Genomic DNA, 61844 nt, shown 5'->3' with positions numbered 1-61844 from the left:
TGTGATGAATGTATATTTTCATGTTTTTTACCATCTGACCTAAAAAGGCACAAAATGACTCATTCTGGCGAAAAGCCATTTAAGTGTGACGAATGTAGTTATACGTGTATAAGATCTAATATGATTAAAATACACAAGTTGAGACATTCAAGTGAAAAGCAATTTAAATGTGATGAGTGTAGCTTCTCATGCAAAACATCTGGTAATATGAAAAAACACAAAATAACTCATTCTACTAAAATGCAGTTTAATTGTAGTTTGTGTAACTACACATCCATTCGAGCTAGTCATATGAAATTACACCAAATGATACACGCAGGTGAAACTCCATTAAAATGTGGAGAATGTAATTACATGTCCATACAATCCAATGTCATGAAAAGGCATGAAATGACTCATTCTGGTGAAAAGCCTTTTAAATGTGAGATTTGTCATTTTTCATGCAGGCTATATACCGATATGAAAAGGCACAACATGATTCATTCCGGTGAAAAACCATTTAAATGTAACCAATGTAGTTACACATGTGTAACATCTAGTATGATGAAACTACACAAAATGAGACATTCTGGTGAAAAACCATTCAAATGTGATCAGTGCAGTTATACTTGTATACGATCCACTATATTGAGATTACATAAAATAAACCATTCCGGTGAAAAACCGTTTAAATGTGATGTATGCAGTTTCTCTTGCATCACATTGGGTAACTTGAAAAAGCATAAAATTATACATTCAGACGAAAAACCATTTAATTGTGAAGAATGTGAATACTCGTGTAAAACATTAGGTAGCTTGAAAAGGCACAAAATTATACATTCTCGCATAAATCAGACATGATTATTTCACATTATTATCACTGTTTTAATAACGACTGTGTTTAAAAAAGGGCGTAACCCTCGATTTTTCGAAGAGTGCTTTTATCAGATATTAACAGTATACAACTAAATACTCGTTCTGTAAAAAGGAAGTAATCTGCAGATGCCGAATTATTATCTAGACTCAGGTTATAATGATTTTTAATTAAGTTTTAATTTCAGGAAAAAAGCATTTACCCTCAATTTTAATGATTTTTCTGTAATAATTTCTTTAATTACTATTAGATCGAAAAGATATTACACTAAATCATCAATTATCATGCACTGAATGTCTGTGCCTATATTTTTTTTTAATATTTAACCAAAATTATTCAAAAAACGTTTTTTGCTCCTGTAAAATTTGTTCTGTGAGGTTACGCCCTTTTTCCTAAACACTGTTGATTATATGTCGAACAATATAATTTTATTTCATAAATTTGTTCTTTAGTGTGTGACTTAAAACCTACACAGATTGCAATTGGATGATGGCGGAATTATTTCAATTGTTACGAAAATAATTGTGGTTTTGCAAACAAACATTAGTGATCTCCATTTTTTTGTTCATTCTCGACTCATGTCTGACAACCAGCGAGCGTGGCTTTAAAATTAAATAGTAACGCTGAATGCTACTAAAATATCAGATAAAGGAATAATATATCTATATATTGAAATCTGTAGTGTTTTTGGCATAATATTAATGTTAAATTGGTAGTTTTTGGTACCCTCCATAGATGGTAAAGCAGTGTAAGGGCATCGATGCTTTGGTGATCAACTGAAGCCTTCATTCTGCTGTAAAAGAAGAAGAGGACCGTGAGAGGTAGAGAGAGGTGTATTATTTGCACAGAAGATCACTGCATTTAAGGGTGGTCACGATTCTCAGCCATGAGGGAACGACCAAGAATAGTAAAGTGAACCTACACTGCTTTTACATATTATATTTAATAGTGATCAACATTGTCGTGTTTATAGAAAATTTTACAACTATTGTATCTTCATACATTATTGTCTAATATGTAATTGAATTGTTTTGAAAGTAAAAATAACTTTATCTTGTACATTATGGTCTTAATTTGATGTCTTCATCCTTTCCAAAAAGTTATACGTAAATGCTATGGAAACTCCTATAGTTAACAATTTTGAGTAAATGAACTGCGACATAATAATATGAACCTGCATCCATTGAATTCGGGCCAACATGCTTTACCAATTGACCTACCTGCATTTTTACTTATTACGATTAAACTAACTAATGCTCACACAACTGAAGCACACCACAAATTGGGTTAAATCACCGCCATCTTTAGATTGATAATGCCTGAGCATAACTTTTTGCACAAGCAACGAGTGGTCTACTTTTCAGCTGTCAAAATCAGATCCCTGATTGCTTGACATATTGATTCGCCCTTTCTCGTTTCAATTTGAATTATACAAAATTCTCAAATCAAATATAATATTAACTATCAGTGTTATTTATAAATAATATACATTCCTGTTATTCATCAGCTGTCAAAGTCAGACTAGTCCTTCACACAAAAACCAGTGGTAAAATCGATTTCCAAAAAATATGTAACATTGATCTATGCATTACATTTGTCGAAGGTGTTAATGCTAGTGTATTATTTATCATGTAACTTATCTATTCAAATCAAACCACTCCCTGTGTGAACATGATAGACGCGTCAGTATGAGCACTCTATAGAATGACAGTTCATACATAGACAGATGGAGGGGCTGAAAAAATAGGACCAGTCGTTGTAAGTGTATCGGCCTTCTACTTTAGTCGGCAATGGTTAAGGCTATACCTCAGTTGAGTCACGGTCTAAAAAGATCGTGCTAGGCGATGCGCGGATTGCGGGTCGCGGGTGCAAATGACGCATGCCGAACGAAATATAATCTGTCATATAATTCCAACATGTGGCCATTTAATGTTCTGTTTATTGTTCTATTAGTAACAATAATAATATATTCATTGACGTGTTTTCTTTTTCAAGTAAATGTGTAACGTTTTTAGTCATCTTTACACGATTTAAGAATTAATACCCCCATCGCCATCACGAAACAAATTGACGTGTTCCCAGCTCGACGTTCTCTCTCCTAATGCCAGCGAGTCCAAAATTTCGTCACGCCTATAGTTGAAAATTATTTGCCGTTTCACTGATGTCGATACATCAGTCGATACATCATTCTTAAATTGATTCGTGTCCTGCCCTGCATCGTATATTTTAAAATGATTATTTTTTCTAATAGATTATAATATCTCTGAGGTTGGCTCAAATTATGTATGTCTAATAAGAATGGTAAATATGTTCTTAAATCTGTTTTTATTTAGTGAATACAGATATCCTTTAGTTAGTATATAATTAATGTGAGTTGGTAAAATGGTCTGCACTTTATAATGCTATGCTTTTACTTTACTTTAATAAACTATTTCGAGCAAAACTGTTGATTCTTTCTACAAATGTATACACCACTACAAAAACAATTACTTTCGCCACCCTATCACTCCCCATTATTAGGGAATAGGGCAAGTACAAGGCTGTGCCACTTCCCTTAGTCTATCGCGTGCCCAGTGCCTCTTCATGATTACTTTAACCACCGATGACTGCTGTGTAGGCTCATGTATCCTAGGTTTTGTAACGCGGTTGTACCAATGCACCTTTAACACAATCACTGCCAACCTTTTAATAACCACATTTAAATAACACGTTAATTATTTCATCTAATGGCCAACGACTCCAAACGTGCCAGTCGTGGTGTTAGCACTAAATGAGTTAAGATTCGTGGCAGACATCGATTCTCAAAGATAAAAAAAAAAACATTCGAAGCTTAGTAAGATGCCATGTCTCAATGCCATACACGCACCAAGCACGCGTTGAACATACGACATTAACTGTTATTCAAGAAATACAGCATTGTCTGCCATGTGACTCCAAGTTTGTTGAATTCACACCCGCCACACCCAGACAAATTCCAAGTTCTCTAGAAAGACTGCCAGCGCCGGCAACTGTGTCACCAAAGTATTTGAATCGCAAGATTTCAAAATCAGCCAAGTCCACGTTTACATATTTTTGACTTTTTTGTGAATTGCTGAAGAAGTACTACTTTCTATCATTTCTGCGTTATCGGAATGTGGAACATATTAATTTTAAATATTCTATACTTACTCGAAATAATATAAACTTTCACCCTTGTGTCTGTGTACTTGAGAAAACAAAAATCTGTTTTTCTCCTATTCATCGATTATGGACTTGGCTGATTTTGAAATCTAGCGACACATTTGAACCTGATCACCAGTTCGAGGGGCTGACAGGCAACCCGTAGAGAGGTATCGGCGTTAAGGGCCCGGTTATCGGTGTAGGTCAAAATGGAGTTTTATGGTATTATTAGAGCATAAGCCTGGACATTTCTTAAACGTTGTAAATAATCTATTTATATAATTTTGAACCCTCGTTACCCTTTATATTTATTTTAAGCATTTGATAACTGCATAAAGTATTTTTATTAAGTACATAAAGTAGTTAGTATTCTTTTTAACATATCGATCTAATGTTTTAGAATAAAGTCATTTCAGTACATCGGTAAAAAACGTTAAACGGTAAAAATCTGAATCGGCAACAAGTTCACGATATTTTCACACTATACGGCTTATGCACGGTTTTTTTCCGTCACAGGCTCAGCATAAATTGTCGATTTAAAATGGTCTAAGCATGCATTTTGTCACGTCGTAATCGGTGGGGACGCCATGAATACAGTGGTAATGGACGGCTGCTCTACGGAGCCGTGTAATGTGAAAAGGTCCACGCTATTCTTCACACCACTAAAAGAATGTTGCCGCTCGGTTTTTTGCCGTACGGTAAAAACCGTATAATGTTAAAGTAGCGTCATGCCAGCATCCCATGACATACACTCTGTATACAATATTAAACGGCATTCAGGTTGGTTTTCATATAAGTATTTCGAATATATATTATATACCTACCTATTACAATATTCTTAGTGACAAAGCCTTTCGATGATAAAACCCGTCAGGATGTATTCATGGTAGGTACGCATTCGGTAGTAAAACAACGCGATGATTCGGGACACATTTGGGGTAGGTACGATACTCATTCTAGAATCTAGACCAGCGCCATCTTTAGATTAATAAAGCCTGAGCATATCTTTTTGCACAAGCAACGAGTGGTCCACTGTTCAGCTGTCAAAATCAGACCCTAGATTGCTTGACATATTGATTCGCCTTTTCTCGTTTCAAATTGGATTATAAAAAATTGTCAAATCAAATATATTATTAACTATCAGTTTTATTTATAAAATACTATAAGTACATTCCTGTTATTCATCAGCTGTCAAAGTCAGACTAGTCCTTCACACAAAACCGGTGGTAATATCGATTTCCAAAAAAATAGTAGCATTGATCTATGTATTACATTATAGTAGAAGGTTTGTAATGCTAGTGTATTATTTATCATGTAACTCATCTATCCAAATCAAACTGTGTGTGAACACGACTAACGCATCGGTAGGTATGAGCACTCTATAGAACAATGACAGGTCATTCATAGACAACAAGGGATGGGCGGAAAAGGTAGGACCAGTCGTTGTGAATGTATCGGTTTTCTACTTGAGTCGGCAATGATCTAGACCAGTGGTTCTTAATCTGGTCGATCGAACCCCAGGGGTTCAGTGAGTCAGTCTCAGGGGTTCGGCGGAGGTCAAGACACACAACCGACTCATATGGATGAGACAGCCGTTCACGTTTAGTGTTGAGACAACAGAATGATGTCAATGATGAATACCTCGATGGTTCATGTTCAACAGCAACTCTTCAGAACAACAACGCTCTCAACGTGTTGGTGTCAACAAATGGTAACGTACCCTGTTATTGCTAAGAAAGCTCTGAGATTTTCATACCGTTTGTTACAACATATCTTGCGAGCAATCCTTTTCGAGGATGCTGGACATAAAAACAAAGAAAAGGAACAGACTTAGTTGCGAAAATGACATGATAGTGGCACTTGCCAAGGTGAAGCCGCGGATTTCTGAACTGGTCTCCGAAAGGCAACAGCAGAAGTCACACTGATTTGCAGTAAATATTCATGATTATGTTTTTGTTTTTGTGTGAAAATCATGTTTTAATGGTTTTGTTCTTTGAACACAGTGATGTTGATGCACGGTTAATTTTGTGCACCAGTAAAATATGTAAGTACCTATGTTTTGAATTTGAAAAAAAAATCATATTTTATCTTTCCAATTAAGAAGGGTTCGGTGAATGCACATATGAAACTGGTGGGGTACCTCAAACAAGGTTAAGAACCACTGATCTAGACACAAAGTGAACACCCCTGTTAAACATTGTTTTTTTTTTCAGATTTAGTTCCGTCCATTAAAATAATCCACCCTTCTCTCCCGGGATTCCCCCGTATTCATCCAACGTCAATGGGGCAGATTGTATAGTAGGTAGCAACTAAGAAAGAATTCTAAAACCTAATAGAATTTTTAAAAAAATAAGACGCCTGGCGTGTTTCAAACCAGTGTTTACTGGCTTCGCCCCAATGTGCGTTACTAACTGAAATGCGGTTTAAATCTAGGTACCAATAATAGGCACATGGCCCCCACAACGGGGGGGTGACAGGGATTTAACCTAGGGGCTCGGGCTCAGGGGGGTCGGCGACGTGGTGGGTCAATCAGATATTTAAGATAAACGCACATCACAAGTCTCCTCTAATAGTAGGTAAAAAGTCGCCTGCGGCGCTATGTCACAAGAGAGAATTTCATATTTAAAAAAGGGGTCGCTAAATGCATTTTGATTGTTTTGTGTTGATACTTGACAACTACATAATTGAAGTAGGTGTATTAAAACTACAAAAATCCCTAAAAATAAACTGAAAGCCCTTAATCTTACCTCTAACACAATTTTGAAAACGCTTCTGTTGTGCGTCCAACATGCCATTAAACTTAGCGATAGATAGGGCGGCCCGCCAAAGATCCTGGCCGTGGCGCCCGTTTTAAGATATGGGGTCATGAATAGGCATATACGTTGATTGCTAGCCAGCGTCTTTATTTCAAAACCATTATAATAGTTGTAGGTACATCACAAAATAAATAAAATATATAAACTAACGACGATATCTACTTAACATATTTTTCTTCTTCTTGGTCGTTTCCTCACGGCTTACGATCGTGATAAACTTGCAATGTTGTCATCCTTTGAGCGGCCACCCCTCTCGATCATCTGCTATTCTCAGGAAAGAGTGAATGCTACCCCAAGTCAGCTTCTTCACTTGGACGCTCCATTGCACCGACGCTCTACTTCTACTTCGCTCTCCCTGGAAGCTACCAGGAAACTACCAGTATCTCTGAGTTATCCGTTCGACACTGAACAATACGTAATTACATAATATATACACTTAATAACAAATTTATGGAATAAAATTATAGTCATTCCCAATGTGGGTCTTGGCCGCCTCCAGGAAACGTTTCTACTCCTCTCTGTCTGCCGCAAACTCCTTCCACCGCCTCAGTTTCAGGTATGTTGTGTCTCTTTCTATTCAGTTTAGCCACCGCAGTCTATGTCTCCCGATCCTCCTTTTCCCTTCTGGTCTGTTGAAGAGAAGCCTTTTTGGTGGTTGGGTGTCTTCCATCCTTGAGACATGGCCTGCCCAACGAAGTCGCCCCACTTTCACGTGTGAGACTACAGGGGAATCTTCATACAACGCATATAGTTAATGGTTGTACCTTCCTCGCCACGTGCCATCCTCCTCACAAACAGCTCCAAAGACTCTTCTTAATATCTTTCTTTCAAAGATATCCAGCTTCCTCTCATATTTTTTGATAAAGCCTAGCATTCCGATCCATAGGTTAATATGGGTCAGATGAGGGTTTTGTATATATCTTAGTTTTCTTTGAGAGGAGTCTTGATCTGAAGTGTCTCTGTAAACCGTAGTAAGATTTGTTTGCCAGAGTAATCCTTCTGTTAACTTCTTGGCTGATGGATGTCGTTTTGAGAGGTAATGTGTGATCCCAGATATATGAACTCGTCGACCCTTTCAAACTGATACATGTCAATCGTGAGCTTGAAGGAGCAGGAGAAGGAAATTATATTGTTTGACGTATTCTAACGGTGATAGCAAAGCGAAACTATGATGTCTCATTTTTACGAGAATGTATTATTTTGTGTCTTTTCAAGCTACCCAATGTTTTACACGAGTATTTACATTCATCACATTGAAATGGCTTTTCATCGGAATGTATAAGTTTATGTTTTTTCATGCTACCTGATGTTACGCAGGAGAAACTACACATATCACATTTAAATGGTTTTTCACCAGAATGGTTTATTTTGTGTAATGTCAATATGGTGGATCTTATACAAGTGTAACTGCATTGATCACATTTAATGGCTTTTCGCCAGAATGTCTCATTTTGTGTAGTTTCATCATACTGGATGTTATACATGTATAACTGCATTGGATACATATAAAAGGTTTTTCACCAGAGTGAGTCATTTTGTGCCTTTTCATATCAGCAGATAGCTTGCACGAGAATTGGCATATATCACATTTGAAAGGCTTTTCACCAGAATGAGTAAGTTTATGTCTTTTAATAGCACCAAATTGAATGGATGAGTAATCACATTCATCACATTGAAATTGCTTCTTTCCGGAATGCATCACTCGGTGCGATCTCATTGTACTAGAATTATTAGTTGAATAATTACATTCCTCACATTTAAACTGCTTTACATTAGAATGGTTCAACTTATGCAATTTCATATTACTGGGTGTTATACACGAATACGAACACTCAATACATTTAAGTGGCTTTTGACCAGAATGAGTCATTTTGTGTATTTTCATGCCACTTGATTGTGTACAAGCAAAATTACATTCGTCACATTTAAATGGCTTTACACCTGAATGGATCATTTTGTGTGATATCATGTGACCTAATTGTGTGGACGAGTAATCACATTCATCACATTTAAATGGCTTATCACCAGAATGTGATAGTTTGTGTAATTTCAAGCTACCAGATCGTGAACAAGTGAAATTACATCTGTCACAATTAAACGGCTTTTCACCAGAATGTTTCATTTTATGTAATTTCAAATGACCTGCTTGTTTAGCTGAGTGATTACATTCATTACATTTAAATGGTTTTTCACCAAAATGTAACATTTTGTGTATTTTCATACCACCTGCACCAGCACATTTTAGGTGATTTTCCACATTATAATTAATTGAATTGTTGTGCAAAGCTTTGTGTAACTTTAACAAGTCAAACGATGCAAAAAAATTAAAGCAAATATTGCACGCAAAGTTATTATCATAAAAATTATTTCTTTTTAAGTTTATAACAGCCACTAATTCGGAGCGAGAGCCGTTTACGTTGGTAGTCTTTCCATTATTGTTAGGGAGTTCTGTTTTGATGTCTTGTTCGTCAATGTTTATGTCACCGCCATTTTCTTCTTCTTCTAATATACGTCCGTCAGATTTGAGATTCTCAACGTTCGCTATTACTTTGCTACGAGCTATAACCTAAACAAAACAATCAGCTTATAAAAAAAATATCAAAATGTATTATTCTTTTAAAAACAAGAATGCCATAATGACATTTTGCTATGACGGTCTTTCAAAACAAACGATGTTTAGATGACAGTGGGTTTATTCTATACTTATCGACCGCTTAAGTGATAAAGTGATAGATATTATCAAACTTAGGGAAGGTTTGTATCAAAGTATTAGCACTTATTGTAACAATTACAATAAGCTGATTGTATTGTTGCAATAAGTGCTATATTTTAACAGCAGCAAGAGAAGCGCTGTTATAATGTAACGCTTATTGCAACAATAACAACCAACGTATTGTAATTGTTACAATAAGTGCTAATACTTTGATACAAGCCTACCCTAAGTTTGATAATATCTATCATTTTATCACTTTTGCGGTCGATAAGTACAGAATAGACCCACAGGTGTAGTTAAAAACTGGATAACCCACAAAGTGTGTTTTGGAGATACATCAACGTTTTAAAAAAATATCTACAATATACTGAGTGAAATAATTTTTTCTAAAATCAAAGGTGTATGGTGTTTTCATATAATTAAATAATTAACATTTTATTAATATTAATTAACACATTTTCATTATAAATAATTATAGTGTTTTCATGTGGCTTATCCAGTTTTTCAGTATATCAAAATGTATGGATTTAAATAGTTTCATCCACCATTCCATAACACATTGACTGCTGACTAGATAATTACTTTTTAATTACCACATTTAAATAGCATGCTAATTATATCAAATGGCCACCTAATCGTTACGCGCTGGGCGTCGTCTTGAGCGTCCAATGTATTATGATATTTTTTTTAATGTTTCACGTTTTTTAAAATTCTCATCGAAAATCAAATCTTAATAATTGTGAAAAACTGGATTATCAACATGAAATTCAAGTTGAAAGGACAAGTGTTCAATAGTTACAATTCAAATTATGTTTGTTCAATAAAAGGATGCTACATTTTTAAATCTTGGGAATTATTCGTTGTATATTTTATGTACCTACCTGATTGTCTGGCCTGCATTCCGTATAAGAGCATCCTGGTTTAGATTCGTCACAGTTAGATGGTGGCATTGTGTCTTCAACAAACTCCTCCTTAATGTAAATCCACTGGGAATCGATTTCCGATTTAATAGACATGTTTGTAAAGGGTTTCTAAAAACACAAATAATTGTTGAAAGATTTTATGCTGTTTCGCAGATGCACTATACGGGGTTTTGTCTTTTGTATATCTACGTAGATACATTGTGGTCTACATGGCCCCCAGATCCTGAAGCGGGCCGCCAGGTCAGTATGTTTGGCGGGCCTCTCACTAAGGTTAAAGGCAGTCTGATGTTCTACAGTGGCGTTTTCCAAATGGAGTTCGAGGTCAACTAAAATTCAGTGTATTTTAGCGATTTTTAACATTGAATTATAAAGTTGTCGACTATCAATAGGTACATAACCAAAAATTATATCGCACAACCATATATTTTAAAATGGCAATAACCCGAGGCGACTTTTTTTTTACTATTGAGCAAATTTAGCATCTTTTTTAGAAAGTACATAATTAAAATTATAGAGATATAGAATTACAAATTAAATATCTATTTTCGTTGTGTCAAATTATAGCAAACTCAGCAAGATATATTATTACACAATTATATAATTTAAAATGTTCACGGCCATGAAGTATAATAGTCCCGCAGGCGACTTTTTTTTACTATTAAAACTCATTTATGATGTGTGTTTATCTCACTTATCTGGTCAACCCGACACGGCAGGCCCCCCACAGCCCAGGCCTCCACAGCCATGACCTACACCACTCCGGAATTCGGATGGACACCGAGAATTTTTTGACAGTTCCATTAGGGATTCGGTTTCAAAAAAACCCGACATTAGTGTTTCGAAATTTTTGTGTTAGAAACTTGTTAGAAATTAAAATTTAAGAATTTTTTCTAAAATGGGTACCTACTGGAGAATTACAAATCATTTTTTTGCCGTGTTTTTATTTGTCTAAGCCCAAAGGTATAGTTTATTGGCTTTCAATTTTAATGTTTAAAATCATTCTGATGATTGTCATGTTTGGGGGGTGACAGGTACCCTCCCTTCCCTGGGTGCGCCACTGGTCACATAATGCGTTGTTAACTCTAAATACTTACCTACTACCGAAATTATCGACTTACTAGCTTTTGGCAGCAACCCCATGAATTGTAAATAAGCCAATGCATGGTATATTATTATACTTACAAACAATATTTTAATTGATATTTCAACTGCTTTTGGAAAAAGAATCGTTTAAAATTGTGTCAATATTTTTTTGACAGTTCTAGATAGGTAGGTACCTGATATTATACCTATTGTTAAGACTGCAAACGGGGTCACCAATAAACACGTCATCAAAATTTTTGCCTGTACAAATAGCCGTATAAAAATGATCACACAATTCTTATATTATTGAATTTTACCAAGTTTTAAAATACTAACCTCAAATTTAACATCGTTGACAGTCTCTTGCTTTACATCTGTTTGAGAATAGGGGTAGTTCGAATCTATTATAGGGACATTAAACCAGTTTCGCTCTTCTGTAACGGATTTAATGTCATCTGGTTCACGTTTCACGTCCATTTTGAGTAAGTAGTTATTCTAGGAGTAATAATCTTTGAGTTGACTTTTGGGTTTATCACGGATGAAAGACTCAGTGTTGCCAAGTCAAAATTTTAAATTTCTCAAAATTATAGTATTTTGGGCATATCTAGGTACTATAACTTTACTGTTTTATATCGTACATAGTACGCAGACGAAAATTATAGTACTTACAAATACTATAATTGAGGCGTCTAATTCCAATAAGCGATAAGTCCACATTTGGTCAAAATCGAGAAAAAAATACGCACGTATTCTTTGTATAATTTTACACAATATGTATTGATCTATAAATTCCAAAACGCGACATAACCCTACGAAAAAAAATATTTTAAGTCTCAATTTATTACAAAAAGCGCCAAGTCCGTGTTTCATATTATTAATTAAAGTTTGGTTAATTTCGCGCGTGTTAAGTCAACCAAAAGGGAACGTTCAATATTGAAAAAGGCGTCTCTCATGCTGTAGCATCTAGTAAACTCATGACAGTGCTACAAAAATATGTGCCTTATGTGGAGTAAATTAAAAAGTGGCGTACAAATAGCACTACGTTCAATTTTATTTTGTCTTTATTACATTTAAGAGTTTATCGGCTGAAACAAATTGCGATTTGATTCTAATTTTGACATAGAATACAACGGAAAAAATAATCTCACGTTAAAACAAATAATTGAAGCTTGAAACATAAAAACGTTGTTTCCCGAAAATATTGAATTGTGGACTTGTCGCTTTTTGTAATTAGACGCTTCAATTGAGGGGCTTAGTATCATAACTTAGAATCTGCATCAATGTGTGTTTTTGGCCAACCAATAAAAAAATATTTTCATGCTACAGTTACGAATAAACAGTTTGATTATAGTTTTATTAGATGGAGGATCGCAAAAGAAATTGCCTGTAGTAAATACAGATGTTATTTTTCGTCAAACATTAATGATTTCTTCAATTTAAACTTGGAGATTCTTAGTTTTGATGTGAGTCTATGGAGATTATTAGTTTAGAAAATACGCCATAAGGATAATATTATAAGTTATATTTTTATATAATATAGAACTATATTTTATTACTTATATTAATTAAGTAAAACTTGAATAAAACTGGGGAACAGATGCTTACACTTTGATAGATAAGCAAATACTTTCAACCATGACAGTTCAACGCTGCCTTCTCATTGACTGGAATGGTGATTCTTAGTTTAGAAAATCATAGGGCATTGGAGAATAATATATATTATAAAAGTTTTGAAAGTAAACACAAATTTTACATTCATTTTGTATGGTAGATTGTCAGCTTAGAAAACTGGCTCTGGTTAGACAATTTCAAGAGTTTAGGGTTTAGAGTTTAGAGGTTTAGAGTTTAGAGAAATTAGGTAGGTATGTCAAAAATAATACAACCTACAGTAGAACAGTATTTCGAAAATGTGTAATTTTTATCATCAACTATTTTTTAATTCAATAAATAATTTACAAGATTTGAGAATGTAACATTCTTTATTTAACATAATAAAAAAATAATATTGTACAACTTTAAAACACACTCAGATAATATACCAATAGGTACCCACTGGATTCGTCCCAAAATGCATTATTAGCTTAGCCACCTGCATCTTGCATAATGTCGACTTGAGATTTAAATCAGGGTAGGTACCAATAATACAGGTATACAGCAGAGGCAAAGGGTGGAGGTAGGCTGTTAAGATCCGAAATAAATACCTAGCGCACATTAAACTATGTTAGTCACAGGTACGTATTTGTTTTTATTGAACTAACACTAGGTACAATTTATAGAATTCTGATGGTGTTAGTTTTAAAAAAATACAAATTTGTCGTCAAAAATCGCGTTCCCGAAAATTTCTGCCAAATCGTACAACATCCAATGGTCCGGTTGGATTTGTTTGGTTCAATATGCTTTTTTTTGCTGGAATATAGCTATATGTAATTATTGAACATAATAATTTTGAAAATCACTTTCTGAGAAAATATAGTATAACCAACAGAAAAAATCTTTTTTGAAAAAAGTCACCCCGGCATGGAATCGAACCTGCATCTCCCGGGTTCACACCCCATCCGCGCATAACCTCTATGCTATGCGGTGACATACTAATTGCGAAAAATTTATTCTATCGGCCACTTTTAATACTCACTCATCAGCGCTCTTCAAAATCAAGCTACCTACTTTGGCAATCGATTTTTGTTTATTAAATCAAAGTAGATACGGATTGCTTCAATTACTAACCGACGTCGTGGATTTTTCCAATATTTTTTTATGATGTAACTTACTTGAACTTGCTAATAATTTATCATTAACTATTTCTTTTATTCAACGAATAATTCACAAGATTTAAGAATGTACCATTCTAATTATTGAACATACATAATTTTGAAAAACACTTTCTGAGAATATATATATTGTAACCAACAGAAAAAATCTTTTTTGAAAAAAGTAAGCCACCCCGGCAGGGAATCGAATCCCGCATCTCCCGGGTTTACGCCCCATCCGCGCATTATCTCTATGCTGCGCGGTGACATACTAATTGAGACAAATTTTAACTATTGGCCACTTTAAATACCCTATATATATATATATATTATATACTAGCTGACCCGGCGAACTTCGTACCGCATTAGAATCAATAAGCAACTAATAAGGCAACTTATTAGCTGAGTTAAGCTCAGTTTTTTATTTAGTTAAAATGAATACTCAAAATGAATAAGTTCAATAAATATGCAAAAATCAAATCAAAATGAAATGTATTTTAATTACATTGAACTGTACACCCACGATGGCCGCGTGGATTACGCGGCGGTCTATAGTGTCGAGGGTCCGAGGTTCGAATCCTGGGTCTGGCAAGTTCACATATTGTTTTTCAATTATACAATGAGTCTGAGTATGGTCCTAATAGATTAAGCAAGTGGCTGACATCCATTTCTTGTAAAAATAAAATCTGTTAATACAAACCTCCACTCCGTGGAGGACCATAATATGATCCTATTAGGATCGGACATGGTCAAAAGAAAAAAATTCCTTTATTGAATCGAAATGATTCGCGTAGCATTGTTGCACTACTTTCTCTTAAACTATTTGCTGGGTGGGTTGCACTCGGGTCAATTCCCTTCATTGAAGCACCTTATGATATAAGACATTTTTCGTTTTGTTGTCAGGTGCGAAAACGAACAAAGCAGATGGTTTGCCGACACATGAATATGCTAAGTTCAATTGACCGTGAGAGAAACATTCATTTTATAGATTCAGGCCACAAACACTCAAGGTTGGCTTAGTAATTTGTAGATCATCATTCCGAATGGAAGGCGAATTGGAAATTGAATTCGTTTGAACTCGAATGGCATATCGGTTGGGATCATCGAAACATTAGAACTTCCTCACCTTTGAACATTCCTTTGATTATCGTTACGTGAATCACATTGCCCATGAGTTTTCTCACCAACAAACGCGTTCCGTTACATAGTTTTGGTCGATTCAGATTTCAAAGCATGATGCCTACCGAACTAACCTTCAGTTGTAAATTGTGCGGTGGCGTGGTGCGGTGGAAGCCAGGCAGATCCAATGAGTTTAAAAATTCAGTTGGATAGTTGGTTGCTTCGTCTTCGTTTGTTATACAGTCGATAGATTTGAAGGAATGCAGTGGACCAACGATTTGATTTTGAATTGTGAAGTTTAAGTGATCCACATCTTTGTTCTTTGCCTCAAGAATGTTTGTTCACTCAACCAATTGTGATTTTTGTGGTTAGTCATGATATTCGGGAACACTTTGTTGATGAGTTCGTCCTTAGTTGAGACGAAATTGCAAAAAGTCAGCGGAAACGAAATCAATTCGTTCGATTCATCGACAGGACCACGGCCGTTACCGATAGTCAGCAATTACTTGGAGAAATCTTCGGCAGATGGATCGTTTAGCAATGCAACTCGCATGTTTGTCGTCAGCTGAAGTTTTTTCACGTCATAGCGCCACAGAGTCGATGATTTGAGGCAAGCATTTATTTCATCGGCAGCAGTCGATCTTGGAATGACTGGTAGTGTTTGACGGAAATCGCCAGATAGTAGAATCATTGCACATCTAAAACTTCTTGAGTCATTGAGCAGATCTTTCATAGTTCGATTGAGTGCTTTCAATGCGCGTTTGTGTGCCATTGTGCATTCATCCCAGGTGATGATTTTACTTGCTATCAAAACTTTGGCCATTGCCGAATGTTTCGCAATGTTGCATGTCGGTTTTTAGTCGTTTGATGGTTTAAGGGCAATTTCAACGTTGAATGAGACGTTCGGCATCCTTGTAGTAACGTGGCCGCTATCCTAGAAGAAGCAACTGCTACAGCATTTTCGGATCTCGCACGAACAATAGCCAAAATCAATGACATGAGGAATGTGTTCCCAGTTCCACCGGGCGCGTCGAGGATAAGCCACCATTCCCATCATCAATCGCCTTCATTAATGTATCGTACACTTATTTCTGTTGGGGGTTCAACAGTGGTACATTCGTTCGAACTGATTTGTTCAATGCATCTCGATCATATTCACGTTCACGTTCCAATTCTCGATTGAAAGCGTCGTTCATTCCACGATGTGGCGTAGGCATTCCTAACTTGACTAACAAACTGCCGCACATGAGGTACCTAACACATGTATTCGATCAAAAGAAAAGCCTGGTTATGTATCTCCTCATTCACCTCGAGATCGGGATTTCCTGAACTGACACGAATTCGATGTAAAATATCTTCCGACATGTCATCCTTGTACTTGTTCCACAGTTCAGGTGGATTCGATGGGAAGCATGTCCAAATAATGATAGCAAATAATGTGCGTATCCGACTTGGAGATGCAGAAACAATTGCTTCAGCGATTGTCATATCCCAATAAGTATCGTTTTCAAGCCAATTGGGCTGTTGACATGAAGCACGAAATGTTGGGCACACCACACCATTGACAGTGAGACATTTCGTCTATCATTCTTTCTTTTGTTTCTTTCTTTCTTGTTTCTGCCATGTAATAGAGATGGCGTTCTATACGGATTTAATTTATTTGTGATTTACTTACTTTTCGAATGCGCGAGGTTCATCGTTCAAATTCATCGATATCAATCAAAAGCCGTTCCATACAAAATGTACGAGAAAATGAATTTTCTTCCTAATTTATTTTTCCGTGATTTATCCGATGTTAAAATAGTTATTCTGAGATTCGGGGCGAAGACAAATCCAACAAATCAAACGTCATAAAAATCGGTCCAGCCGTTCTTGAGTTATAAATGGTGTAACTAACCCAACATTGTTTTATATAGGTATATAAGATATATATTTATTATGTTTTCTTTCTTTTTTATAACAACCAGTGCTTCATTTCATGTTGTGAACGTCCGAAACTTATAATGTGTATTGTCCACAATATGTAAAAATAAATAAATTGAAATATCTGGCTTGCAGTTCGAATAAGAGTAACCAGAAAGAGAATAAATAGGTAACCTTCATTGAAAAGGGGCATTGTGTGTAGGTATATACAATAAATTTAAATATTTTTCCTCTACGTGAACCCGCTAGGAATCAGTTTTCGATTTTATATAAGAAAGTGGGTCTGCGGAAGGATTCTGTAAATACAAATTACTATAGTGTATCAATGGTACCTTCCATAAAATCAATCATATTTGCGACCAATGTAGTCCCTAGGTAAACTGCCACTCTTAAGCAGACTTAAATAATGTCGTCTTCTTTCATTTTAAGGATCAAGTTGTGTGCTATTTTATAGGTAAGGTAAGGTTTTATTAGTTACCTACGTAAGTAACGTACCTATTTTAATTTTTTTGGCTCCCTTAAACAGACAAATACACCATACAACTTTAAAAAATCAGGGAACACAATATCAATGGGATCTGTCTTACCCTACCGGGTGTGGTCTAACAGGCTCAGCATCTCAAGTGTGGAAAATATGGGATAAACTTAAACATGTGTCATAATATGTAATAATATGCATTTTAGTTTGTCACGTCAGAGCATGTCAAGATCGCGAGTGTATGTGGACAGCTCAAAAAGGTCACCGCGCGCGAGAAGTGACTCGCGGCGATTACATGTGGACGGCTCGACAAGGTCACATGCACCTGAAATGTGCGAGAGTCACATCGTGCCATCTGGACAAGATCTTCATGTAACGTGCTTTTAATATTTGGGGACTGTCGAAGTCGTTTTTTTTACTTGGGTTTTATGGTAGTCAGGCCACAAACTACCTTGCTTCAGAACTTTGGTCCATTGCTTATTTATCTGTTATATACTTTAAAATTAACACACTCCATATACTGACAACTAGACCATTTCCACGAAACTAAATCCATGTACTAGAGGTCACCAAGATAATGAATTATTATTGTAACCCACTGCGCTTCCCCCATCAATATTATTTTTCAGACAAGTTTGTGGAACTGTAACAATACAATTTTGACATTATTGTGTACGTGCGTGTCCGGAAACTTGTACGAATGCAGTTCGCCGTATCACACTTCATAAAATTCATGTCTTAATAAAACACGGTTCTTGTCGGCTTACAGGAAGCCAGCGGCAAACACATTTTGAAAATAGCCGATTTACTAGATTATTTGTTAGGTTGGGTTGGATTAGGTAAGGTTTTCATTCTTTAATTAATTCATGGATTATGCAAAAATCAGCTATGAATATTGAATTAATGTTATTATGTTGAATCTCATAAAATTGGAGACTGTATAGTATACGGTCATCTCTTTCCGATGAGAAAGCTCACGGCGAACTGTGCTACGGTGAAAAGTTTTACGTACAATTTCAAATGTAACAGTGTACGTGTGTGTCATCACCAATCTACTGATCACTACATCATTAATAACTACACAGCAAATTTTCACCTGAACTGTTAGAAAATAAGTCTAGGGGTATAGAAGCTTAGTAATCAGTATAAGTAAATATAATTACTAGAGACCGGATTTTTTTTCATACATTCATGGAAAATGTTGTAGTTTATGGTATAAGTAATATGTAAGTACAAACTATTAATTATATTGTAGCAAAGTATGAATGAAGAAAAATATAAATGTTACTTACAAAGTAATTGAAGATTTGCCATAAAAACAACAAATGTTTATTTTTATTTTATTGCATTTATATATTCCCTGTGTATGATTACACACAACTGTGCAAAGATATATTTAAAAAAAAAATCATAAGTCCCTCAAATCTGCTCTCAAAAATATGCCACTTTTCTTAAAACCACAATAGTCCAGGAATTTTTGTATAAAAACAGCAGAGGTCCAGTAGTTTTACACTTTTATCACCAGGCGGCGCTAGTAATGTTAGTATACCTTCCATTGTATCAGAGCTTTTAAGTTCCCACCACCACCCATCATATATAGACAGCCGTTGATATGCACGGCCGCTTTCTATGACGCTTTAAACGTGTCTGAAAGAAGTGATTTTAAGTGCTCATTCCATCCCGAGACGGAGCCGCACGGGACTGATACTGCAATCATGCACCGTAGTGATCTTTGATTCGTTTAATTATTGCTTTTTATATCGTTTTCTTATGATTGTTTCTAAATTTTATCATGGATAGTACTAGCATATAGACATCTGAAACATCTCGAAAGAGAAAAATTAACAAAACCTATCAACGTCTTTACCAAATGACGTTGACTTTCATTTGTTCAGCAATGCAAGAAACACAATCTTTTCAGACGCGCCGGAGGATTGAATACGTTTGTATTGGATGTAATAAGGACAATTCTGGGCCCTTCATTCTAAATATAGATGGATTCCTATGTGGGATAGATTCAATGTAGTGAAGAAAAATCAAATGCAAGTCACGATTGCATTTAAAACAACATATGATGGATTAATTCCATTGAAAGGAGCTAATAAAAAGGATGTTAGCTAAATATTTACAAAACCCAATAAATGCATCGTTTCATTTGCTGATAGTGAAGGTGTCAGACGAAGCTAATCGGTTTTCGTTTTTCATGTTAACTATCAATTTGTTGTACCTATATTTTTTAAACTTAAGTTTTTTTTAACTGTATAGCACTTTCCTATATATGTTTAGTTGTGCCGATAATACGAACATAAGCTGCCGGAAATTAGTACCTAAATTTAATTCAGGTGCTGATAATATGTTGGTAAAACAGAAAAAAAATAATATTAAACTTGAAATATTGTTGATATTGTATTTTTTTTATTCTTAACAATATTTGTAAATATAAATACAAAAAAGAAACACACAAATATATTTAAGCTGAGCCTATTATTTTAATCCCATGACCACATTTACCTACTAGTGCCGATAATATGTACATTAAGATGTTGCCAAACATTTTATGGCTAAATGTGGCACTTATGTCATTTGTTGTATTTTAAGAGTAGGTCCTATTTTGTAGATTATATTAATCGATAAAACATCGCATTGGTGTGGTTCTTCACCAATATTTGTGTGAATTTTGAAATAAAAAATTTGGTGTTTTGAAACTACCAATTACCAAGAATTAAAAAAAAAAACACATCACACTACTGCGGTTTTTCAATAGTATGTGTCATTCTATGTTTATTGAGAATAACAATTAACAAGATTTTTTTCAAACATACATCGCATTGATGTGGCTTATCATCAGTATGTGTCATTTTAATTATTTTGAGATTACAATTATGACTGAATTTTTTTTAAAACGCATCACGTTAATGTGTTCTTTTCATCAGTATGCGTCATTTTATGTACTTTAAGAGTTCCACTTTGCCGAAATCTTTTAAAACACACATCGCATTGATGTGGTTTTTCACCAGTGTGTGTCATTTTATGTGATTTTAGAGCACCACTTGCCAAAAAAAATTTGAGGCATACATCGCATTGATGTGGTTTATCACCAGTATGTGCCATTTTATGCATTTTGAGAGTTCCACTTTCCAAAAATCTTTTAAAACACACATCGCATTGATGTGGTTTATCACCAGTATGTGTCATTTTATGTCTTTTAAGAGCACCACTTTCCAAAAAATTTTTGAAACACACATCGCATTGACGTGGCTTTTCGCCAGTATGTGTCATTTTATGATTTTTGAGATTACTACTACTCATAAATTTTTTGAGACACACATCGCATTCATATGGCTTTTCACCAGTATGTGTCATTTTATGTTTTTTGAGATAATCACTTTTCAAAAAATTTTTGAAGCACACATCGCATTCATGTGGTTTTTCACCAGTATGTGTCATTTTATGTTTTTTTAGAGCACCACTTTCTAAAAATTTTTTGAAACACACATCGCATTGATGTGATTTATCACCAGTGTGTGTCATTTTATGTCTTTTTAGAGCACCATTTGCCAAAAAAAATTTGTAGCATACATCGCATTGATGTGGTTTATCACCAGTATGTGTCATTTTATGCATTTTGAGAGTACCACTTTGCAGAAATCTTTTAAAACACACATCGCATTGATGTGGCTTTTCGCCAGTATGTCTCATTTTATGTATTTTGAGAAGACGATATTGACTGAATTTTTTGAAACACACATCACATTTATGTGGTTTTTCATCAGTATGTTTTATTTTATGTGTTTTTAGATGACAACTTTCCAAAAATTTTTTGAAACACACATCGCTTACAAATGGCTGAAAAAATAGTATTGAATTATTTTAATATGATTTTTTTTTTGGGATTTATGACACAGCCAGTTTGTGTAAGAGTACCTTTGCAATAAGTCCATTACCATCAAAATGTCACTTTGGTGAAAAGTGAGGGAGGGAGTATGGCAATTGGCCTGTGCAGTGACGATACTTAACAAAGATCTTTTAGGATAACAAAATAACCTAATTTGTTAAACGTACCTGTTCTAATGGCATGTATTGATAATTGGAGCAGCCAGGTTGCGGCTTCTCATTATCGATTTGGCGGATTGCGTTTTCATCAAATTCTTCGTCAATGATGACTCCTTTATTATCATTATCATTCTCAGACATTATATTGATTAGAACGTTTTCACGCTTCTGAAAATAAAAACATTATTAATATTAGATAAGAGTAACGCCACTATGTTCGGCCAGGGTTAGCTCACCGGTGCAGAAGACTTTCTACAGCTTTTGCTTCTGAAATAAGTGGGCGCCAATTGATGACTGCATTTGGAAAGTGAACGAGTGCTGTATCATATCTACCTCAATCATAGCCCCCACATCCTGAAGCGGGCTTCCAGGCTAGGATCTTTGGCCCCCCTACCTATTGTTAATGATACAGGCAGTGTGACGCTCTAAATGTGTATATTTAATGTTTTTTGTATATTCAAATACATCCATTTGAATGATGATGTTATCGAGTATTGATACACAATTAAAAAAAATACAACCACATAATTTTAAATAAAAATAGTACTGACGGAAAATAGCAGGCGACTTTTTTTTTATATGAAAAATTTGTGATGCGTGTTTATCTTACTTATCTGGTCAACTCTTCTCGCCGGGCCCCAGGCTAGAGCCCCGTCAGTACCCCCCCCCCCCTTGTGGCGGCCATGACCTCAATAAACAAAAATGTTTAGTCATGTATTACTGATTAAGTGCTTCGATGACATATGGTATAAAAGGTGATCACAAACAATAGCTCTTGCATTCACCATTATATAACTATGTAAATAAATACGATGCACTGTCTCAATCAACAACCGGTTATATAAAAACTAAAGTAAGTAACGTGGTTAGTCAGCACTGTTGCCATAAGGCATCTATCTAGCTTGTAAAAAAGCATCTTGCTTGAGGCGTTTTACATGACGCCTCCAACAGCTTTAAGTGTGTTGAAAGAACGCTAGATATTTAGTTTATGTATTTTTCATGCGCATCAAATTTCTGACTGTCTGATACTGCAAGTGTGTAGGTACCTATGTTAGTGAGAAATAAAACACGATGAAACGATTTCATGAATTGTTTTATGTTTTTGTATATATTATTCTGACATTTCCGATTGCCCGCCCACGCACACCGATATAAAATCGGCTGTGAAAAGGCTCAAGAACGGAAAGACACCAGGAAGACGGGATTCATCCTGAATTCCTCAAGTACAGCCTGAGCGCAATCCTGCACCCTATGTTTCATCTGATGACAAAGGTGTGGGATGAAGAGCGCTGTCCAAGGAACTGGGTGAACCGTGAAATCATCACCACTTCACAAAAAAGGTGAGCCTCTAAGCTGCGATAATTACCGAGGCATTACGCTACTCAATGTTCCGGGAAAGATTTTGGCAAACATTCTCGATGAGAATAAGGGACCCAATAATGCACGTCCTTAGGAAAAACAACGCCGGGTTTCTACCTGGTCGAGCGTGTGCAGACCAAATCTACAACCTTCGATGTCTTCTCCAGCAGAGCCATGAGCTGAACAGTCCGATGGCTTGCTGCTTTGTGGATTATGAGAAGGCTTTCGACAGTCCGCACCGCCTCTCCCTCTGGATGATACTGGGAGCATACGGGATCCCACCCAAGATCATTGCCATAAACAAAAGCCTGCACGAGAATAGCGAATGCTGTGTCAGAATTGAAGACACTGTCACGGAATTGTGCGGGGTCACGACCAGAGTCAGACAGGGTTGTGTCCTTGCACCGTTTCTCTTCATCATTCTCTTTGACTTCATACTACGGAAGTCAATACCACCCGACCGAGGCATACCTGTTACCCCCACGGTGAAGCTATGCGACCTGAAATATGCCGATGACGTCTTATTCGACAACTCAATCGAGCGCATTCAAGAGACAATCGACAGGTTGCATAACAACTCCTCTCGCGTTGGTTTGAAAACCAACGCGAAGAAAACCAACGTGTTGTGTAATAGCACCTGTCCTGATCCAGATTTCCCACTGATTAGAGACGGACAAAACATCGAGAGCGTCGACAGCTTCAAGTACATGGGGTACACATCACGGGAGATGGCATTTTGCAGAAAGAGCTCGCTATCCGAATGGGAATGGCTGGAGCAACATTCAACTCGATGCGGAATATCTGAGACTCACGATTATACTCGGTCAAAACCAAATGCCGCCTATTCGACGCTTGCATTCTGACGGTGCTGCTTTACGGTAGCGAATCATGGCACCTTGCGAAGGCTCAGAGCAACCGTATACTGAGCTTTGAAAACATATGTTTGCGACGAATACTGGGTGTGCGGTGGTATGACTTTAGAAGCAACGAGGAGATAAGAGAACGCACCAAGCAGCCTCAAATCACGCTGAAAGTGAAGAGGCGACGTTGGACCTGGCTCGGCCTCTCAACCTGGCTCGCCTGCTCTTCAAGCCGACCGGATTCCGGCGTCCTGGAAGGCCGCTAAAAATAAAGTACAGAGTGTATACGGCGGAGCTATGGTATCCTGGTTTGACCTGGAACGAAGCAAGAAGACAGGCGAGCGACAGGGATTCTTGGAGGCGCAGCGTGGTGTCCATACGCTCCAGTTAAGGGGTGGATATGGCAAAAGAAATATAAATATTATTCAGAATCTCCGCGTATAGAAGATAATAATTTAACAATTATTCATCTAAAAGGTTTGATCTTTAGATCTCAATATCTGTCCTATAAAAAAGAAGCTCTCGTCTTCCAAGATGAAACGAAACTTGAACGCCGTTGACACAAAATAGGTATTTCTTGTCAATTATAAAATATATTTCTGTTAAAATATCTGGTTTTTACACACATTGACATTTTTTGGATTTTTGCACTTTTTTTCGATACTTAGAAAGCAAAGATATTGACTTCGCTATTAGTAGAAAAGGTCAATTCAATTGCAATTTTATTTTCACACATTCTAGCGTCTTTCATGCCTAATTACTCGTTTTCATACCCCGTCAGGCATGTTTTTGTCAACGACAATTGGCAACACTGTCAGCAAGTATTTATTTTTACAGTACTTATTTCGTAAATTCGATGGAAAAATCCCTTTTTGTTCGTTCGGATTTTAAAACAATGTAGACCAGCAATAGAATAATCGCAATTATCGTTGTTAACCTTGAAAATTAGTGTTTACTTATCTTTAGAAATTGATTGCGCATTTGTAAACAACATTATGAATAACCTCGAATAGACAAATAAAGAATCTACTTACCTCTTTTAAGTGGGTACGTTTGCTGTCGTCCTCGATATTTTCCTGTTTGACTGACACGTCAAATGGATCCTCGCTTTTGAAGTGGCTTACGTCAATCCATTCGAATGCAACGTCCCCGATTGCCTCCGCAGTTTCGACAGGCAATCTTTCATCGATTGTTTCGTTTTTCACTTCCATTTTATGCGGTATTTGATACGAAATGCTCCACGACATCAGGCGCTGTGCGCACGTGTTTCACAGGCTATATTAAATGGAATGGCTTCTAGCATAGACAATAGACATTATAACTCCGGCAACATTTTTAAATTGTCTATGCACTTTGTGGAAAATTAAGTATTCTCACGTTGTTACATACCTACATATTCCAAAACAATAAGTATTTAATTCAAGAATAGAACCATTATTATGTAGTACCTTTTTAGTAAAGTTTCGTTTGTTTTAAATACCATTCCAGTGTTGCATCGAGAAAAAAAGAGCCAACCAAGCCCTCCGCAATAGGCGATTTTAGTGAGTCATGTTTTAGCAAGTGCATAGCCAACACGCCGCGAAAACGGCAGTCAGTCGATTAACTGACATTGTATCGACAACATCTACACGAAAATCGGAAAATATGCCGTCTTGTGCTATAAAACGATGTCAAAACACATCTAGGAACCAAAAAAAGGAACATGGGATAACTTTCCACTTGTAAGTACTTCATAAACAGTGATTATTCTATATTATTCTGTAATCTGAAATTATTTTCTTGCATGATTACTTTCGTCGAATCTATGTCGCGTACACGCCATAATTCTGCAAGTGTGGATAAAAATGTTGCCAGATTTGTGATTTTTGATTTCATCTGTTTTAAAATATTATTGCACATTTTACGATATTATACACATATTTGAATATTTCGTATTCAAGCTTATCTGTTGTATGAATAAATCAGCTACGGCTGCTGGTGTATAAAATATAGCGGTAGTTTTTAAATATGAAGCGTCTAGTTACAAAAAGCGATATGACAACATTTTCAATATTTGCAGGAGACGTGTTTTTATGTTTTAAGATAAAATTCGTTATTTTTAGTCAAGATTCTTTATTCCATCATATTGTAGGTTTAAATTAGAACAAAATGACAATGTGTAAGTACCAATAAACTCTAAAATCAAATAAATATTAGCAAAATAAGATTGTTCATATCGCGATTTGTAACGATTTTTTGGATTGGCGCAAACTCACCTCTCATTTAGCACGCGCCAACGAGATGCTACAGCATGGTTAGGAAATAGTTTGTACTAAAACTAATGCTATTTTTTTCTCTAAATTAAAAAATATCAGCATGATAACACAAATGTTTTTAAAGATTTACATATATTATAAATTGGAACTGAGAATAAGCAAAAGCTAAAATAATAGCATGTAAATGTAGAACAGAACATTTTATTGCTTATTATTTCGGATGAAATGTATGTTAATACTTTTTTCGGAATAAAGCGTGATTAGGGCTTTCCCTGAACTCTTAATCCAGGAAAGGATGGGTACAGAATATGAAGGGTAGGAAATGCCAAAATTTATAGGCTAGTTATCGAGTATTGCTATCAGGATTTCTGGCACGATGCTTTCTGCATATATTTACTCGTGAATATTTCAAAATAATATTTTTCATGGAAAATGCAGAATGAAACGCCAACAAGTCGTCCATTGTTAAGGTACCACATTTAAAGCCCTTAGCATTATGTCGGCACGGTGGGAGACCAGGCAAAATAGTGGGTGTGTACCTAAAAAAATAGAAAGTAATTTATTTAGTATAAATGTATGGGAAGAGTTTAATTTTAAACATAAATTTCATAACAAGTCGGTTATGGGGAAACCAGGGGCAAGCACATTTTGAAAATAGCCGATATACTGGATTATTTGTTAGGTTGGGTTAGTTTAGGTTAGGTTAGATTTTAATTTTTGAAATTCATGAATTTTGCCAAAATCGTCTACGACATTAATTAATTAATCATTAAGTTAATCCCTCCAAACAAAAATCCGCCACGCACCACACCCTGTCTTAATCGAGCGTATCACGTGACCCCTGATCGTCTACGACAATTAGCCCAGTTCCCGCCTGGCTTCTCCATAACTGACTTGTACCTAAATTTCATAAAGTGAATATAAAGAATATAATAAACAGCAGCCGCATTTGGAATCCACTGGAAATTCATTTTAACAAGTTGTTTTGATATGCTTATTTTCATAGAATACGCTTTACGTAAGAAAATGCATTAACTATAATCGATTTAAATCTAATATATTTCATAGAAAAAATTAAAAACAAACATTTACTAACATAACACTCAGTATAGACAAAAATATTACACAAAAATACTAATTCAAAATTAAAAAATATATATTTAGCGGTTACACTGTACATGGCATGTAGTACAAACTTTACTTACTTTATACGGCGTTCCTGTTCGTTTTTCTACGAATATTTGTTTTGTCTTCGCTTTCTAGACACTCCGTTAGTAATCTTTTTTATATTTTGGAGTAAGTCACTCATTATTTATAGTGATAAAACGAAATGAATACAACGAATAACTGTCATCTTGAGCATACAACTTGAGATTTAGTTCTGACGTCATTTTTAATATCTACCGCTCGCTGATTGGTCGACTTAAATGCGCGCGAAATCAACCAGACTTCAACTATTCCGATGTATAAATTATATCGCTTTTTGTACCAAATTAAGAATTTAAACATTTTTTTAATAGGTTTATATCGTGTTTAGGAACATAAAATTTTCACACATGGTGTAAAATTACGCGGACAATACGAACGTATTTTTTTCTCGATTTCGACAAAATATGGTTTTATCGCTTTTTGTAACTAGACGCCTCATATCATTTATCACTTATTTATCGGATTCGTATCACCATAAGTATGTTGTTATAAGTTGTTTTTTTTAGATTCCCTAGAGATGGTGTTAATCAAAAAAGATGGATTGATATAACAAGAAGGTCGAGGCAAGATCCATATTGGTTTCCCACAAAAGGAGCCTCTGTATGCAGTAATCATTTTTTAAATGAATACTTATTCTTTACGAAGGGTGGGCTTCGTCGATTGTATAAAGATGCAATTCCAACTCAGGTTTGTTAATATTATGTATATTATTATGTTGTTCATACATGAAACCGAAATCTTAAAAACAAGTATTTCCATACATAGACATAATTATTTAGCTTTATAATTAAAACTAATGTATTTTTTTCAGAATTTATTCAGCATTGATGCCGGAACATCATATTCTGTCAATCAGGAAGAGACAGTTGCACATCACAGTGATTCAGTCATTCGCATGGAGTCTGGACTCAATGACGAAATTTATCCTACTCATGCAGAAGATGAATTAATATTGTCATCGGACTTGTATTATGTCTTTGATACACCCAGGAAAGTAAGACTGAGGAAGACGATAAGAAAAAAGGATCTGCTGCTAGGTAAGCGTGCCTCTAAAATTAAAAATTTGCAAGCTTAAGTTAAACGGTTAACGAAAAAAATAATTCCCTTAAGCATTATATTAAAAAAGTTAAAAAGTAAAAGATACATCGGAGATGAAGTTTTCCAGCTGTTAGGGACAAATCTTGTGGCATGTGATTTATTTATTTATTTATTTGTGGCTTCTCAGCGAATGGAAAGTTTTGTGTCATCATCACAATCGCAGTAGCTGAATCGCCCGCTTTTAAATTTGCCAACAAACAGCTCGTAAAGTAGCTCAATGTAATTGACGCTTTATATTTTTCTTTACTTATACTTCTAAGTAGGTAGGTACCTGCTACATAATTTATATAGCAAATATGTTTGAATCGTTAATTGAATGTATTATTTGATTCATAATAAATAAAATTTTATGAAAACATGTTTTTTTTATTTCTCCGAACACTATAGGAATGTATAAATATTAATCGTATTTTTGAGATTGTGTGTTACCTAAATATATTTCGTATTACCAAAATTCACTCTGCTAATATTTATTAATATAATATAAAAATAAATCGTTTGTAATATCATTCGAAATCTGGCAACACTACGCCAAGCAAATGTTCACGCACACTGTCACGTATTTCCGAAAAACCCTTGAAAGGGGCGTGAAGGTCGCATGGTGGGGGCGACCCAAGCGCGAGAAAAAATTCGTCATCTGTTCGGGAACAAACACTCATTATCGCTCTATCTATATTTTTCTATAATCTAAGGAGCCAACTTATAATAAAAAAATATCCTGTCACCAAAGTATCGATTGGATTTTAACTTAAGTATATAATATATATATAATAATAATATTATTATGTAATGTTCAACCTGTAGATGTTTTAACACTACACAGGCATACAGACCTACAAACTTATCTGGAGAATTGCCAAAAATGTAACTACGAACTGTCATAGGACGTTATATTGAAAATTAAACGTCATTTGGCCGCCATAGACGTAGGTACCTGCAGTTTTCGTAACAGGTTGAACATGCCAGTTAATACGTAATTTGCCAGTCGTGATTGTATAATTTTCGACAGTGGATCCCCCATCTCATTCTCCTGATAAGTTAGTAGGTCTTTACAAATAACTATAGTAGAATAATATGCTCGAAAAATGAGCATAGACAAAAATCAGACAGGATCTACCGAGTGTCCACAGTCTAATAAAACACCAATATGTGCAACTTGTACACGCTACGTGAAGCCCGCTAGTCACAAAACAGTGGGAAAACTATGCCCTGCACAAGAAGCATATTTAAAAAAGTCTCTCAACTCAATTGATTATGGCTGCTAAAATAAAATTAGAACACGCCAATATCGGTCATAGCCAGATAGCAACAGTCGACCAATGGACATCAGACCAAAGGAAAAATCAAACTTCTAGGAATAAGGCAGTCAAAAAAATTATTTTTCTTCAACAAAATCTTCAGCGATGCCGCTCAGCAATGGATCACATAATAGCTCAGGCCAAATACTATGATATATTACTTCTTCAAGAGCCTTACGTCGGTAATACGGGCAGAGTAACATCTCCCCATAATTTAACAATATATCAGGCCGACGGAACATCGGAAAACCCCTGCAAAGCCGTAATAATCATCTCCAATCCTAACCTCCGCCTTCTTTGGAGAAGCGACATATCTGACCAGTGCAATGCATTTGCAACCTTGAAATCTGGAACTTTGCAGCTAACGATTGGATCAATTTATATACCAACACCATCCTCAACATTGGTAACACTCCAAAAAATTGAAAAATTAGGAAAAGATAAAGGCGAATATAATATAATAGGAGGAGATTTCAATGCAAAAAGCAGCTGGTGGGGGAGCCCGAAAAATGACAAAAGAGGCGATGAGGTCATCAGTTGCCTAGCCAGCATTGGGTGGCACGTATGTAATGAAGGATCAGTTCCAATTTACAGCACCTGGCGGAACGGGAAACATTTAAAATCTCATATCGATATCACTATCTCTTCACCAAACACAACACACAAAATTGCTAACTGGACAGTAGAAGACCAACACAACCCCATCTCAGACCACAACCCAATCACCTTTACTTGGAACAATATAATTAGCGTACTCTCACCCATGACCGACTCAAAACGCATTTTTATAACAAATGAGAAAACCGACTGGAGAAAAATAAATGAATTGACAAGGGAAAACATGGCCGAGCTTAACATAGATAAACAGTTCCTTGAAAACATACATACAACTCCTGAACTTGACACTGCAGTGGAAACGGTCACCTCGGCAATCTCTATCGCATGCCATAAAATACTCCCACTAAAAACGCCACATGATATCAGGAAAAATCCAATCTGGTGGAACGCTGAATTAACAAAAATGAAAAGAATAACTCTCAGATCAAAACGGAAATTACAGAACTCAAGTGACATCATGCGACCACAAAAGCTCACTGACTATATCGACAAAAGAGAAGCATACAAAACAGCCATTGAGGAAGCAACAATTAAAAGCGCTAAATTATTTTATGAATCTCAGACGCCAATGACAGCATGGTCTTCGCTATACAAAATAACAAAAAAAACTAATGCCAGCAAAATTCAATCGACACTTACTACAGAGGGAGTAAAGCACTCAACCGCAAAAGACTCTGCAAAAGCCCTAATGGAAAAATTCTTTCCATACGATGATCCAACAACAGATACACCGATACAACACTACATCAGACACACATCAGACAACCATATTCCGGGCGGAGAGGATGATATCCAATTCACACTTACTGAGATCCTATCCGCCTTACAGAATATGACTCCAAAAAAGGCACCTGGACACGACAACCTCACATTAGATATCTGCCTCAGATACAAATACAAATGCTGAAAAAGCAATTTCACATTGATATGAAGTTGGAAAAGGCAAGATGTATTTCAGGAATGTCTCTGTTAAAACTGGATACATATGTTGCAACCTAAATGATGTTTAAGTACACTCCTTATATTTATTTTGCAAGAATCCGTCTGAAGCTAATAATTACAACAATTGCTCTTCTTCCGCGTGCGATAAACCTTCTAGAATGGATATTGTATTAATGCTTGTTGCACCAGGCGTAGCCATAACCGGTGCAGCGCATACCCCAACCAAACTCTTCCCGTACCCCAGGGGGTACGCGTACCACACTTTGGGAAACACTGCTCTAGACCAAGCTACCCGGCTACTACAGCCGATATTATTTAAGTAATCTTTTAGCATACTAGGTACACATGTCCAGCATGGTCGCTGTACACTTCCAATCCGCCAGTCGCTGATGACACGCTCAACAGTTACCGCCACTATGCCTCCAATTTAATAAAAACTAGGAGAAACTGTACAAAGATATCGCCGTGTATTGTGAAAATATGTGAAAATATTTATATGAAGAAGAAAAGAGCCTATGGGACTAATTTACATTCTCCTGCTTGCCCCCCCCCCAATAATAAATCCTGGGTGCGCCACTGGTGTAGTACCTGTGAGAATTCTTGACTACTTGAGAACTATTATAAAACTAGAAACGTGTAGGTATCAGTGGCGAAGGGTGGAGGTAGGCTGTTAAGATCTGCCATAAATAGTGCACATTAACCTTTTTCAATCAAATGTATTTGTTTTTATTGAAATAAAACTACAATTTACAGATGGCATTGGTTGGGTTTTAAAAATCTATTAAACCCTGTCTCAACCAAATCATAATAGTACTTATTGGTATATTTGACAGTAGGACAAAATTGTGCACATTTTTTCATTCGTACTTATTTGTTTTTGTTTAAGAATACGTGTGTATTACACATATTGTTGGTTCATTTTTTTAATTCATCAAGCTATGCCTAAACCAAATTATAATAGATAAAAATTATTATTCTATCTATAAAACATCCAAATTTATGTTTGATTTAATTGCATAATTTTAGATATTTTATAGATATAAGAGTATTTTTTGACTATTATCTATTATGGCTTGGTTTTCGCAGGGTTTAATTGAATTTTAAAAACTAACCAACACCATCTGTAAAATGTAGTCTTATATAAATGAAAACAAGTATGTATGACTGACAAAGTTTAGTGTGCAATATTTATGGCGGATCTCAACAGCCTACCTCCACCCTTCGCCACTGGTAGGTATCTGAGATGTCTGTAAGATTGTGCTGTCTGTAAGGGATGAGCGGAATAATAAGATATGTATTATCTTTTAAGAATGGTGAAATTGTAATATTACCAGTAAGTATGCAATTTTATATTTAAGATTTAGCAACTAAGAATTTAAAATATACTTAACTTTGTACCGGAACGCCAGAGAGGAATATGTGGCAAGTGCAAAAGAGACCTCTCAAATTCCTTCAAAGGTCGCCGAGCTTAGGATTTTTTTTTCTTATGTGCCTTTATGGATACCTCGCTTTTACTATCGAGGTTTCTGTAAGGACTTTGGCACGCAAATTACTCTACTTGATGAAGTCAAATAAAAACTGTGCCAGCTGAGAAAGATGCTTTATTGAGAACAATTCGTCTACCCGCATCGGGTATAGCTATGATTTTGGCCAGGGCTTATGAAACCATCTTGCAAAAACCCTGGAACATTCTTTATAGCGCAAGGTAGTAGTTATTCTGATGAATATTTTGTCGTATTCATTGGGAACTGAGAACTGCGATTTATAGCCGAGTTTTCCCGTGGTAAAAGAGTTAGCATAGGACTGATTTTCTGAGCATATACTTATCCTATCTTATATGACTGCAAACACTGGATCTGAAAGGCATCATCCTTACATGGCATCGTTTATTAAATTGATTCTTTTTATTACATCAGTACAGAAATTAAAAAGTGCATCTCTTCTAGCCTCGTTTGCCATGGTCCCCGGAAGGTCTCGAATGTCCGCATCTGTCATCTGTAATAAAAAGTTTAGGTAGTGCCGCTCCTAGCTAAAAATTTGATAATCGAGGAGTAAATGTAGGACGTACTGGTGCCCTATGTTATAATTTTGTGACATGAAGTCACCCGACGACATGACGTAATTGTGACGTCAGCTCAATACACGCATCGAGGCGAGCCGTCCAAGCACACGGCTCACCTAGATATTATGCTGAAACACCTATTTGTGTATGGGGACAATAAATAACGCCATTATTAGAGTAGCGTTAATTTCTCGAATGCTATTGACTCACTCCGGTAGTACGTCACAATGATGTCATATGACGTCATGTCGCCGGGCGACTTCAACTCGCAAGTTACAACATAAGGCCCCTGGTCACTTCCGTCGTCGCATGGGAACTTGCCGTCAGATGTTATTTTAAACCGATGCTGGTATGCTCGCATGACTCCGTGACCTATAAGGATCTGAGTCATCTAAAACATAAGCCCTTATGCACCCTGACGTCTCGTGCTGCTGTAATATAAGGTAAAAACTTTCGGGTCAACTCCCCTGTCGAGGAGTTTAAGTATCGTGAGTTCCATTCATTGTTCAACATTTATCTGAAATTGTAATTTTCGTGTAGCTCAGAGGAAATTTGTGATAAGCTATCGCAGTCTAGGATTAGTTTACTATAACGTTTATTATTAGGAGTTTAGGATTATTATGACTGAGAATATACCATATAAATCGGTGTACAGAAATGGCGCGAAACAGCTTTCAAATGACTCATAATGCTGCTGGCTCGTAATATTCATGGTGTCTGTGAGTGCAATTCCTTCTGAAATTTTTCCGTTTTTCAATTCGGGATTAATAAAAAAGAGTTTGCACAAAACAAACATATCTTTATTAAACTAATTAAATACTACAGATGCAATGTAAGATAATAACAAAGTGAAAGGCAAGCGTTTAACAATTGCAGGTAACATAAGGCTTGAAAACAAAATAAAAGCTAGTAGGTAGGTATAATAATCAAAAACTGACTTTATATCCTTAAGTACTATATTTTATATATATACACAAACAATACAACGTCACTGTAGCTTAAAACAAGTTTGTCATTTTAGGAACGTCGAGCTAACAAAGTTGTATGAACTTTTAAAAGTCACACAAGTCAGCAAAAGTTCACATCGAATTGATGTAGTTTTTCACCAGTACGTGTCATTTTATTTATTTTGAAAGTACTAATTTGCAGATAATATTAGAAACACATTGCATTGGTGAAAAACTCACTGGTATGTGCCATTTTATGTCTTTCGAGTTTACCGATTTCCGAGAATTTTTTATAACAAACATCGCATGGTTTGGTTTTTCACTAGTATATTATGTCATTTGATGTTTTTTGAGATTACCAATTTGTATGATATTTTTTAAACACACATCGAAATGATGTGGTTATTAACCAGTATGTGTCTATTGATGTTTTTTGAGGTGACAAAATCAAAACTTTTAAAACACACATCGCATTGATGTGGTTTTTCACCGGTATGTGTCATTTCATGTCTTTTGAGTTTACCAATTTCCGAGAATTTATTAAAACAAACATCGAATTCATGTGGTTTTTCACCATTGTGTCATTTTTTGAGAATTTTCTAAAACATACATCGTAGTGATGTAGTTTCATTTTATGTATTTTTAAGATCATGAATTTCCACGATTTTTTTAAAACACACATCATATTCTTGTGGTTTTTTAACAGGATGTGACATTTTATGTCTTTTGAGAGAACCGACTAACGAGAATTTTTTAAAACACAGATTGCATTGGTGTGGTTTTTCACCAGTATGTGTAATTTTATGTCTTTTGAGGTTATCAATGACGGAGAATTTTTTAAAACACAGATTACATTGATGTGGTTTTTCACCAGTATGTGTCATCTTATGTCTTTTGAGGTTTCTAATTATCGAGAATTTTTTAAAACAAACATTGCATTGATGTGGTTTTTCACCAGTATGTGTCATTTTATGTTTTTTGAGAAAAATAATTGTCGAGAATTTTCTAAAACATACATCGCATTGATGTGGGTTTTCATCAGTATGTTTCATTTTATGTATTTTAAGATCACGAATATCCACGAATTTTGTAAGACACACATCGCATTGGTGTGGTTTTTCACCAGTATGTGTCAATTTATGTCTTTTGAGGTTACTAATAATCGAGAATTTTTTATAACACACATCGCATTGGTGTGATTTTTCACCAGTATGTGCCATTTTATGTCTTTTGAGGTTATCAAGTACGGAGAATTTTTTTAAACACAGATTACATTGATGTGGTTTTTCACCAGTATGTGTTATCGTATGTCTGTTGAGTTTACCTTTTTTCGAGAATCTTTTAAAACACACATCGCATCGATTTGGTCTTGTACAAGTGTTCGTCTTGTATGATTGCTGAGTCTTTGTGCATGAAATGAGGTGACAATTTAGATGATTAATAGATTCAAACACTCCACAACAATTATTGCAAATAAAATTACGTTGAAAATATGTAACTCTTCTCAACATAATTTGAATTTCCTTTGGCAAGTATAATTTTTGAACTTCCTGTTTTATATTTTTTTTATCTATGGTTATCTCAGAATGCTGTATCATGATTTTGTTGGTTGCATGTGTCATGTCGTTGTTGGCCAGGATATTGTCGACTATATCTTTTCCAACGATGCACAGTGGTTTAATGTGGGGTACTGTGAAACATTGCTGGCAAGAATTCTACAAAAAAGAATAGGCACTTATGTTTAATATAATAATCTTTAAATATATAAAATATGTATATGTTCCCAAATTTTGCAGCGATGCTATGTGTTTGACGGTTAAATGTGATAAATAATGGTGTTTTTTTTTTGCTTGGATAGAACTTATGCCGGGTCCACACTGGCAACATGTCGCGCGACAACCTCGTTAAATTTTTCGATAATTACCATAATTGCTTAAGAAATTTTACGATAATTATCATACTTATCGTAAAATTAAACGAGGTTGTCGCGCGACATGTTGCCAGTGTGGACCCGGCATTACGGACGAGTTAAGGCGATACATCAGTGAAACGGCAAATACTTTTCAACTATATGCGCGATGAAATTTTGGACTCGCTGCCATTCGGAGAGAGAACGTCGAGCTGGGAACACGTCAATTTGTTTTATGATGGCGACGGAGGTTATAATTCTTAAATCATGTAAAGATGACTAAAAACGTTACCCATTTACTTTAAAAAGAAAACATGTCAATGAATATATTATTATTGTTACTGATAGAACAATAAACAGAACATTAAATGGACGCAAGTTGGATTTATATGATAAATTATATTTCGTTCGGCATGCGTCATTTGCACCCGCGACCCGCAATCCGCGCATCGCCTAGCCACGAGTTTTTAGACCGTGCCTCAACTGAGGTATAGCCTTAACTGTCAAACCGATTGTGATTCTGCGCTCACTTTTTGACTCACTGTATGATTAAGAAAGTCAGGCTAATCATTATGAATAGAGTCACGCAACAAAATCGTCAAAACTTACTTAGAGCATAGGTTATCGATTCGCTCATTTTATTAATTGTATTTTATCGCAAAATTTAAAAAAAAAATCGATGAGGCTCATTTTTGCTTAAGAAAAATACCGCATATGGAATGTTATCGATCTAGAGGAGTCCATTGTCTTTCATGAAAATTTACCGTTTGATGCGGTTTACAAGCTAGTGTCGTGATCGGACAATATTTCATCAAACATGAGGCCGGAGCTCGTGTTACCGAACAGTAATCATCGATGACATTCATCCGGATGAAATGTGGGTAGATAGGATGGCGCTATTTGCAATACGACAGCCGCAATCATCGACATATTGAAGTAATAATTTGGCGTATGTTGATTTCGAGAAACGGACATGATAATTGGGTTCCAAGGCCGTTCGATTTGACATCTCTGGACTATTTTAGTTATATTTATATTTCGTGACAGTGTTGCCAACCATACTATAAGTATAGTATTAGTATTATAATTTTGGTCCGCGTACTACGTACGATATAAAACAGGTATAGTACGCCCAATATACTATAATTTTGAATAACGGAAAAAATATATAAAAAATACTAAAATTTCTATATTTTCGTTGGATAAATTGGTGCAAAGTACCATAATTTCGCAATATAAGAAGATTTGGAGAACATAGAAAGAAAATGCTCGAAAAACGTAAAAAAATCGCGTAAAAAAATTTTGGGTAAAAATGAAATTTCTTGAATTCTTCGGTAAGCATTTTTGGTCGAAAGAGGTACCAAAATTATTAGGGGTCTCTGAGTTTCTCAAAATCTCCTTTATTTTTTTTCTGAGAATCAAAAAACCTATACATTTTTAACAGATGACAACGCGTACTATATTTTTTCCCCAAATACTATAATTTTGGAGGCTCTGTACTATAATTTTACTTAGAAAAGATGGCAACACTGTTTTGTGAAGACGCCAGTTTATGTCGATTAATCAGCAACCATTGACGCATTGGATGCCAACATTGTTTGTGTTATACGTGGTATACGGCCAGTAGTTTTCGAAAAATAGTGGACCAAATTGGGCGTCTATAATTTGTTGAGAACAGATGCGGTGGCAATATTCCCGAAATTATTTTTAATTATTATTGCCGTGAAGTTATTGATATTTCGAAAAACAAAAAATTATTACAAGATACGTCAATTGTTTCCAATTTAGAGATTTTTCGGGATAAGAAAATAAGCTAATTTGTTGAACGTACCTGTTTTAATGGCCTGTATTGTAGATTGGAGAAGCCAGGTTGCGAATTATCATTATTAATTTGGCGGATTGCGTTTTTATCAAATTTTTCCATGATGGCGACTCCCTCATTATCATTCTGAGACTTTATATTGATCAGACCGTTTTCATGCTTCTGAAAATAAAAAAGATTATTAACACTACGTAAGAGTATCACTGCTATGATCAGCCAGTCACTTCACTACTGGACTTCACTACTACCCTGGGTCTTATGCGTCAATTACATTTAGTTACTTTACGAGCTGTTCGTTGGCGAATTTAATAGCGGGCGATTCAGCTACTGCGATTGTGTTGATGACACATAAAACAAGAAGCCACAAGCCAGCGACTATTTTGACAGAACGTAGTTCGTTTTTTTACCGGCAGACGCAGTAGGCCCACACTCCGGCGTGTAGCGTGTAAAGTTGGCAGGCTTTTAACTTCTCTCGGTAGATTGTTTACAATCTGCTTGTTAGCTTGTTCAATGATGACACTGGACGACTTTACAGGCAGATTGTAAATTCGCCAATAAGCAGCTAGTAAAGTAGCTAAATGTAATTGACGCATTACGTTTAGATAGGGTTTTTAGAAAAGATTTTTTTTGTCAAGTATTTTGACATGAAATATTTTTTTTGGATTTATGATTTTTGGTCAGTTCGTGTAAGAGTACCTATGCAATAATTAGTACATTACCATAAAAATGTCACTTTGGTGAAATGTTACGAGTTACGGCAATTGGCCGGAACAGTGACGATATTTCACAAAGATCTTTTAGGATAACAAAATAACCTAATTTGTTAAACGTACCTGTTCTAATGGCATGTATTGATGATTGGAGCAGCCAGGTTGCGGCTTCTCATTATCGATTTGGCTGATTGTGTTTTCATCAAATTCTTCTTTAATGATGACTCCTTTATTATCATTCTCAGACATTATATTGATCTGACCGATTTCACGCTTCTGAAAATAAAAACATTATTAATATTAGTAATAGTATCACCACTTTGTTCTGTCAGGGCAGCCATAGTGGTCTGCCTCAGTAAACATAGTTTTTTAATCTTGCAAAGGTGATCAAAAACAAAGGCTCTTAGCTCGAGTGATAAAACAATTATTAATACTCGAAGATTCAGATACACTTGGAGCGAATTCATTAGAATGTTTATCACATTTGAATGGTCAAAGACATAGCTTATGATCAGTATCTTTAGAATTATCCTCAAATGTATAAAACGTGCCCATTTTTTGAATAATAAAATGCCTAATTCTTGTCAAATTTGGGATCACAAAGATAATAAAATATAATTTTTTATCGTAAATATGTCACCATATAATGGTAACATTAATTTTACTAATGGTTTTGTAAATGCGTTTAAAAATTAATAAACCTAAAAAATATTAACACCACTGCACATGGATGTACCGAAATATGACTACACTCTAAAACATTAGAGCGAGAGCTTTAAAAGAATACTATTTTATGTAATAAAAATACTTTACGTAGTCATCAAATGTTTAAAATAAATATATAGGATAATAAGGCTACTAAATTATATAAATAGATTATCTACAACGTTTAATGAATGTCCAGGACCATGCTTTGAAAATAGCATAAAACTCCATTTTGACCGACGCGGCGTACGGCCCCCTCTTAAAATGATGGTCAAATCTTTTAAAAGAAATATTGATGACTATTGTACAATTTATTGTACCTACATAAACGTTAGAAAATTCATCGATCCAGTTACTTACATGATATTGTTAACAAACTTGGCTACAATTTTTCATGAGTAGGCACGGTCTCCGTTCATAATACGATGTACGATATTACAATTATTAATGATGATTCATTTTTTGTTTTGTTACGCCAAATAAGTATAACTTCTAACGAGCATATATACGTACTCGCGGTTACATGTAAATTGTACGTAAAGCATTTCACCGTGGTACAGTTCGCCGTGAGCTTTCTTACCGGAAAGAGATGACCGTATTAGATTCAATATGAACATTAATTCAATTCTCATAGCTGATTTTGGCAAAATTTATGAATTCAAGAATGAAAACCTAACGTAACCAAACAAATAATCCAGTACATCGGCTATTTTCAAAATTTGTTTGCTGCTGGCTCTCTGTAAAGTTTAAATCGACAAGAATAATGTTTTATTTAGACATGAATTTTATGTCAGTAGGTAGGTACTATACGATCCAATGAGGTCGAACGTTCTTTAATAGACGGCCATAATATAATGCATCTCACGGTTAAGTGTAATACGGCGAACTGCATACGTACAAATTTTCCGACACGGGAACACGCACCGATATTTTCGACACGCGAAAGCGATGTTGACTTCGCCCTTAGTAGAAAAATTCGATTCACTTGCAATTTTATTTTCACAAATTCTAGCGCCTAATAGCTTGTTTTCATACTGTCATCGACAATTGGCAGCACTGTTACTAAGTATTTATTTTTACAGTACTTATTTCGTAAATTCGATGGAGAAATCACTATATAAACCTTTTTGTTCCTTCAGATTTTAAAACAATGTAGACCAGCAATAGAATAATCGCAATTCTTGCTGTTAACCTTGAATATTAGTCTTTACTTCCGTTAAGAAATTGATTGCGCATTTGTAAACAACATTATGAATAACCTCGCCTAAACAAAATAGGAATCTACTTACCTCTTTTAAGTGGATACTTTTGCTGTCATCCTCGATATTTTCCTGTTTGATTGACACGTCAAATGGATCCTCGCTTTTGAAGTGACCTACGTCAATCCATTGGTATGCAACGTCCCCGATTACCTCCTCCGTTTTGTCAGGCAATCTTTCATCCTTTGTTTCGGTTTTCACTTCCATTTTATGCGGTATTTGATACCAATTGCTTCACGATATGTGTAGCTGTACCTACGCACTTGTTTCACTGTCTACCTATATTAATGACACGGCTTCAAGCATAGACAATAGACATTTGGACGTCATGTTCTTAGGGGAAAATTTAGTATTCATTTTTACATACCTATATATTCCAAAACATTAAGTAGGTATTTAATTCATTAATAGATACATGATTTGTACCTTATACGGGACACCAAATTATGGTTTCGTTTGTTTATACCGTTCCAGTGTTTCAAGGAAAAACGAACTTTAAAATAAATTATAATAAAAAATTATCCTGTCACCTAAGTAATGATTGTAAGTATTTCACTTAAATTCCAACCTGTAGATGTTTTACCGAACTCTACAACTGACATACCTACCTACCTATTAATTGTAGAATATTATGCGTGCTGTATAGGCCTGTAGCGTGTAAAGTTGACCGGCTTCAACTTTTCTTCGTAGAGTGTTTTCAATCTGCTTGTTAGCTTGTTCGATGATTACACTGGGCGACTTTACAGGCAGATTGTAAATTCGCCAACAAACAACTCGTTAAGTAGCTAAATGTAATTAACGCTTTATGTTCTAAAAATGAGCATAGACAAAAATCAGACGGGGACGTCAGTAATGGAGGAGAGGCGTTGGCTTTCATTTCCTCGCTCAGTATGTGGTGTTTTCGTCTGTCTATGAACTTCAGGGATGAACAAATTAAACCCCAGAATTGTAATCGTTGTTTTTGTTGTTTTCGTTATCTTGCAGGATTGTTATCTTGCAGGATCTAGGTACCTATATTGCTTTACCAGGTGATAACATACAGATAGCTCAAGGGACTTCGGAGTCAATAGCGAATAATGAAAGGACCTACCATTAAAACAGCTCTTATTATTCTTGTTGACTCTGAAGTCCAGAGAACATCTACCTGGTTTCCTTGAGACATATCAAAATGAACATCATAGAAAAAGGACGCTAATATTAACGGTTGCATCAGTCCTGCCAACCTGCTAAATAAGATGAGCAACTAGAGAGATAAAAGAAAAAGGGGATAAAAAAGGGCCACCACAGAAGAATACAAGGAAAAAATACGATCAACATCTCAAGGAACTTCAGAGTCAACAAGAATAATAAGAGTTTTAATGGTGGGTAAAATTCCTTTCATTGTGGTACTTCGGCAACAAAATAGTAAGGCCTTTCGCTCGTGGAGAAACTAAATTTCCGACGAACTGATTGCTGGTGGAATTCTTAAACTGGCCAATTTTCGAAGCTTTGCACACGGCGCTATGGAAACCCACTTGAAATATTAATTTCATAACCTCACTGTCAAAAACCCATTGTCTTTCCTACTTCGTTCCAAGCTTTTTCCGTAATATCTTTACGGTAAAATTCTGATAGCCTGTAGTTATACAGGCAGGAGTAGTTTTCAATTTTTGCCACCGATTTTAAATTAAAAATTGGTTTTGACGTCTTGACATATTAATATTAATCATTATTCAGTTCAGTTCTAACAATTTTGGTAAGAAAGTGTGATCTTTCGTCGATTCAACTGATATTGGCGCCACTGCTTTATGGGTGCCTGGAAACTGAGACTCTGGGAGACTGGCATGTCGCGTCTTTTCAGTTTTATCGCGAACATTTTTGAAACAGAGATTTCAGTTTTGCCGAGAGCGAGCCATCATTGAAATATTAAGCTAGATAGGTGAACTGGCTGGAATTTTAGTTTCACTGTCGTCTTTTTTTATTTTCGTGAGCGGAAGGCCAAAGAGTGTCCTTAAGCGATAGTGCTCATAGAACGCGTCGAGCGGGCGAAGTCGGCGTATATATAACCATAATTACACGTCTCTTGCCGCGCATTACCCTTCACCAATGTAATAAGCGGCCCAAACAGCACAAAATAATTATTATTACAGCGAATCTCATAACAAAGCAATAAAAATATTATATTATTTCGGGGCTTGTAATTAATATTTACGAGGACATTATTCAACCAGCGAAATATATGACATGCAATAAAATTAAACAATGAGTTCTCTGTTCTAAATAATGACTTTTCGCCCGTCGATCGATGACGCCGTCCAGAGCGTGATTTTGCTCGCTGTGTTCAATGAATGGACTCCATTGTATTTTCTTTCATTCGTATCGCCGAGAAGCGGTGATTCGCGAAAAACGATGATTCATGCGGCGGGCGCGTATAATGCGTCGTGAAATCCAGTGGGCGCTGGCGTATTTGATTACGTTGTATTTTCGTTGATTTACGCGCCACTTGTGAAATTTTGCGCGAGAGCCACACTTGCTGCGTTAAGTGGGTTTTACGCCTAAGATTCATATTAATTTATTATTGGTTCTTGTTTGTCACAAAAAATACCTAGTCAAATTAAAATAAATCTGAGCCCCTTTTTACCTCTGTCGTCTAAATTAGTGACAAACTTTATAGTTTTTTCTCGAATTATTGTCATTTCTAGCATTGCGTATTTTATTTTTATTTCTAATTTAATATGGCAACATTGCCACCGACGCTAAAGTGTTTTTTTATTATTGTGACAGTGTAGTACCTAGTCAGTCACAAATTGAATATGGTACGTTAATTTGCGGCCTAAAATCGTACAATGGACGTGAAACGCGAACCAGGCGAACTTGTCACTGGCGTAGAAAAGCATTGTTGGTTTGATGTGCCAATAATCGGTACTGACTGTCGCGATATAAAGCAAGAAAATGTCAGTTGTGCTTTTGAGGTTAGTTTCAAAAACATATTTCTTTTCTATTAGGTAGGAGATTTGGTAATAGTGCCGCAAATCACCGCGTGACTTATTATAACTTTCTTCTTAAACCAAGGGTAGGCAGAAGCGGCTTGCGAGCCGCATGAATTAAAAAAATGCATTATCTTCGAAAACAGTGCAAGTTAGAATTGCCAAAATGTCTTTGAATGTAACAGAGCAGCAAGTCGAAGACATTAAGCTGGCTTCCGCAATATCAATTGCAACTGATGAGTCGTGTAATATTAGTCATACAGCATATTATTCAGTTTTATTAAGTAACTCTCTTTCTGCGATATATGTCGGCACAAGGTCCCAAAGAAGGACTTTTTGGACTGTTACCGCTCAAAGGACTAACACGCGGAGACGTTATTGCGAAAGCTATAGAAACATACACATTTCTATTGTTACTGATGGAGCTAAAAGGAAGACAGGCGTAAACAAAGGAGAAAAAATGACCATAAAATTCTCACGTCCCAATGCGTAATACATCAGGAAGCGCTTTACGCACAAACATTTCCCGAAGAAACGGTTACGGTAATGAATTTCGTTATCAAAGTAACTAACAGAATCTTAGCCAAACCACTCTATCATTGCCAATTTAAGGTATAGGTAAATCGTTTTACAGTGGCACCATGGGTACGGCAAATTCGGCTTGCAGTTGTAGTGGTATTGTTTGCTAGCATTGAAACAGGCATTGTCGCAAGCAATTCAATACACGCGCGAATCGCTTATGGTGCCACTGTAGAATGATTTACCTATACTCTGGACGAAATAGATGGGCGAGTATCTAGATTATTTACCTCTGCACAATAAGGTTTGCTGGCTTTCCAGAGGTACCTAACGTACTGAAACGCAATGCTTCATGTTTAGAAGAAATAAAATTGTTCCTACGCGAAAAACACATAGATAAGAAGATAGGTACATGGCTACAATAATTACATTTAATTGTCGACATTACTTCACATCTTAATGCTTTGAATATATTGGTGAAAGAGAAGGGAAACATAGCATTTACATTATTGGAAAAAGTAGAGTGTTTTGAAAATGAACTGCAAGTTCTCACCGAAGATATAGAGAGAGGTTAATTTTATTACTTCACTTCAAGAATTTAAAACAGTATCGTGAAGAAAAAAGCACGTGTTTTGATGCAATTTATTTCAGCAGCGTATTAAGAAAAATAAAAAACAGTTTTGGTGAACGTTTTCACCAGTTTAGAGAAAATAAGACTACTCTAGCTTTTATCGTACGTCCTCTCAAATTAAATACCTATCAATGAACTTAACTTGTCACCGTTCGACACAGATGCTGGGTCACTCCAGATGCAGTAAAAGATTTAAAAAGGAAGGAACTGTGGATCAACAAATTCACAAATCTGAGCAGCCGCTTGGAAGAACTCGAAAGAGAGAAATCCAATCTGATTTCACAGCAAAAGTGGACAGCTATAAAACTACTGCATAACATTGAAACAATAATATGATACATGGAATAGTTTGCCTGAAACATATTACGCGTTAAAAAAAACTAGCTTTTGGTATTCTCACAATTTTTGGCTCTACATATTATATGCGAACAACATTCTCATCTATGAACCAAATAAAAAATAAACTTAGAAGCAGAATAACGGATGAAAATTTACAATCATGTATTCAATTAAAATAAGTAGCTATTTGCCAGATATAGTAACGCTAACAAAAGCTAATTAATTTTTTTAATAAAAAAATCTTGAACTTTTTCAGTTTTTATTATTTATTGTTATATCTCACGTGATATGATTGTAATGTGTTTCTAGCATAATTATATTATGAGTCACTTTGCACGAATCGAGCCCTGATAATTCATATCCACTTGATCAGCGTTGGTGCAGCCCGCATGAAAATCGACCACAGTTAAAAAACGACTTTTCACGGTTAGTGCATGCGCTGAACGTAAAATGAATTCAGTTTTTAACATAATAGTTTGTTGTTTTCCAGAATCCATCAACTGACTTGGCCACGATAAAACCTGAGACTGATTTTCACAAAACTGACATCAAGCAGGAGTGTGTTGAAGACACAATACTCGCAATCAATAAGGAGGATCCACAACCCAGTTGCTCTTATTCAGAGTGCACACAGGTAACTCAGGTAGGTACACAATGCAGATATCTTTAACTTATGGAGTGCCCTATGGGTAATTCAACCCCCGTATGGCCTTAAGCGTAGATAGGGCTTTTTTGTTCTTGATAATACAATGTCTGATACCGTATATTTACTCCTAAAGTTAAACGATCAGACACCCAGTAATTCTCCGCAAATATCGATTCTCGAAGCTCAGTATACGTTTGCGCTAAACCTTAGTAAAGTGCCAAGGTACCGTTAGAGCGTACGCATCGAATAGACGTGTTGAATACATACTTCTGTAGTGTTCGATGTGTGGGTTTATAGTGTTGAGGATGATGATGAAAAAATCGAAGATGTATGCAGGAACGAGTTTTATTTGCAGCCTAACGGTCGTTACGATAGTATAAATACAATGGCAGTACATATTACGTACAGAGATAGTAACGAGCCAGGTACTTAGATTCGAGTGACATTTTGATAAATCAGTATTCGTAATTTATACAGTCAAAAGTAATACCTAAACATTAAATTCCAGTACATAATTATATTGAACGAGTCAGCGGTTTAAATACGAATAGCTGTGAATTTTATTTATTTAACAGACATAATATAATATGATACTATGGGAATGGATATTAGACTAATTTCCCATTGCGATACCGAATTTAATATCGCCAATCAATTTGCTGACACAGGTAAACAGTTGTTTCCCGGTATATGAGTCGCTGGGAATTTATTATTGCGGTCGAATAATTTGATATATTAAAAATAGATATTTGATCAATAATATACTGACAGCTAGACTACCATTCAATAAAGTGTATGTCTGTTTTCTGTAGGTTGTCGCTGCCAACACCGAAGCGACCAACACTGAAATGATGGTAACTAGAAGAAAGGAAGAATTTTATGACGATATAATAATTGATAAACAGGACTTCAAAAAAGAACTCAATGATGACAATCAAAAGTATATAAATGAACGCGGCTCTGGAAAACGTGATGTTATTCAATGGACTCCCGTGATTAATGTAAAGTTGGTAAACAAACCAATGAAGAAGATCACTAAAAGATCTGTGAAAACCTTTCAATGTGATGAATGCAACTACTCATGTATAAAAGTATGTAACTTGAAAAGGCATAAAATGTCTCATTCAGGTGAAAAGCCATATGAATGCGACGAATGTAATTTCACTTGCACTGAGTCTGGAAGTATGAAAAGACATAAAATGAGCCATTCTGGTGATAAACGGTTTAAATGTGAAGAATGTGATTACTCTTGTATTCAATCTAGCGGCATGAAGTCACACAAAATGACTCATTCTGGTGAAAAACCATTTAAATGCGATATATGCGATTACTCGTGCATTAAATCGTCAGCCATGAAATTACACAAGATGACACATTCTGGTGAAAAGCGATTCAAATGCGACAAATGTGATTACTCGTGTATAACATCGGGTAACATGAAATCACATAAAATGACACACTCTGGTGAAAAGCCTTTTAAATGTTGTGAATGTAATTTCTCATGTATAACGTCTGGTCATCTTACATTACACAAAATAAGTCATTCTGTTGAAAGGCCGTTCAAATGTATCGAATGTAATTTTTCGTGTGTTCAATACAACGATATGAAATCACACATAATGACTCATTCCGGTAATAAACCGTTTAAATGCGATGAATGTAATTACTCATGCAGGCAATCCTGTAACTTAAAATCACACAAAATGACTCATTCCGGCGTAAAGCCATAAAAGTGTGAAGATTGTCGATAGTTGTGTACAGAATCTGGTAAAATTAAGAAAAACAGAATGATACATTCTAGTATAATGACTTTCCAATATAAAAATATTATTTAAATAGTTTATTTTATTTAGTGGAATACGATTGCGTTAAATGGCAGTTTTTATGAAAATAATATGTTCTCAACTGTTATGACGTGTGATATATCATCATCAGCCGGGATCAATCCACTGCTAAATGAAGGCCTGCCCAAGCTTCTTCCAACTCTCTCGGTCCTGTGTCTTTCGCTGCCACTATAACTTTACCAGTTCGTTAATCCAGCGGCTTTAAGGGCGACCCTGTGGCCGTTTCGTGCCCCTTGGGTACCACTGGATGATGGCATTTGTCCAGCGGCCGTCCTTCCGGCGAGGAATGTGGCCCGCCCATCTCCATTTCAGCTGTTTGGAAACGTCTATTACAGATTAGCCACGAGGCATGGAGAGGTGTATGTTGGGCATCACGCGAAAGGACCGTAAGAGAAACGAATTGGTTAGGAAGCAGACAGGAGTACGCGATGTAATAGATGTTGCCAAAGAGCTGAAGTGTGATACATAAAAATTTATAATATGTAGTCTGAAAACAATTATTCATAATTATAAATTTATAGAAGATAATTAATTTTCAATGTAATTCTAATTCTACAAAATTCACTATTTTGTGTGTTAAAATATGTTAGCTATGTAAAAACACCTCAGCAATATAAATACGAACAATAATAAATTGTAGTAATGGCCGGATGTTATTTTTTATTATTAAATTTTCGTCCTAAAATTAGTTGAAAATAATTTGACACTTTGCAACACTGAAGTTATTTAAAATACGGCAACACTGCCGAGTGATAAATTACCTCACTTTTTTGATAATAAAAGACGATTTGCTGGCGGATTTTTAAAAATGTAATTAATGAAAATGAGGAATAATAAACCATCTTTCAAAACTAATTATTTTTTACAGTTGTATATATATAATAGCTTTTAAAACTTTTTACCCGGAAGCAGAACCTGGAGCGGAACTGGAGCAAGAATAAGATCCCAGAGCGGAGCAACAAAAAAAAGGGTCCTTACCAACCCTCTGATGTTTATAATCAACACATCAAGACGCGATTAGCATGCGATTCGACGGTCCAGTTGACTATTATGTCAGGGTACATGGTTCGGTTGCCAAATGTTCTATACTGTGCTTCAGCATGGGGTCGATGCTCTGGGAGTGTGTACACGCTAGATTTTATCCACATTACATATTGTATTATGTAAGCATTTGAATAATGAATTAATTGAAATAATTCTGGTGTGAATATGCTCCGCCTAGAATAGGTATGAAGTATAGTTAGGTAGCTACCTTCTTATAAATCTTGAATTTTAATATTTAGTTTTTGAAGTTATACTTCTTTAGGAGCGTTTGGAAAATCAGATCAGAGTGTATTTTACGCGTGTGACATGCAACACATAATTTATTTTTTTCACACGAAAATAATCGTACTCGATTGGATTCGAACAATGATTGTTCGGTTATCAGCCGAACGCATTGCCTTTACGTCCTAGTATGATAATGCAATCGTGACGATTATACAGTATAATATTATAGTTTAGAATTGTTCCGTAACCAAGGCAGCGATTTTATTATAATCTGAGTTGCTAGGCGATTGATATATTTATTTTAGTTTTCATAATGCCTTCAACAAATGCAGAGAGGGCCGTGCGTTTGGTTTGTGGGCGAGCGAACGCATTCGTATACAAATGTCTGAGACCATTTCTCTGGTGTTCGCCCAAGGTGCTTGCACTAGACGCTCAGAATTAAAATATAATTTTCTATTTTTTTTACGTTATATAGTATTTTCAAGCGGTCAAAATGCAACCATAAGTAAAAATATCCATAATTTATGTTATCTTAAAGAACACGGTCACTTGATATTAAAATATATAATAATATACAAATAAATTATCACGAACATGTATCTACTTACATATGAAACGTAATACCATCTTCTTGCTTGTCGGTACGGCTAATATATTAATTTGTATATAACACAGAACCATCTTTTCTCCTTAATTATCTAAAAATATTTACCACTGACTGTATGTTTAACACAAAAAATATCAATTTTAGCAACACGCGCCCGCAGGTTATCGACGCTTAGTTAAGCAACAAACTAAGATTTGGTGGCGACACCATAGCAAACTATCTCAATCATCTGTAAACCTTTTATCTACTCAAACGCGTGTTGCAGAGATTATAAGGGTGCCGAATACTTTCTCACTCGCACTTATGCATCGTTTTTGTTCAGGCCTTGTTCGTAACCTTTTATTTTGAGTAAGGAAAACCTGCAAGTAGTTTGTTAAATAATATGAATGTAGATTTCACTGTTAAAAATTATGTTAAAATCAGTGACATCCCGTGTTACTAAGCAGGCTATGCGCTGCTTGGGGATCGAAAATTAAGGCAAATAGTTCCAATGTTAAATAGGTAACACATCTTTGATATTAGATTCTTTAGACATGAATTTTTATTAGTCGAATTAAATGAATGACATGAATTTATATGATCATTAAAAACAGTTTGAAGGCATGGTTTTATTAAGGTAAAATTAAAATGTGCTTAATCATTTTTTATAGTAGGCAGTCTTAAAATAACTCATTGTGTCGGGCCTCTAAGTCACTAAACGCGCCAGTGATTATGAAACAAATAAACATGCGAAATTCTTTAAGCAGTTCGTATACATAATACTTCTTTTGGGGCGTTTGGTAGAGAGTGAAACTGAGAGCCGTTACGAAAGTAATTGACAGTATGAATTTAGCTGCGAATTAGTCAGCTGTATATAAACGTAGGTCAAGGTAGGTATACGGAGGTCAAGGCTGCATTCTGTGAGGACCAAATGTCGTTTGTTTAACGCGTGCGTACTACCTGTGTTCCTGTATGACTGTGAGCCATGGCATCTTACTAAGCTTCAAGAGTCTATGCTTGTGAGCTTTAAGAATCGATGTCTCCGCCGAATCTTATGAGTACATTGGTACGACCGCGTTACAAACACCCGAGTTCGTGAGCAGACACAACAGCCTTCGGTGATTGAAGTTATCACGAAGCGACGATTAACGTGGCTGGGACGGATGGCCGGATGCTACCAAAGAGTGCGGCACTTCGTATCCTTGTGGCACAATATCAAGGGCTCCGTCGCCGTGGCCGGCCCTCCCTCTCCCTTCAGCGGTGCTACAAAAGCGACCTACGTGCTGCAGGTCTGACTTGGCGGGAGGCGCAGGAGTTGGCGATGGACCGAGGGAAGTGGCGCCAACTTGTGCTAGCCCTATTCCCCAATGTTGGGACGTGACAGGGTGGAAGAAAGAAGAAGAAGAATATAAACGCAAGTATGATAGTAGAATTTTTGCCTAGGCAACGAATTTTATATTGTTGGACAGGATAAAATAAAAACAACGAGAAATAATTAAATAATTTATTTAGTGATATAAGTTAAAGTGTACAGAAATAAACCAGCGGCACTCCAATAAGCGGCCCTCTTTTATTCTAGTTTTTATTGATATAGGGCTATTACAACTTCAATTCTATCTAATATCATACTTCATTTGACACATCTGAAACATGACGTCTCGCGCAATGATGTGACCTTAGCCGACCATAGCGACCATAGACTGAGGAGTATGGATTTTTTTTTCTTTTTTTTTGTTAGTTTCGCAATTATTGTACTCCTTTATCCATGTGTTGAGCTGTCAAAACTAAGCTTACTTATATTTTTAAGTGTGATAGGTACGTTACTTTTGTTTGGTATTATTTAGTTAATGTTAAAACTACCTATTTTCTAAATGTTTGAATATTTTTGGTTGATGTGAATTTTGAGTAACGCGGTGTGCGATTATTTTTTTTTGTTAAGCCAAATAAGTATAACTTCTAACGTGTTTACAACATAAGTACACGCACCGATTTTTTTTAAAAGTGGACAAGTCTTTTTGAACAGAAATATAATTACAAACTTGTAAGGAAGCATCCATCACACTAACAATAATAAAATTAACATAAACGTGGTGTCATTATTTTTAAAAGATAAAAATTGACTCAAAAATATTAAACCACATTAAAAATCTCGATTTTTAATTCCTTGAATTAAGATTGAATGTTTTTGGTGGAAAAAATATTACGTTATATCTTTCCTAAAGACTTTAAAAATCAAGTATTTTATATAAATACAAGCTATTCTAATTTAATTACCATTTATTTTTTTCAAGAATATAATATATCGTGGGTGCTGCCAAGTTGGAAAGTCGATAATTTAGGAATTTAGAGTACAGTTTATGACGTGTTATAAAATAATGTATGGTAGAAAATAAAAACATGGCCATTTGATTTATAGAACATGCACATAAACCATAAATAAGCATTATGTTTAATTTTAGAAAACGTCAAACTTTGAAATTGCAATTACTCTGTAACGTGAATAATTGAGACTTTCCAACTTTTCCAACTAATTTAGTTATTTATATTTGTGTTATACCGAATAAATTAACAGATTAAAATCAACATACTTGTATTTAATTTTAGAACATATTTTCGTCGTAATTAAATAGTTTGTTAATTATGCCAACTTGTGTGAATTTTTGTGTGACTTCAAATATATGGGTCAAACAAGAAGACTTGCATTTGTCAATTTTTTGTCTTGTTTTTACAAGAATGCGACATTTTGTGTTGTTTAAGTGAATCGGACCGTGCAGTTGAGAAATTGCATAGATAACATTTAAATGGCTTTTCACTAGAATGAGTCTTTTTGTGTGATTTGAGCGAATCAGACCTTGCAGTTGAGAAATTACACTGATCACATTTCAATGGCTTTTTATCAGAATGAGCCATTTTGTGTGATTTTAGTTTATCAGATCGCTTAAATGAAATATTACATTTATCACATTTAAATGGCTTCTCATCAGAATGCGTAACTTTGTGCCTTTTCAGCCGATTAGATTGTACACATGAATAATCACATTGATTACATTTAAATGGCTTTTCACCAGAATGAACCATTTTGTGTATCTTCAGATGATCAGGTGTTATACATGAGTAGTCACATTGGTCGCATTTAAATGGCTTCTCACCAGTATGAGTCATTTTGTGTGATTTTAAGTAACTCGACTGTATACAAGAATAGTCGCATTTATCACATTTATATGGCTTTTCTCCAGAATGCGTCATTTTGTGATTTTTCATGTTACTAAAGTTTATACATGAGTAATTACACTGGTCACATTTCATAGGTTTTTCACCAGAATGAGTCATTTTGTGTTGTTTCATCAATTTAGATGTTATACATGAATAGTCACATTGATTACATTTAAAAGGTTTTTCACCAGAATGTGTCATTATGTGTGATTTCAAGCCATAAGGATTTGCACAGGAGTATCTGCATTTATCACATTTAAATTTCTTTCTTCTATAATGAGTCATTTTGTGTATTTTCAAGGCATTATATGTGAAACACGAATAATCACATTGCTCACATTTAAACGGTTTTCCGTCAGAATACACACTTCCTACACCCTTATCCTTCTTGTTTGTTATTGCTGTTTTATGAACTGTTTTGTGAAGCTTCAATAAATATAACGATGCAAAAAAATCAAAACAAAAACAGCATACAAAATTTTTGTTATAAAATGATTTTTTCTCTATCTTTAATACAGCTAATAACAATTCTGGATATTTGAGAGTAAATTGTATTTGATTCCATTTAGCAGGGCGATTGGCGTCGTCTATATTAGTAACTTTTTCATAATACAACCCGACCTCTTTCTTGATGTCTTGCTCATCAATCTGTATTTCATCATATGGCTCTTGTATCGCTATTTTATGAACGGCTTTGTGAAGTTTTAATAAATATAAGGATGCAAAAAAATCAAAACAAACACTGCACACAAAATTTTCTTTATGAAATGCTTTCTTCTCAATCTTTATAACAGCCACTAATAATTCTGGATCTGTGACAGTAGATTGTATTTGATTACATTTAGCAGTGTGACTGAAGGCGTCTGTATTAGTAATGGTTTCATAATACGTCACGAGTTCTTTCTTAATGTCATGTTCATCAATCTGTATTTCATCGTATGGTTCTTGTAGTTCTGAGATTTTCTTTGGCAAAGCAAGAATAGCGGTGTAGGTCAATGCAGATGTTGCAGGAATCAACTATAAGAACATCTACTATTACATCAAAGTAAACAGTAAAACACATTATACTAAAGAAAAAACCTTAAAGGCGGACGTGCTCAGCGTTAGTCAAAATGGAGCTTTTTTTCTATTTTCAAAGCATGATCCTGGACATACCTTAAACGTTGTAGATAATCTATTTATATAAATTTGAAGCCTTATTATCCGTTATATTTGTATATGTCATGTGTTTATAATTATTGACCTGAGAAACTAAGGTACATGTTTTAACACGCGCGTCAACATCATTTTACTCCCTACTTCAATTATAGTTTGTCGATTTATGGCTACGGCCGTATGTTGTAGCTTAACTAATGGGGAATGCCAAAAGAAATGGCGTATTTCCAAAAAACTTTACCTTATTCTTAGGTCAATAATTATTATAAAGCAATCATTATTCGTAGGATGTTTATCACACTTGAATGGTCAAATACATAGCTTATGAGTATCTTTAGTTAGTTGAAGATAATTTCAAATGTGTTAATATTGCCCATTTTTTGAATAATAAAATGCCTAATTCTTGTCAAATTTGGGATCAGAGAGATTATCAATATAAATTTTTATCGTAAATATTTCACTATAATAATGTCGATATAAATTACACTGATGGTTTTATAAATGCGTTTAAAAATTAATAAATGTAAAAAATTTTAACACCACTGCACATGTATGTAATGAAATATGACTATATTCTAAAACATTAGAGCGATAGGTTTAAAAGAATACTATTTTATGTAATAAAAATACTTTATGCAGTCATCAAATGTTTAAAAGAAATATAAAGGATAATAAGGCTTCAAAATTATACAAATAGATTATCTACAACGTTTAGGGTATGTCCAGGATCATGCTTTGAAAATAGAACAAAAGCTCCTAAATACACTACTTTATACACTAAAGGTTCTTGATAAAGTTTTAATTAGTGAAGACAATGCAGTGCAAGATTACAATATATTAATCATCTTCCAACCATGTCCGATCTTAATAAGATCATAATATGGCCAACCACAGATTTTGTTTTTACGAATAATGGATGACAGCCACTTGTTTGTAACACAAATATGTACTTGTTAGACCCAGGAATCGAACCTGGAACCCACGACGTTATAGGCTGGCGTGTAAGCCGCGCTGCTATCAGTGACGTCTCTAGACAAAATGCCGCCCCATTTTTTTAACAGTATTTTTTATCATCCTTTCATAACTCCGATATCTAAGAAATGTGTTGTATGGATACATTACTAACAAAATATAATTATCACTAAATCAAATTTTATTTAAATGCCATCTCTGTTTTAATATGCAGTATTGCGAGTCCACGGTTTCAGATGCATTTAAAATACACTTGATAACTTCCAAAACTCGCAAGTGACTGGCAAAAATATTTTTGGATAAATTCTAAATTAGGTATGTACCTATCTACAATTAAAATATAATTCTCAAATCTGTACGTGTCATTGACCTCCAAGGACAACGGAGGTAAACTACACATCGCGAACCCGACAAAAAAATTACAGTCCTCTCAAACCTTTTATGTTAATTAATATATTATTTTGTTTCCAACCAGTGAGCTGATTTTTTAATGGAAAGATATTTCCGATATTACTAAGTTTTGGTAGCTATTTCTACATATACCTAATGATTCTCCTCGATTTGCCGCCCTTCGAATAACTGCCGCCCCCAATCGACGCTTAATCTGCCTACCCCCACGGGACGTCACTGGCTGCCATCGTGGGTGTTTACCAGTGGCGAAGGGTGGAGGTAAGCTGTTAAGATCCGCCATACATAGTGCACACTAAACTTTGTCAGTTATCCGTATTTGTTTTCATTGAAATAAGACTATAATTTACAGAGGGTGTTAGTTAGTTTTTGAAATACAATTAAACCCTGCGAAAGCCAAGCCATAATAGATAATAGTGAAAAAATACTCGCATATCTATAAAGTATCTAAAATTATGCAATTAAATTATACATAACTTTGAATATTTTATGGATAGAGTAATATTTTTTATCGATTATAGTTTGGTTTAGGCAGGGCTTAATGAATTTAAAAAATGAACCAACAATATGTGTAATATGTATTCGTAATACAACGAAAACAAATAGGTATGAATGAAAAAGTGTGCACAATTTTGTCGTATCGCCCAAAATATACCAAAACTATTATGGTTGGGTTTAGGCAGGGTTTAATTGGTTTTAAAAAACTAACCAATACCATCTGTAAATTGTAGTCATAGCTCAAAAAAAACATATACGTTTGACTGATAAAGTTTAGTATGCAATATTTAAGGCGGATCTTAACAGCCTACCTCCACCCTTCGCCACTGGTGTTTACTATCGATCACTAATCTGTTTAACTTCACCGTAAACGCATGCGTACGTTAGAAACCTTAAACTATGACAGTAAGTTCATACATTGTTGAATTTTTACAGGGTATTGAGTACGTACTTGATTCACTGATTTGCATTTCGAATAACTGCTTTCAGGATCCTCATGAACGGGTTGGTTTATTGTGTCTTCAAAATTGTCTGCATTTGAATCGACTCCCTGAAAATTAGTATTCGATTCTGTAGTGGACAATTCGCTTGAAGGGTTATGAAAAATCAAAAAGTTTTAACTAAGTATACTTTATAATAAATCCAATCGAACATATTATTGTGGTCGGGGTGCACCTTAATATCGGTAATGGTAATACATAGAGCGGGTGATTGTTGGATATTGACCATAATATGCGAGCAGGGAACTCAGAAATAATGGGAACTGAAATACGTAACGGGAGTGGATAATTGAGAAACAGGCAACCGATCTCGAGAGTGGAAGAGTATGGGATAAACTTCAACACATGTCAAGAATACGCTTGTATTTCGTTCTGACAACGGCTTTCGTTTTATGCACTGACGCTCATTCAATATTGGTATATATGAAGGTTGCAAAACACATTATTGCACGTCTATAATGTGTGGTTTATTTTCGTAGAACACTCGCACATTCAAAACCCTGCATCAAAATGTACTGTGTTTGGATATAGCCTATCAGAATTCTATTTATTAATCTATTCTGTGGGTAGGTACCAGTGGCGAAGGGTGGATATAGGCTGTTAAAATCCGCCATAAATGGTGCAAAACCTAAAACACTAAACTTTGTCAGGCATACGTTGAAATACAGATGAATGAAAAAGTGTGCATAATTATCTCTGTAAATATACCAAAACTTGTATGGTTTGGTTAGGCAGGGTTTCATTGATTTTTAAAAACTAACCAACACCATCTGTTAATTATTGTAGTCTTAGTGCAATAAAAACAAATACGTATGACTAACAAAGTTTAATGTGCACTAATTATGGTGAATCTTAACAGCCTACGTCCACCCTTCGCAACTGGTAGGTGCCCATCTACAGTTATCGCGAGTACCGATTTAAAAATATAATCACAAAAGCACAGTGCAAACAAAACCAATCTACCTTGATTAAGAGCATACATAAGTGAAATGCAAATATTTTTCAACAGTAGGTGGAACGAAATTTCGCAGTCGTCGCCTATCGGAGACTGACAAGAAGGTGTGAGCACGTCATTTTGTTTTGTGATGGCGTCGGAAGAATATATTCTTAAATCGTGTAAACATGACTAAAAAACGTTCCGGATGTATGTACTTATTTGAAAAAAGAAACATGTCAATGAATATACTATTATATTATATTACGAATATAATAATAAACATAACATTAAAAGAACGCATGTTGAATTTTTATGACAAACGTGTCAATTCATAGGTAGGTACGTATAATAACATAATTAAAAATAAAACAATGGAATCCTATTTAGATTAAGTACCTAATAAACAATGTCCTCTAACCGGATGAAACTGTCAGTTATTTAATTAAGTAGACCATGTAAATCACCTACTACTTATATTTGTTTACCTCTATAACAAGAAAATTTGGTAATTTTAATTCAAAACAAACGTCCCTAACTTACCATATCTAGATCAATCGGGGGTACATTACTGGCGACTCATTTACAATTATTATAATCGGAGAAAGGCCCTCCTCCCACGGCGCAACTGAAATCTGACGGAACTGGTTGGTGATGGAACTCATAAACTGACCAATGTGATGCTTCTCACACGGTGCTACCCACTTGAAATAATAATCACATAACCTCAAACTGCCAAACTGGACCATCAGCTGTTTTGCACAAAAACTGACAACACGTTATTTAGGTTATTTCAATTTTGCTTATCTTCTACTTTTGACGTTTTGGGTTGTTATGGTTTCTATGGCATGACGCTTGTTACGCAGTGCTACCAATTTTGTTAAGAAAATATGATTTTTCACCGAATTTATTGATATTGGTACCATTGTATTACGGTGACTGGAAACTTGAGAGACCGCGCGACTAGCATGGCGCGTCTCTTCGCGACCGTTTTGAAACTGAGAGATTCCAGTCTCGCCGTCAGCGAGGCGCCATTTAAATACGTTAGCTAGATCTTGGTTGGAATTTTAGTTTCAGTTCCATCGGATTTCAGTTGCTCCGTGGGAGGAGGGCCTTAGCATTAAAAAGTTTCCTTCCAAGGCTGTTAAAAATACCAAATTCAATTTCCAAATAAACATAAATATAATTTCTGTCGGAAACACTCATTTTCCTGTTTACTAATATTGTTGGCTTCATTTGTTGAGAAAGATCACAATTTAATTTATTACTCAAATATTATTGATTAAAAAAATCTAACACTAACCTTATCAGGTATGTTTTATAAAAATATGTATTGAAAAACTAACCTCGATTACGTGGCTGAGATCGTCACCATACTCTTGTTTGATCCAAGTATTTGACTCTGGGTTATTGCCATGTAAAGACACACCAAATCGATGTTGCTCATCTGAATCAGGTTCTAAGTCACTTACGTCATGTTTTACGTCCATTTTAAGCACTGGAAGGTTCAGTTCTCAAAAAAGAACGTGTCACACTGAACGGGTAAGCAAATCTGTCAAATAAGTACTTGGCCGCCGTGACAATAGACATTATTATACTTAAATAATATAGGGATGTCCTTTTGACCGATACTTTGGAATCAATCTTTTTTTGTCAGTATCGGATAATTTAATTCTTTTTCCCTAGTTGAAATAAATGATAATATACATGGCGGCATAATGAATCGACATAACTCTGCCAAAATTACAATTATTTTGCATCATTATTTTCGATAAATTACAAAACAAAAACCGGGTACATTTGTAATTTAAAAAAGTCAAAAAGACAATAGGTATATTGTGAAAGTATATTAATTTAGTCGAGCCAATAACGGTTGCCCTCATCCCAATATATTATCCCTTCTACCGCAAATCCATAATATTATTGTCGCAAGTCCAGACGCTCAACGCAACCACGGGTCGTCAGTCAACCGTGATTGAAAGTTAGTTTCACCAAGACCCAGCGCTAAGAAATATAAAATTTTACGGAACAGAGCGCTTCATAATTTTACAAAAATATTAACATACTTAGTTATTTCATTTTATAATAAGTATAATATTGTATTTTTTTTTAAAATAAGTGTGAGATTTTTTGTTATATGGCCTATCTCGCTCAGACGGTCAAATAAATTGTTCAATCAGACGGAGAGATAGTTTTGGGGATTTTATTAACCGGAACAGCGCTCCGGTCATTTCGAGCCCTGCCAAGACCACGATCGCATCAAAACACGATGCAGTTTGTCCGTCGGGCAACGCCGTAATTCAATTTACGGAGCTTCATTACAAACTCCATTCTTGCTCCAAATTAGTGACGGTTTAACCGTGTTGGATAAAGACCTGCACATGTCATTATAATAATTATATTATATTCATTATCCACTTAAGTGTCATCATCCATATAAAGAAAGTTCCTGTAGATTCATGTGAAAGTGAGAGTGCCATACAATATAACAATCAGCAATAATGATAAGTGCGTGCGTGCAGGACCCGGGAGTCAGAAGAGCGTTCCAAGAGCCAGCCGTATGGACCCGCTTAACATCATAGGTTAGAGCTCTAACTTTCATAATATTAAGGCTATACTTCAGCGGGTATATTCTATACACAAGGTGACTATCGACCGCTAAAGTGATAAAGTGATAGTATTTATTACATATTTGTATTGAGGTAAGTATTATAATTATTTTTACACTAAGTTAGCCGTTTAAACAGTCAAAACTGTCTACCTGTTTCTGAATTTTATCACAGACAAGAGAGGTTCTGTTAAAATATAGCACTTATTGCAACAATTACAACCATCTTATTGTAATTGTTACAATAAGTGCTAATACTTTGATACAAACCTACCCTAGTTAGCCGTCGTATATAACACTTTATCACTTTAGCGGTCGTTTAGTATAGAATAGACCCACAGCTGGGGCAGGGTCTAAAACGATCATGACTGCGCGACGCAATGAATGTGCAAACAACGTGTGCAGAACAAAACATAATTTGTCATAAAAATTTTAACATGCGTCCTTTTAAAGTTATGGTTATTGTTCTATTTCTAATAATAATAATATATTCATTGACATGTTTTCTTAGATAACGTTTTTAAGTCCTCTTTACACTTTTAAGAATTAATTCCCCCGACGCCATCACAAAACAAATTGACGTGCTCACAGCTCGACATACGCCCTCCGATTGGCAGCCAGTCCGAAATTTCGTCATAGTTGAAAATTATTGGCCATTTCACTTATATGTTTGCTCTTAAGGGGCGGCTGAAGAGCTCGGTATTCAAATATAATTTAGTATGAAATCGACCTCGGCGTCGTACGCACGTTAATTTAAATCGATCTTTTGGCAAAAATCACTAATCATCGGAGATTTTATTTAAAAAAAAACATTATTATTAGTATTATTACTATTGTCGACCTTCTACATTATTATTATTGTGGACAATCTTACATTATTATTTGATAAACACCACCTGCACGTGTCCGCTGATCAGAAAACAGGGCTGTCAAAATAATATAATATTTGTAAAATGTTAATTTCATCATAGTTTTTAATCAAACCTGTGCAAGTACATACTGATAACTTGGGTGGATATCGTGGCAAACATACTATTGATATATCTACGGGTATATTATTATTATAACCCAATTCAAATTGAACATAATAGGTTGATACTCAAATACTATTATAGTATCTTTATGATTTCGAGAAAATAATACGATGGAATATATTATATAATCCATTTTGGTTGCCAGTTTTTACTGCGATGAATCACTGTGTTCCTTACTGTCTTTTTTTATTCGTAGGTTTGTTTACTATGTACACCGAGAAATTTCCATTAATAATATCGGAAATGAGTTGGAATATAATGCAACCAAAACTGGAAAAATTCTATTATGGGTGTTTACTTTTTGAATTAGTTGACCCCAGAAAAACAGGTACATGCCACTACGTGAACTACAGTGGATATTATGCCGGGTCCAAATTGGCAACATGTTGCCGGCAACCTCGTTAAATTTTACGATAAGTATGATAATTATCGTAAAAATTTTTAAGCCATTATGATAATTATCGTAAAATTTATCGAGGTTGTCGCGCGACATTGTTTTGCGCCAGTGTGGACCCGGCATTAGATGCACAAAACTTAAATAAAATATATTATAAATTAAATTTAAAAAGTACAATATAATTAATTGCGTCGGCAGCCCTGTCAGACACTTTTTCTAGCGACAGTCATTTTTTATATGCCCGCTAGTCCGATGGATTAATAAAAAAATAATGTGTCTAGTGACTGTATGTTAATAATTATTTTTAGGCACTCTTAATATAATATATAATTTCGCCCATTGGCTTTACCTACCACTTGTTTCATTAGTATAAAAGTGAAGTTGCGCAGGCAATAAAAAGTCACT

General features: G+C 35.3%; 5 protein-coding genes and 1 long non-coding RNA gene across 7 annotated transcripts in view; 3 read left to right on the top strand and 3 right to left on the bottom strand.

The window, feature by feature from the left end:
* Positions 1–7504, top strand: part of LOC147076385 (uncharacterized) — a 14367-nt gene extending 6863 nt beyond the window's left edge. The window contains exons 4-5 of the mRNA XM_085941595.1: positions 7103–7243; positions 7415–7504. Coding sequence (XP_085797721.1) covers positions 7103–7243; positions 7415–7504 — 231 coding nt within the window. The remainder of the gene's footprint in view (positions 1–7102; positions 7244–7414) is intronic.
* LOC147076384 (uncharacterized) lies at positions 6897–10572 on the bottom strand. The gene is made up of 2 exons (XM_085941250.1): positions 10423–10572; positions 6897–9394 (listed from the first exon to the last, which is right to left on the bottom strand). Exons 1-2 carry the CDS (start codon positions 10555–10557, stop codon positions 8222–8224), a joined length of 1308 nt encoding a protein of 435 aa, XP_085797376.1. The 5' UTR covers positions 10558–10572; the 3' UTR covers positions 6897–8221.
* A 9625-nt stretch (positions 10573–20197) lies between these two features.
* On the bottom strand, positions 20198–41218 carry LOC147076382 (uncharacterized). Of its 2 annotated transcripts, XM_085941248.1 has the most exons (7): positions 40951–41218; positions 39080–39232; positions 38256–38408; positions 35532–36230; positions 21877–22035; positions 21285–21660; positions 20198–21199 (listed from the first exon to the last, which is right to left on the bottom strand). In XM_085941248.1, the coding sequence occupies exons 1-7, from the start codon at positions 41125–41127 to the stop codon at positions 21174–21176; spliced, it is 1743 nt and encodes a 580-aa protein (XP_085797374.1). In that variant the 5' UTR covers positions 41128–41218; the 3' UTR covers positions 20198–21173. The 2 variants fall into 2 exon arrangements, with proteins under 2 accessions (XP_085797374.1, XP_085797375.1); XM_085941249.1 differs by lacking the exons at positions 20198–21199; positions 21285–21660 and having other exon boundaries at positions 35369–36230; positions 39080–39229; positions 40951–41191.
* On the top strand, positions 25694–28935 carry LOC147076383 (uncharacterized). The gene is made up of 4 exons (XM_085940312.1): positions 25694–25807; positions 28057–28237; positions 28362–28587; positions 28776–28935. Exons 1-4 carry the CDS (start codon positions 25731–25733, stop codon positions 28859–28861), a joined length of 570 nt encoding a protein of 189 aa, XP_085796438.1. The 5' UTR covers positions 25694–25730; the 3' UTR covers positions 28862–28935.
* A 2482-nt stretch (positions 41219–43700) lies between the features above and the next one.
* LOC147076381 (uncharacterized) lies at positions 43701–48806 on the top strand. The gene is made up of 4 exons (XM_085941594.1): positions 43701–43871; positions 45866–46018; positions 46834–47560; positions 48778–48806. The coding sequence occupies exons 1-4, from the start codon at positions 43746–43748 to the stop codon at positions 48804–48806; spliced, it is 1035 nt and encodes a 344-aa protein (XP_085797720.1). The 5' UTR covers positions 43701–43745.
* Positions 48807–51456: 2650 nt separating this feature from the next.
* LOC147076380 (uncharacterized) lies at positions 51457–58957 on the bottom strand. Its single transcript, XR_015069605.1, has 3 exons — positions 58747–58957; positions 56418–56516; positions 51457–53950 (listed from the first exon to the last, which is right to left on the bottom strand). It is a non-coding gene; the product is annotated as an uncharacterized LOC147076380 (long non-coding RNA).
* Between the last annotated feature and the right edge of the window lie 2887 nt (positions 58958–61844).

The sequence above is a fragment of the Rhyacophila brunnea genome, unplaced genomic scaffold (assembly GCF_057557595.1).
Source record: "Rhyacophila brunnea isolate RB1 unplaced genomic scaffold, BYU_Rbru_1.0 scaffold_13, whole genome shotgun sequence".
Classification (NCBI taxonomy): domain Eukaryota; kingdom Metazoa; phylum Arthropoda; class Insecta; order Trichoptera; family Rhyacophilidae; genus Rhyacophila; species Rhyacophila brunnea.
Note: the sequence above shows the minus strand (reverse complement) of the source record. Positions and strands in the feature narration are given on the sequence as shown.

Bases quoted from the DNA above. Each gene is read 5' to 3' on its own strand.
- LOC147076384 (XM_085941250.1), bottom strand. From the start codon at position 10,557: ATGTCTATTAAATCGGAAATCGATTCCCAGTGGATTTACATTAAGGAG. The intron at 9,395-10,422 runs GTAGGTACATAA...TGTTTTGTTTAG, and splicing joins AATGCAGGCCAGACAATCAG to GTTATAGCTCGTAGCAAAGT.
- LOC147076383 (XM_085940312.1), top strand. From the start codon at position 25,731: ATGCCGTCTTGTGCTATAAAACGATGTCAAAACACATCTAGGAACCAA. The intron at 25,808-28,056 runs GTAAGTACTTCA...TGTTTTTTTTAG, and splicing joins CATGGGATAACTTTCCACTT to ATTCCCTAGAGATGGTGTTA. The intron at 28,588-28,775 runs GTAAGCGTGCCT...GTGGCTTCTCAG, and splicing joins AAAAAAGGATCTGCTGCTAG to CGAATGGAAAGTTTTGTGTC.
- LOC147076382 (XM_085941248.1), bottom strand. From the start codon at position 41,127: ATGGAAGTGAAAACCGAAACAAAGGATGAAAGATTGCCTGACAAAACG. The intron at 39,233-40,950 runs GTAAGTAGATTC...TTTTATTTTCAG, and splicing joins AAAGTATCCACTTAAAAGAG to AAGCGTGAAATCGGTCAGAT. The intron at 21,200-21,284 runs GTGGTGCTCTAA...TTTTTTGAAAAG, and splicing joins TTTCAAAAAATTTTTAGAAA to TGATTATCTCAAAAAACATA.
- LOC147076381 (XM_085941594.1), top strand. From the start codon at position 43,746: ATGGACGTGAAACGCGAACCAGGCGAACTTGTCACTGGCGTAGAAAAG. The intron at 43,872-45,865 runs GTTAGTTTCAAA...GTTGTTTTCCAG, and splicing joins ATGTCAGTTGTGCTTTTGAG to AATCCATCAACTGACTTGGC. The intron at 46,019-46,833 runs GTAGGTACACAA...TGTTTTCTGTAG, and splicing joins AGTGCACACAGGTAACTCAG to GTTGTCGCTGCCAACACCGA.